Source organism: Rattus norvegicus, chromosome 13, assembly GCF_021556685.1.
Source record: "Rattus norvegicus strain SHRSP/BbbUtx chromosome 13, alternate assembly SHRSP_T2T, whole genome shotgun sequence".
NCBI lineage: Eukaryota > Metazoa > Chordata > Mammalia > Rodentia > Muridae > Rattus > Rattus norvegicus.
In genome coordinates, this window is record NC_141546.1 from 22,907,040 (window position 1) to 22,979,128 (window position 72,089).

Here is a 72,089-nt window from a genome sequence, read left to right on the forward strand (position 1 = left end):
AAAATTAACTCAAATAAATCAGTTGCCTTCCTCTATACAAAAGAGAAACAAGCCGAGAAAGAAATTAGGGAAACGACACCCTTCATAATAGACCCAAATAATATAAAGTACCTCGGTGTGACTTTAACCAAGCAAGTAAAAGATCTGTACAATAAGAACTTCAAGACACTGAGGAAAGAAATTGAAGAAGACCTCAGAAGATGGAAAGATCTCCCATGCTCATGGATTGGCAGGATTAATATAGTAAAAATGGCCATTTTACCAAAAGCAATCTACAGATTCAATGCAATCCCCATCAAAATACCAATCCAATTCTTCAAAGAGTTAGACAGAACAATTTGCAAATTCATCTGGAATAACAAACAACCCAGGATAGCTAAAGCTATCCTCAACAATAAAAGGACTTCAGGGGGAATCACTATCCCTGAACTCAAGCAGTATTACAGAGCAATAGTGATAAAAACTGCATGGTATTGGTACAGAGACAGACAGATAGACCAATGGAATAGAATTGAAGACCCAGAAATGAACCCACACACCTATGGTCACTTGATTTTTGACAAAGGAGCCAAAACCATCCAATGGAAAAAAGATAGTATTTTCAGCAAATGGTGCTGGTTCAACTGGAGGGCAACATGTAGAAGAATGCAGATCGATCCATGCTTATCACCCTGTACAAAGCTTAAGTCCAAGTGGATCAAGGACCTCCACATCAAACCAGACACACTCAAACTAATAGAAGAAAAACTAGGGAAGCATCTGGAACACATGGGCACTGGAAAAAATTTCCTGAACAAAACACCAATGGCTTATGCTCTAAGATCAAGAATCGACAAATGGGATCTCATAAAACTGCAAAGCTTCTGTAAGGCAAAGGACACTGTGGTTAGGACAAAACGGCAACCAACAGATTGGGAAAAGATCTTTACCAATCCTACAACAGATAGAGGCCTTATTTCCAAAATATACAAAGAACTCAAGAAGTTAGACCGCAGGGAAACAAATAACCCTATTAAAAAATGGGGTTCAGAGCTAAACAAAGAATTCACAGCTGAGGAATGCCGAATGGCTGAGAAACACCTAAAGAAATGTTCAACATCTTTAGTCATAAGGGAAATGCAAATCAAAACAACCCTGAGATTTCACCTCACACCAGTGCGATTGGCTAAGATCAAAAACTCAGGTGACAGCAGATGCTGGCGAGGATGTGGAGAAAGAGGAACACTCCTCCATTGTTGGTGGGATTGCAGACTGGTAAAACCATTCTGGAAATCAGTCTGGAGGTTCCTCAGAAAATTGGACATTGAACTGCCTGATGATCCAGCTATACCTCTCTTGGGCATATACCCAAAAGATGCCTCAACATATAAAAGAGACACGTGCTCCACTATGTTCATCGCAGCCTTATTTATAATAGCCAGAAGCTGGAAAGAACCCAGATGCCCTTCAACAGAGGAATGGATACAGAAAATGTGGTACATCTACACAATGGAATATTACTCAGCTATCAAAAACAACGAGTTTATGAAATTCGTAGGCAAATGGTTGGAACTGGAAAATATCATCCTGAGTGAGCTAACCCAATCACAGAAAGACATACATGGTATGCACTCATTGATAAGTGGCTATTAGCCCAAATGCTTGAATTACCCTAGATCCCTAGAACAAACGAAACTCAAGACGGATGATCAAAATGTGAATGTTTCACTCCTTCTTTAAATGAGGAAAAAGAATACCCTTGGCAGGGAAGGGAGAGGCAAAGATTAAAACAGAGACTGAAGGAACACCCATTCAGAGCCTGCCCCACATGTGGCCCATACATATACAGCCACCCAATTAGACAAGATGGATGAAGCAAAGAAGTGCAGACCGACAGGAGCCGGATGTAGATCGCTCCTGAGAGACACAGCCAGAATACAGCAAATATAGAGGCGAATGCCAGCAGCAAACCACTGAACTGAGAATAGGTCCCCTATTGAAGGAATCAGAGAAAGAACTGGAAGAGCTTGAAGGGGCTCGAGACCCCAAAAGTACAACAATGCCAAGCAACCAGAGCTTCCAGGGACTAAGCCACTACCTAAAGACTATACATGGACTGACCCTGGACTCTGACCCCATAGGTAGCAATGAATATCCTAGTAAGAGCACCAGTGGAAGGGGAAGCCCTGGGTCCTGCTAAGACTGAACCCACAGTGAACTAGTCTATGGGGGGAGGGCGGCAATGGGGGGAGGGTTGGGAGGGGAACACCCATAAGGAAGGGGAGGGGGGAGGGGGATGTTTGCCCGGAAACCGGGAAAGGGAATAACACTCGAAATGTATATAAGAAATACTCAAGTTAATAAAAAAAAAAAAAAAAAAAAAAAAAAAAAAACTCCTCAAGCGCAACTTCCAAATGACTCAGATGCCAGCATCCTCGAAGGTCATTGTTATAAGTGTTAACAAAATTCATTTAAAACTAAAAACCGTTGTTTTTAACTCTAGTTTCTGGACCTGGAGAAATGGCTCAGTGGTTAAAACCACGTTCCTTGCTGCTATAAGGAAAGGGAATTTGGTTTCCAGTACCGTGGTTAGGCAGCTCACAACTCCAACTCGGCATCTGATATTTCTGCTCTCTGTAGACACCTGCATGCATGTGCAGAGGCCCACACACAGATCTGTGCACATAAATAAAATACAAGAAATGTTTTAAAAGAATATGTATTAATATATGGTTTTGAAAATGGGCCTTTTATCTGAGGGAGTAGGGCACGAATGGACTGATTATTTAGCAGAAGTGTGGATGCCGATGACACAAAGCGATCAGGTAAGTAGGAAAGCTGGTGTAGCTGCCTTCTCCTCCCTCTGAGCTTATGACAGATGTGGAATGCAGGGACAGGTCTACGGAAGACCCATGTCTACTGCAGAAGACAGACATGGCTCAGAGGAATAGACACCAACCAAGTGGCTGACTTCGTCTTCCCATCCCAGACATTTTCACTTATCCAAACAGCTAATAGTGTGTGTTCGTGTGTGTGTACTTGCATGCATGCGTGTTTGCATGTGCACATGCATGTGTGTGCATGTGCATGTGTGTGTTAGAGGAGTCGACCCAAAGCTGACATTTGATAGACAAATGATCTACCATTGAACTATATCACAAAGCCCAATTTTATTTAATTTTTACTTAAGTTTAATTTTTATTTAAGTTTTACTTAAGTTTCCCATGCTGGCTTTGAAATTTAACCCAAATTGGCCTTAAATTGCAATTGTAGTCCCTCTGCCTCAGCCTCCTACGTACTTGGAATTATAGGCCTGTGCCACTAGGCCCAGGCTCTTTCTGGCTTTTTGCTATCTTTTAGTGATAGCAGGACCTTTTTTGCAGAGCATCTAGGGTATGTCTATGAACGTCATTGCACTCTTTGGAAGGGAGCTCAATCTGAGGCTGAGAAGCAAGGAGCCACTGACAAAAGCTGCACAATTAGTGAGGATTGACAATCTTTGGAGCTGAAACGCTGGAGGCTGGGCTGGGCGAGTCTGGAGGCGGGGCTTCTGTCTGGTACTGCCAGAGGTTAGGACCACAATCTTCTTGGATCTTGGACCTTGCTTGAGGCATTCCCTTTTCCGCTGATAGGAACTTAATGCTTCTTCCGTGCTAAGCTGTGTTTGGCAGTCAATAGCAAGGGTGATAATTCCCTATTGTAAAATAATAACCACTCTGTTTGAGTAAGGTCAATCATAATTTATTGTGGTTTTAACCTCGCTGTTGCTTAGGCAACCAATACCATGAATTGAGTAAAGCTTACAAATTTATTAACTGATAACATTCATCCCATCCGTTTGCGTTCCCGTCCTATGAGTCACACTGACCCTCTTAGAGCTGCCCCTACTTTAGATGAACTGTGACCTGTGACTCCGGCGGATGTGAAGGGCTGGGACAAAGGAGTCATGTCTCACATGCTTACAGCAGCCTGGTTTCTTGCTGAGTGTGCCAGACGAGCAGGAGAGGGAAGCCCCTGACCGTCTTTCAGCTGCCATGGCACAGGGTTAATGTAGCACACAGACACCAGTATCAAGGTTCCTTTGTCTATTCGTAAATATGAACACCCCTTATGGTCCTGTGGCCTGTAGACCACGACTAAGCAAAGCACAAGCAGATACTATTAGTAGTATCTGCTAACAGGAAGCTGTTTCTCTCGGGCTGGAGGCTGGTAAGACCAGGATAAAGGCAGCCGAGTTTCTGGTGAAAGCCCCCTGTCTGGGTCATAGATGGCACCTTCTTGCTGTGTCCTCACATGGTAGAAAAGGTGAAGTAACCTTGGGAGTCTTTTGTATAAGTGCCTTAATCGCACTAATGAGTATGTCCTCACGACCTGTCCCCTCACAGGAAGCCCCACCTCCTATGACTTTAGCACTAGGGATTAGCTTTACCATATTCATGAAGGTTCTGGAAGGAGATAAATCCACCGGGTGAAGCTCGGCCTGGGCTGTCTGGGGACTGGGGCTCTCCTTGACTGCTGGCAGGAAGAGCAAGTCTTTCTGTTCTTTTGTCTTCTTCCTTAGTGTCTTAGTGTTCAGTTGCTGGGAAGAGACAGCACAGCCAAGGCAACTGTTATAGAAGCAAGCATGTAATTGGGGCTGGCTTACAGTTTCAGAAGGCTAGTCCATGACCATCATGGCGGGGAGTATACTAGCCAGCAGGCAGGCACAGCACTGGAGCAGTAACTGAGAACTTACATCCTGACCCTCTGGCAACAGGCAGAGCGAGAGGCACCGAGCCTGGTGTGGGTGTTTGCAGCCTCAGAGCTCACCCCGACTGGCACATCTCCTCCAGCAAGGCCACACCTCATCATTCCCAAACAGGGTTACTAAGGACCAACTTTTATTCAAACCACCCCACGCTGAGCATGCCTTCTCTCCCACAACTCCAGCCCTTTATTCCCAGCTCCCAGCATCTCTTGACTGGAGACATATGCTAACTTCTGGGGCTCCTGCTGTGCCTCACCCTGGAGAGCCATTATTAGTACAACTAGTATTCACAAGCTATCCAAGTGTGTGCTCTGGGATAATAAGTCTTGTCTGTCCTATAGGAGAGAGATAAAGAGATGAGCTCGTGCACAGCTATAATACATTGAATGTACAACAAGCTCCAAGAGCAGGTCATGGTTGGTCTTGTTCTGTGACATTGGTAATTGCCGATAAGCATAAATATTGCATTAATATGACTCACAGTAGACAGAAGCAATTTTGATTATACAATACATTTCAAAAATAGAGTGGCATCATTAAAAGCAATTTTAGCCATTTTTAAATACCAGAGAATGTATTATTCGCCAGCTTTTAGAGGACTGTGTCACAGGTGTCTTGGAAGCCTATAAATACAGCATCTGACTTCACCCTCTGAAAACCTCTGGTAAGAATTTACCAGAATTTACCTCTCTGTAGCCTTCGTTCTGGGCTTTTGTAGGTGTTTACATCTTTAACAATCTATCCCCCAAACAATTTGTTTAGCGTTGACACCGGCTTGTCATTGCTACAAAACATCATTTATGATCCAAAATCTGATTTAAAGGGACCTGAACAATTAGTCATAGCAATTAAGATAGGATTAGAACCTTAAGCTTTAATAGTTGTCATGAGTGTTTATTTTAGAAAGTAGACTGTAACTTCCTTGTTTTTGTCATTCCAGTCAATTGAAGTGCAAGTCTATTATTGTATAACACGACAATCATATTCTGTGTCATAGCTGTGACTGACAAGAGCATCTGAACTGTGGTGCTGGAAGGCCTGGAGTCTGGACTCCGGAGACAGAGCATTACAAAGAAGGTGCACCATTAACAGAAGAATAAAATCCAAACAAATATTACTCTCTTACAAGGCCTAACACCATTGCAAGTGAACCATTATGGTCTTTTGTGCTTATCTAGAAGAAATTAAGTATGTGTTTTATTTAAAGTTGAATTGAGAATAAAGCTACAAATATCCGTTTTATTATTTGTTTATTTTGAGACAGGCCTCTTGCATAGCCTTGGATGGCCTGGCATTTACTATATACACGTACACACACACACACACACACACACACACACACACACACACACACACACACACACACACATATACCAGGCTATCCTCAAACTCAAATTGATCTCCCTGCCTCTGCCTTTCCAATAGCAGGCTTAGACACAAACATTCTTTTCTTTTCAAATCTTACGTTTAGGAAAACTGAATATAAGTTTCTTCTGGACACAGAGAACATGCTATTGTTTCTCCCACGATAGCATCTCAATATCCCATAATATGTTGACCCACAACTGTGTGTGTCTTTCTCATGCTAAAGTAAGAAGAAGGGACATTTAAAAAACTGATTCTTTTTCTTAAGTGTTGGGTATGGGGTGAAACAATCTTGTGTTGTTTTGATTGTTTGTCAACCTGATACAAGGTAGAGCCATCTGGGAAGAGAGAAACTCAGGTGAGAAAATGCCTCCGTCAGACTGGACTGTGGCAAGGCTGTGGGGTGGGGGTTGGGGCTCTTGATTAATGAAGTGAGGGGACCCAGCCCATGTGGGTCCTCTTGCACTGCTAGCCCCGACTTGTATTAAAAAGCAGGCTGGGCAAACCATGGGAAGCAAAGTGGCAAGCTTACACTCCTCTCCAGTGTCTACTTCAGCTCCTGCACCCAGGTTCCTGCTTGACTTCCCATCCCGACTTCCCTCAAGGGTGGACTGTGATCAGAAAGTGTAAGCCCAATAAACTTTCTCCTTCACAAGATGGTTTTGATTATGGTGTCTATAACAGCAGTGCAGAATAAATTATTACAAGTTCATACCACCATTAACAACACTATCCTGATTACTGTCACCTTTATAAACCTGAAGTTGCCTGGGAAGAGAGAAGCTTAGCTAGAGATGGGGCTGCAGCGGTGTTTTGTGATTATAAGCGTTGTAGGAGGCCCCCACTCATACGCGTGGATGGTACCATCCCAGGGAGACGGTGCTGGGTTATTTAGGAAAGCACGATGAGCACCAACCTGCTCGTGAGCCATAGGACAAGGCAGCTCCTCAAAGGCTGGGCTGTGAGCTCCTCTTCCCTGCTCTGACTTCCCTCCAGGTGGACTGTGATCCAGAGGTGTGAGCCTAATACAGCCTTTCCTCTCATAAGGCTTTGCTTAGCGTGAAAGGAGACATCAAACACTTCACATTTTATTTCAGGTACCCTTTGACTGCCATCCTCAGCAGCCCCCCAACCCCAGATCCCTGAGCGGGAAAAATAGCACACGAGTTTCTTTTTACATTCTAAAAGACCTTTTCAGAAATTATGAGCAGTTTTACATTTTTCATTTTAACTTTTGGGGGAAGGACTAGGAGGATACAGGTGATACAAAGTGAGAAACAAACGACAAAGAGAAGGCTCCACGTGAAGATGAGGGGGGACAGCACAGAGGGAGGAGGGTGAGGGAGGGAGGACAACACAGAGGGAGGAGGGTGAGGGAGGGGGGACAACACAGAGGGAGGAGGGTGAGGGAGGGAGGACAACACAGAGGGAGGAGGATGAGGGAGGGAGGACAACACAGGAGGAGGAGGGTGAGGGAGAGAGGACAACACAGAAGGAGGAGGATGAGGGAGGGAGGACAACACAGAAGGAGGAGGATGAGGGAGGGAGGACAACACAGGAGGAGGATGAGGGAGAGAGGACAACACAGAAGGAGGAGGATGATGGAGGGAGGACAACACAGGAGGAGGAGGGTGAGGGAGGGAGGACAACACAGGAGGAGGAGGGTGAGGGAGGGAGGACAACACAGGAGGAGGAGGGTGAGGGAGGGAGGACAACACAGAGGGAGGAGGGTGAGGGAGGGAGGACAACACAGAAGGAGGATGAGGGAGAGAGGACAACACAGGAGGAGGAGGGTGAGGGAGGGAGGACAACACAGAGGGAGGAGGGTGAGGGAGGGAGGACAACACAGAGGGAGGAGGGTGAGGGAGAGAGGACAACACAGAAGGAGGAGGAGGAGGAGGGAGGGAGGACAACACAGGAGGAGGAGGGTGATGGAGGGAGGACAACACAGGGAGGAGGGTGAGGGAGGGAGGACAACACAGGAGGAGGATGAGGGAGAGAGGACAACACAGAAGGAGGAGGGTGAGGAAGGGAGGACAACACAGGAGGAGGATGAGGGAGAGAGGACAACACAGAGGGAGGAGGGTGAGGAAGGGAGGACAACACAGAGGGAGGAGGGTGAGGGAGGGAGGACAACACAGGAGGAGGATGAGGGAGAGAGGACAACACAGGAGGAGGAGGAGGGAGAGAGGACATCACAGAAGGAGGAGGGTGATGGAGGGAGGACAACACAGAGGGAGGAGGGTGAGGGAGGGAGGACAACACAGAGGGAGGAGGGTGAGGGAGGGAGGACAACACAGGAGGAGGATGAGGGAGAGAGGACAACACAGGAGGAGGAGGAGGAGGGAGAGAGGACATCACAGAAAGAGGAGGGTGAGGGAGGGAGGACAACACAGAGGGAGGAGGGTGATGGAGGGAGGACAACACAGAGGGAGGAGGGTGAGGGAGGGAGGACAACACAGAGGGAGGAGGATGAGGGAGAGAGGACAACACAGAGGGAGGAGGGTGAGGGAGGGAGGACAACACAGAGGGAGGAGGATGAGGGAGAGAGGACAACACAGGAGGAGGAGGAGGAGGGAGAGAGGACATCACAGAAGGAGGAGGGTGAGGGAGGGAGGACAACACAGAGGGAGGAGGGTGATGGAGGGAGGACAACACAGAAGGAGGAGGATGAGGGAGGGAGGACAACACAGAAGGAGGAGGATGAGGGAGAGAGGACAACACAGAGGGAGGAGGGGGAGGGAGGGAGGACAACACAGGAGGAGGAGGATGATGGAGGGAGGACAACACAGGAGGAGGAGGGTGAGGGAGTGAGGACAACACAGGAGGAGGAGGGTGAGGGAGGGAGGACAACACAGGAGGAGGAGGGTGAGGGAGGGAGGACAACACAGGAGGAGGAGGATGAGGGAGAGAGGACAACACAGAGGGAGGAGGGTGCAGGAGGGAGGACAACACAGGAGGAGGAGGGTGAGGGAGGGAGGACAACACAGAGGGAGGAGAGTGAGGGAGGGAGGACAACACAGGAGGAGGATGAGCGAGAGAGGACAACACAGAAGGAGGAGGGTGAGGGAGGGAGGACAACACAGAGGGAGGAGGGTGAGGGAGGGAGGACAACACAGAGGGAGGAGGGTGAGGGAGGGAGGACAACACAGGAGGAGGATGAGGGAGAGAGGACAACACAGGAGGAGGAGGGTGATGGAGGGAGGACAACACAGGAGGAGGGTGAGGGAGGGAGGACAACACAGAGGGAGGAGGGTGAGGGAGGGAGGACAACACAGAGGGAGGAGGATGAGGGAGAGAGGACAACACAGAGGGAGGAGGGTGAGGGAGGGAGGACAACACAGAGGGAGGAGGATGAGGGAGAGAGGACAACACAGGAGGAGGAGGAGGAGGAGGGAGAGAGGACATCACAGAAGGAGGAGGGTGAGGGAGGGAGGACAACACAGAGGGAGGAGGGTGATGGAGGGAGGACAACACAGAAGGAGGAGGATGAGGGAGGGAGGACAACACAGAAGGAGGAGGATGAGGGAGAGAGGACAACACAGAGGGAGGAGGGGGAGGGAGGGAGGACAACACAGGAGGAGGAGGATGATGGAGGGAGGACAACACAGGAGGAGGAGGGTGAGGGAGTGAGGACAACACAGGAGGAGGAGGGTGAGGGAGGGAGGACAACACAGGAGGAGGAGGATGAGGGAGAGAGGACAACACAGAGGGAGGAGGGTGCAGGAGGGAGGACAACACAGGAGGAGGAGGGTGAGGGAGGGAGGACAACACAGAGGGAGGAGAGTGAGGGAGGGAGGACAACACAGGAGGAGGATGAGCGAGAGAGGACAACACAGAAGGAGGAGGGTGAGGGAGGGAGGACAACACAGAGGGAGGAGGGTGAGGGAGGGAGGACAACACAGAGGGAGGAGGGTGAGGGAGGGAGGACAACACAGGAGGAGGATGAGGGAGAGAGGACAACACAGGAGGAGGAGGGTGAGGGAGTGAGGACAACACAGGAGGAGGAGGGTGAGGGAGGGAGGACAACACAGGAGGAGGAGGATGAGGGAGAGAGGACAACACAGAGGGAGGAGGGTGCAGGAGGGAGGACAACACAGGAGGAGGAGGGTGAGGGAGGGAGGACAACACAGAGGGAGGAGAGTGAGGGAGGGAGGACAACACAGGAGGAGGATGAGCGAGAGAGGACAACACAGAAGGAGGAGGGTGAGGGAGGGAGGACAACACAGAGGGAGGAGGGTGAGGGAGGGAGGACAACACAGAGGGAGGAGGGTGAGGGAGGGAGGACAACACAGGAGGAGGATGAGGGAGAGAGGACAACACAGGAGGAGGAGGGTGAGGGAGGGAGGACAACACAGAGGGAGGAGGGTGATGGAGGGAGGACAACACAGAAGGAGGAGGGTGATGGAGGGAGGACAACACAGAGGGAGGAGGGTCAGGGAGGGAGGACAACACAGAGGGAGGAGGAGGAGGGAGGGAGGACAACACAGGAGGAGGAGGAGGGAGAGAGGACATCACAGAAGGAGGAGGGTGAGGGAGGGAGGACATCACAGAGGGAGGAGGGTGAGGGAGGGAGGACAACACAGAGGGAGGAGGGTGAGGGAGGGAGGACAACACAGAGGGAGGAGGGTGAGGGAGGGAGGACAACACAGAGGAGGAGGGTGAGGGAGGGAGGACAACACAGAGGGAGGAGGGTGAGGGAGGGAGGACAACACAGGAGGAGGAGGGTGAGGGAGGGAGGACAACACAGAAGGAGGAGGGTGATGGAGGGAGGACAACACAGAAGGAGGAGGGTGAGGGAGGGAGGACAACACAGAGGGAGGAGGATGAGGGAGGGAGGACAACACAGAGGGAGGAGGGTGGGGGGGGACAACACAGAGGGAGGAGGATGGAAGACAAATAACAGAAAGATTGTTTGATAACTTTCACGAAATCGTATCTCAAATTTACCTAAAGTTACAAATAATAAATGTATATACATGTAATTCACGAGTATCATAAAGGACGTTAAGCCACGTGGGTTGACAATGCTCCACTCAAGATCCATAGACTAACAAAACCCCCAGTGGGAGGTTTTGATGACTGACCAGGGCAGCCAAGTGCCTCCGCACAGGTTATGTCTGTAGCCCCTGGTTGCCTCTTAGGGGTTGAAGGTAGATCTGTATTACTGTGGATACCGCAGACGTAGGACGAAGGCCTCAGATGACTCCAGTGGAGTCTGACCTGCAGGCCTCTCCCTGCAGCCTAACTTCCATGTTTCCAGAAAATACTATCTGAGCCCCCAAGGGAAGGAAGCTGTTACACTGTCCTAGCAGCCGCAAGCCTGTGAACTGCGAAGACAATTACCAGCGCGGCAAGACATGCATGAAAGTGCGGCCGGGGCACTCCCATGTCAGCAGCTGTCTAATTGGAGCTAAGGTGCACTCAACAGGAGGGAAGTCATGTGTGGTACTGAAAACATCACCAGGTTCCTGGGCCTAGGGAAGTCACGGAGCTTAGAAAAGGATCTACTAATCCAACTTTGCATGATTCCTTACTGCATTCTAAACCTCATCCTCACACCCACAGATAAGTAGCTATGACTCCTGATCAAAGGAGCCTCTCTTTACCGTGCATGGAGACCATCACAGAAAACCACAGCTGGGCACAGCGCACAGATCAACGGGTTTGGGGAATGCCAGGGGCTTGGGGGAGGGTAGCTGGGAGTGGCTAGAGGGAGGAAGGGGAGAGCGATGCAATTCTATTTCAATGAAACATTAAAATGTGTAAACAGAATCATGCTCTTCATCTTGTGTATTTTTGCATCCAGAGTATGGCTAAAGTGTCAGGCATCTTAGTTAGCAATTATATGATGGTCCAGTGGGACAGTTCAGCAGGTAGAGGTGCTTGCTGTGAAAGCTAAGTGGCTTGTTTGAGTCTCAGAACCTATAGAAAGGTGGACGGAGAGAACCGAGTCCACAAAGCTGTCCTTTGACCTCTGTACATGTGCTGTCACATGCATAACTACATACATCCTGTATGCACAATACTACTATTTTTTAAAATTACATAGGTTATACATACTATGATTTTGTATTTATAAAATTTAAATCATATATATGTGCACACACATATCTGTAAAAATAAATGCTTGTTTTTCATCCCCCCCCCACCTTCCTATTAGTGTATTTCTGGTGTTTTTTTAACTTTTTTTTTATTTGGGTTCTTTCTTAATTAAATATAACTTCTCAATAACAGTCAATGTCTTTTGGTGGGGCTTGGTCAATACTTTTATTATTGTTATGAAAAAATCTTCATAAATGTCTTTTATCAATTCTTTTCTTATAGAGCTTACGGCTAAGGTCTTTAAGCCGGTTTTGTTTGTCTAAAACAGCTATGCTCGGTTCTGAGGTTGGAGGTCAGCTACTGTTGTTAGCTGCCTGCAACAGAAACTTCTCTGAAAGAGAAAGGACTTGAATTTGGGGGGGGGGTGAGACCGATGGGAAAAGAAGCATGAGATTCAATGAGGGAGACATTCCTGGAGCCAAAGGAGTCTTTCAGAGAGGTACCACTTACCCTACACCCGGAATCCTCTGTACACACTGTCCCAGGGGAACATCGGGGGCTAGAGAGACTGGGCAGCCAATCCTTGCCCATCTAAGTCTTCCGGGTAAAGGGAATGGATCTGGCAATGTGTTAGTTAAGAGTCTGGCTTGGGAAGGCAAGGAGTAGGAGCAAGCAGATGCAGATGTCCTTCCTTCCGCAGAGAGCTTGGCAGGTTCCCAGAAAACGGGGACTCCCTCCCTACCCCACCCCTCCTCCCCACCCCCGCAACTTAATGTTTATGATGCAAGTTTTTCAGGGTAGGTCTTCCAATTCATTTTGAGTCACCAGTGTAGGACTCTATTTGGGGTTTTTATATGAAAGGTCACTATGCCCGTACTCTCTTACTAATCAGCTGATCTTTGAAGCCACCTCTGCCACAGTGACTTCCCTGTACCACCTGCTTTCTCTTCTCCGCCTCTCCTCATGGTCCTCAGTCATCTTCAGTCAAAGTTTCATGTAGTTCAGGCTGGCCTCTGACTTGCTATGTATCCCAGTATGACCTTGAACAGCCCATCCTCCTGCTCCCACCTTCTGAATGACTGGATTGTGGATGTGTACCACCACACTGGGTTTCCACAGTGCTGGAGGCTGAACAGCCAGCCGGCCAGCCAGTCTATCCACCGAGCTTCGTCCTCCCTGGGCTCCTTTTCTGGGTCGCTGTACTTAACGTTTGATCATCACTAGGACATTTTCCCCTGGAAGCAGCTTTGCCTGCCTGCACTTTCTTGCCCTCCACACTACGTTAGCAACGACAATTTACTTCTCCATATACATGCTAGAGTTGACGTAGAAACCACCCAAATTCTTCAGGGCTTTTGTTTGAAACTGAGATTCCTTTATAGATAATGTGGGCAGAACCGACTTGTTTATGCCTTTGAGTCTCCTTGGCACTATTCGGCTCTTCCTTTTATCCTTAATAAGGTTTTATAATTTTTCCATGAAGCTTTTAGGCGTTCCATGTGTATATCCTGTGGGTCATTTGTGTTTTTTCTGCTATGACTAGACTGATGTTGTATTTTCTTGTTCGTTACTGTTGACAGGTAGAAAAGTATATACTGTTTTGTGTTTTTGTTGGTCCTGCAGCCAGAGACGTGCTCTTTCTTTATCAACTGCAATGGCTTGTCTGTGATGTCTATGCCTTTTTATTGAAAAAAAAATAGTTTTGTGAATTTCATACATAAATACCATCCTCACATAATTTGCACACAACCCTGTCCAACTCCTCTGGTTTGTCCCCAATTTTTCTCTAATTAATGCCCTCTTTTTAAGTTATTATTGTTACAGATACACACATACAAGTAGACTCATGTATAACCTGGCGGGTCTGCTTAGTGTTGCTTGCGTGTACGTGTGTTTAGGACCGACCACTTACATTTGAATACCTGATCAAGGGACTTGTCTGTGGAGAAAACTGACTCTCTTTCTCTCGGCAGTTACTGGCTGCCTGTAGCTCTTCATCTGGGCATGGGGTCCTTATGCAACGTTTTCGAGATCTCATAGGGGCAGCTTCCTTGTTAGAACTAGGTGGCCTTATCTCACAGCAAGCATCCTGGTGCTCTGGCTCTGACGACTTCCTGCCGCATCTTCTGTGATTCCCTGAGCCTCAGGTGTAGGGTAGTGTTGTAGATCTATCAGCTGGAGCTAGGCCTCCTATGAGTTCCTATGTTGTGAATTTTGACTAGTTGTGAATCTGTCATACTCTCCACCCTCCTTCTGTAAAAGGCAGTTTCTTTGATGAGGAGTGATAGCTATATGTATCTGTGGATATAAGGAGAAGTATTTAGAATACATATGGAAGTTGTATTGGTTTAGGCAGTGGTAAACCTTCTCAGGGTCCATTATCCACTCCAGCTGTGGGTACTCGGCTGCATTTACAGTACAAGGCACAGATTTTCCCATATTGAGTGGTCCAATTAAACATCCACAGGGCACCTCCTAGATAAAAGTGCCACTCTTGCACCTCTGAGGGTATTTTGCCTGGCCGGCCAGTCATCATTGTGTATCCTGGGCTTTACAGTTATTGATTCTTTACTCCTTTGGAATTGTAGGGTCTTACCTCTGAGTTCTGGGAGACAAGAGAAATGGCAGTAGCTTGTTGTGGTTTAGGAGTCTCCTGGGCCCTCCTGACCAACACTCCGCTGGGAGGTTTCCCATGCCTGGAGCTGGATTTTGTCAGACAGTATCAATCCTACAGGTAGCATCATTTCCCTTGTTGAGTAACTTGTCTGTAGAGTGTAGGTTTATTTAGGGTCCGGTGTCCACACCACCACAGGGCTCGACCACTGGGGATGCAGGACTCGGGAAGTTGACCACGCATACCCTACTGCTCTGGGGACGGGGAAGCACAGTCTGAGAGCGGGACTCAGCCAGAGCTGGCTTGGGTGGTCACCAGGCCTGCAAGAAGGCCTGGGCCATCAGGTTCTCAGGCTCTTGGGCATCCAGACACTGCTGGAAGCTGTGGAAGAGCTAAGAACAGAATGGAGGCCCAAGAGCTGGATCTAGCCCTGGAAGGGGGCAGAAGAGGAGGTGCTCTGGCTGGTCCAGCTGTGAGGGAGTCCTTGTCTTGATGGTGACAGTGGGTTGGAGGCTTGGCGACTGTGGCTGGAAGTGAAGGGAGGCCTTCTACAGGAGTTTAGACAGAGGTCTTGTAGGCAAAGGCCTTCTCTAAGGCTCCCCACAGCGGATCCCGACGAAAAGAGACGGTCTGTGGTTACAACTTATTTATTGTCTTGGCAGGAAGTGCATGAGGCCCACTTCTCAGGGTGGGCCCGAGATTAAATACATTTTGCAAGGAGGAGTATCTGGGAAGGAAAGTTCATTGTCTAAGCCTCCAGGCCTTTAGGTACCTCATTATAATGGACATCTGGCTTTGAGCCTACATGACCTGTGGTCACATCCTCTATCTGTGGAGGGGCTTGGGACATTGCTCTTATGTGACTGATGGCCACAAATCTATGGAGGGCTGTGGCTAGTGACAGGCCTGGTTTCCTGGGAGTTAGGCAAACCACCTATCATCCCTTGAGGTCAACGTCAAAGGGGTTTCAAGCCTTTGCTCAACTGGGAACCAGGGTGCCTTTCACGGTTCCACAGTGGAGAACTACACACAAACACATGCACACACACACGTACACTTACACACACATATACACACTCACACATGCATGCCACAGCCCCCGCCACATGAACACACAGGCACAGATATAGCAATGCACATATACACCACATACATACCTTAACACACATACCTTACAGCACACACATAAATTTACTTGTGCACACTATCTATCTATCTATCTATCTATCTATCTATCTATCTATCTATCTATCTATCTATCTATCCCTAAGGAAGCCTACGAAACAGTACCTCTTTCTTAAACACCTCTAGTGACATTCATCTCTCTCCCTAAGCATATTACTCCTTCCCTGGCCAATTCCCCTTCTCCAGTGGTTTTCCCACCTCCCATTTGATAGCATTTGATAGTCCTACCATCCTCTTGCTGGAGCCTCCTCTTTCCCCTCTCTCTCCACATGGCCTTTCTACTGCCCCGCCTTCTGCAGTTACGCCATATTATTAACTCACAGCTAAAGATTCAGAGCTAGAATGCACAAATGAGAGGAAGCATGTGGCATTTTCTTGTAGGGTCTGGTCAACTCACTCAGTGTAATGTCCCAGTTCTGCCCATGCATCTGCAAGTTCCAGTCTTCTTCGCTGCCTGCAGGAGATGTTTCCTTCTCTATAGAATGCATCTGCTGCTATTCTGAGAGTGCTACGCAGTGGTGTGAACACTTGCCCTCTCTCGACCTGTGCTCCTGCTCTCCATGAGAACATTTTAGGGCACTGTGCTATTCACTACACAGCTTAGGGTCTCGATAGGAGAGATCTCTTCCAGGCATTAAAGAGCCCCTTCCATTTCCAGGTCTTACAGGTTTCTCTTCAAACAAGGACACTGGGGTCGCAGCTGAGCTGATAGAATTTTAGTCTTGAAATCACAGGCCCTGGGTTTGATCCCAAACACTCCTACCCTTTGCTTAGAAGTTCTCAGTAGAGGTCCGCTCTCCTGTGGCTGCCATCTTTTGTTCTTGGTGCTTTGCCATGCTCTGCAAGCACACCGCCATTCTCTGTCCCGGGCCAGCAAAGGTTATCTGACCCAGCAGAATTCTCAGCTTGGTGTGGAGATGCTCCATGGTGGGTTTCAGAATTTTGCTTTGGGTTTTGAGAATTGTGTTTTCCAAGTCTTTGACATGAAACTGCGGCAGATCCCTGTTTCCCTTTCCACAGCATCTGTGGTCCTGCCTTCGCTGCTCCCCAGGTATTGCCTGTTCATTCTGCTCCTGTGTTTTATCAGTAGCATTGACCGTTGTTTACTTCAGAGGCACCTGTTGTTGCTCCTTTCTCCTTCAAACTGGACTTTCAATTCACTGCCCACTTCATTCTGTTTTTGTTTATTCCATTATTTTTATTATTCATTATGTTTTTATACTCATTACTTTTTATACTTAACTCTGCTCTTTCTTGTGTTCATGTATAAGTCTTTGTCATGTCTTAAGGGCATTGTAGAACTCTACAGTTTCCTATAATTACACCCAGGTGTGGCCTTATGTTGTACTTTTATCATTAGTTTCTTCTACATATTTCATTATTGGTTAATAGCTTTACTGAGATGTAGATTACTTACCATAAAATTCATTTATTTATTTTTCCTGATGTGTATGTGTGTTTTCGTGCATACCTGTGTGAGTGTGAGTGTGCATGTGTATACAGGTACATGAGTGTGTGTGGTGTGTGCACATTTGTGGGAGTGTGCATGTGCATGCTTGTGTATGTGACTGTATATGTGTAAGCATGTGCATGTGTGTTTGTGTGTGTGTACACTTGTGTGAGTGTGGCCTTGTACATGTCATGGTCCAGGAATGCCAGGCATGTGTGTAGAAATCAGAGGGCAGCAATGATACCACTTCTCATCCTCGACCTTGTTGAGCACTGATGTGGGTACCAGGCTGCCAGGCCTATGAGCTTATGAGGAGGAGCTCTGGAATTGCAGACATGTGCTGCCATGTTTTTATGTGAGTTCTGAGGATTCAAACTCAGGTCCTCACACTTTCATGCCACTCTCTGTATCCACTAAGCCCTCTCTCCAAGATCCCAATTTGCCTATTTCAGGAGTATGGTTTTACGAGTTTCAGTATGTTCAGAGTTGTACCACCATCACCACAGTCAACTGCAGGACATTCTATCTGTCCTCGCTGTCATTGCCTTATTGCTCCTTCCCCCTCACACATCTGCAGGTACACTGTCCATCCTCAGAGTCTTGCCTATTCTGAACACGTCTGAACAAAGAGATCCTGTAGAATGCACTCTTTGGATGGGTGCTTTTCGCTTGGTGCCATTCACTTAGTTACATTTGAGTAGATACCAGGACTTCATTCCTTTTAACTGCTGAATAACATTCTATTTTATGGATGTACATTGTATAGTTATTATTTTTATTATAATCATTATAATCACTTTATAGGTATTTTGGTTTGTATCAGTTTGGGGGCTAATATAAATAACACTATAAACATTTATATATGATAAGTTATTATATATTTCATTTTGAAAAATACATATTGGGAGATAGTTACTGTTCTTACTGCATTCACAATACTTAAGCCTCTGAGGAAATGACACAGTTTTCAGCTGCTCAGTGTAAGAAGCCAGACACAATGGCCACATATCTAAAACTCTGTTTCTATGATAGATAGACCTCTTCTGCTGCAATATTCCACAGTGCGCAATGTGTTTTTTACTTATATGTCTTGTTGTGGTGATAAAATACCCGACAAAGGCAGCTAAAGGAAGATACGTCTTATGCTGGTTTAAAAGTTTCGCTTACCGCCCACCATGGCAGGGAGCTGTGGGGCCAAGACTCGAGGCAGCTGATCTCATTGCACCACAATCAGGAATCCGGGAGCAATGAATACTTGTGTTCAGCTGGTTGCTCTTTTATGCACGCTGGGTCCCCAGGCCATGCAATGGCGCCATCTGCAACTAACCAGTTTTCCATCTCTGTTAACTTAGTCTACACACTTCCTCTGAGCCATGCCCAGAGGCTAACCTAGTCTCCGTAACACCTCACAGGCATGCCTGAATGCTTGTCTCCTGGGTGGTCTACATGCTCACACACGTAGACATGTAGACATGTAGGCATGTAGGCATGTTCAGTCAATATTACCATCATTTAGAGGCAAGTCCAGCATGTCTCAGCTTCTCAGTACTTTTATCCACTCCTCTTGTGGCTGGGGTCTAATGAAGTCTCAGAGTTTGGCCTGGCAGAGGTCTCTGAGTATTTATATCTTGAAGGAACTTTTAATGCTCCTGTTTCTGGTTCATTTTTCTGACAAGTCATCAAAACAAGGCAATTCGGACTGCTTTGATCTAGCAGTGCTTGCTCACGAGGAACTTAAGGGCATTACTTCCCGAAGACTGAGCTTCGCCAGGACTTTGGGGAGGAGCACATTGACGTTTGGATTCCACTGGAGGCACCAGATCATTGACACCCAATTGAGTCGTAAACTCGGCTCACAGGGTCCTCCTGCCCCCACCTAGCCTAATAAAGACCACTAATTAGTTGTCATGCCAGATGCATAGTAAGTGATATTTTAGTGGCTTTGCCATTTCCTTGGTTCCAGGCCAGAAATGAGAGACACAAGGCACATCCTAGGGAAAAGTGTTAGCGATAGATTGTTACTTGATTCATAAAGGGGTGTGCCATCGATCAATCATATACTGAGACATGTATTCTTTAAACTTCAAAGTGTAAGCAAATTTGTTTCCAGGGGTTTTTCTATTACATTTGTTTTATTTTTAAAGATCTGTGTATGTCTATGGTTTTTGTTGAGCACATTTCCCTCAGAACCTTGTGATCCCCTTTTCTGCCTGTCCCTAACCCGCTGATTCTCTTTGTTCCCTAAACAGTTTCTACTTACACACACACACACACACACACACACACCCCACAGGAATTATTTATTGCTGAAAAACACACTCTCTCCTGTACACACACATTTCCCTTGTCCACTCCTCTGTTGTTGGACATGTTGGATAGTTCTATAACTTAGCTGTTGTGAACAATGCTGCAAACAATGTACAAATATCTCTGCGACATGTCACCATGGAGGTTTTTTGGCAAACACTCAGAGGTGACCTAACTGAGTTGTGTGGAAAGTCTAGTGTCAGGAGTTTGAGAAGCCTCTACATTGGATTCCATAGTGGCTGACTTAATCACATCTCCACCAGCAATGAATAGGGCTCTCCTTTATCCACACCCTGCCAGAATTTGTTATTTCCTCCCTGCGTTTGGCTTTCAGTTCTTCCACAAACTTGATCCACTCAAGGTAAGAGACTCTGAGGAGGACCTGAATTTGTCTCTTACTTCCCTAATAGTGTAGAGGTCAGTGCTCTATGGAAAATAAATCTACCATAAAGTTATGATCAGAATTCCCACTTAATGCACTGGAACTGTTTTGTGGTGAAGTTAGAGCGTAAAGGATACTAGGTTGGAACTGAACAATCTTTGGTTTGTTGGTAGTCAGGAACAGAGTCTGCATAGTGTGATCAAAGAGGGATTCCAACTTAGGATGTGGCCTCGAAGACCTAGGCCTCAGGTCCAGGCTATGAGGGTAGTTCCTGGTGCTTCCTCACTGTAGGGGTTGATACTAATGGACAATTTGATATGATCTAGAATTATCTAAGAGACAAACCTCCAGGCACACCTATGAAGGACTGTCTGGATTGGGTTAATTGAGGTAGGAAGACCCACCCTTAGTGTCGGCAGTACCACCCAATGGGATGCTGTCCGACACTGAGAAAAAGGCAAAAGTAGAGTAAGGACATTGTTCATGCCTATGCATCATGGCTGTGAATACAACATGACTGGGGTTCTAGTTCCTGCTGACACAACCTCCCTACTACGACCCTGGAACCGTGAGTCAAAATAAACTCTTCCTTTTTAACTATTTTTGTCAGTGCTTTGTCACAGCAGTGAGACTGTAGGGCAAACACCATGTAGAGGGGAGCTCCAGGTCAGGTGTGACCCCAAAAATCACCCCAAGGGTTCCGGATGCACAGTAGTCAAGGACTTCAGCAACCCGAGGAGGAAAGGTCTGTATCTTTTGATGCCATTCCTCCTTCGGTCCTGTAACTTGGGAATTCAGCATCACTTTGAAAATTCCCCATGGTGCCATGCACACCTGAGGACACCACAGTACATGATTGCATCATAGCAAGAAGGAAAAGGAAAAGATTCCTATCAGACAGAAAGTGGTGGTGCACACATTTAATCTTATCCCTTGGGAGGCAGAGGAAGGAGTGTATCTGTGAGTTTGAGTTCTGGTCTACAGAACGAGTTCCAGAACAGTTAGGGGCACACAGTGAAACCCTGTCTTGAGAGGGGAAAAAAAGAAAAAGAAAAGAAAAAAGAAAAGGAAAGGAGACTTCTTTATACTGAAAGGAGGTTTGACTGTTAGGTTTGGGGCCACCAACAAGACTTTATATACATAGGTCAGAAGTCTTATACAACATACACGGGGAAATAATCTTTTAGTTATTGAAAATAAATCAATGCACTCTCCTGGAATTCTAGTTTTTTTTCTAGCTTGCTTATTCTTTCAACCCTTTACATACATAATTTATCTTAAATGTCTCTTTTAACATGTAGCATCGAGGGCTGAGTGGATACTCCAGGTGTGACCTAGCCTAAGCTTCTATTGCTATGACTGTGGATTACACTATCATTGTTATGATGGCTTGGATTACAAATATTAATCCATTACTAAATCTGTTCTTCCCTGTATATTCCTTCAAAATTAATTTTTAAAGATGTAAATGTGGGTTGGGAGCATAGCTCAGTTGGCAGATCTCTTCCCTAGCATAGATGAGGCCCTGGGTTTGATCACAGGAACTGGGCATGGTAATGCAAATCTATCATCCCAGGACTCAGGGGGTGGAGGCAGAGAATCAGAAACTCAAGGTCGTTTTTAGCTTTATAGCAAGTCCAAGGCCAGCCTTGAATGCATGAGACTCTGTCTTAAAATAATGACAACACGAAGCCTGAAATGTTACAAAGCACCATGAATGAATGCATGGTAGTTCGTGACTCAAATATAAAAGGAAGAATGATGTCATTGCCTTTCTATTATTTATTGATCCATATAGATTCTAGGCCTTATTCCAAGTCACTGATGTCAAAAAATGTAAACTGACCAGGGCCAAAGACAAACGTCCCCAAAAGTTGACACGGAGCCATTGGCTTTGAGTATAGTTATTAGACCACCTATGAATTGCCACAATACAGGTCTTCAAAATGTGTTAGGTGGAAGGACTACTACTCTAGTGATGAGATTTACTTTAAAGGAAAGAGAAACGGTTCTTAGTCTAATAGAGATACAAGTAATAAATAACATCAATTAAACTTTTTAATAATAGTACTATTAATTAAATTTATTATCAGCAAACATTACTTTAGGGTGAATACCAACTTGTACCCAGTGAGTCACTGGGAGTGTAGAACACTGCTGATGTGCTGGTGTGTGGTGATCATTTTGTAATGTCTTATAACTCCCTCAGGGAAACCCCAATCTGATTTATTTCATGCTGTATGTTTCCAGCCTGATCCAGTGATCCTGATAAACAAAGGGACATTTCAAAACATTCTGCTTTGACCAGAGCCATTGTGACTCTCTCTGCCTGTGTGCTTTTTAACTCCTTAGAGCTATGAAGCCAAGAAGTGGGAGACTGCAAGCCAAGGATTCAGGAGACCCCAGCTCTTGAAGTGCCCAGAACATGATGAAGACTAAAAGGCAAGGACAGAGTCACATTGGCTCGGAGGCTGAGCTTATCCACCAGGGAGGATCCAGTATGAAACCAGTGTGCATGTCAGGATGAGTGGCTGAGAGATTCCAGCACAGAAACAAAAGTCCACATCCAAGTCTAGTGACATCCAACAGCTGGTAATGGCTATGTGCTGCCGGGTGGGTAGCCTGTCCCAGTACATGGTTAAGGTGCTTCTTTCTCTCTAAGAATTTTTTTTGCATGATTTAACACAGGGCTTTGAGCTTCCTTCTCCTTTTCTGTCACACATTGGTTCTCTGTCCTGATACATTTCTGTGGTCGTACCTCTTGCATGTTCTGTAAATTCCTTATTAGCCATACCCGATAGCATGATTCCATTGGGAAGTGATTGTATTACCTTGAAAAGCACTTCAATGCTGGAGTGATGGTTCAGTGGTTAGTAGCAATGGCTGCTCTTCCAGAGGTCCTGAGTTCAATTCTCAGCACCTATATGGTGGGCCAAGACTGTCTGAGGCCCTCTTCTGATGTGCAGATGTACAAGCACATAAAGTACTCATATACATACTTAAATATTTGGGGCTGGAGAGATGGCTCCGTGATTAAGAGCATCAATGTTCTTCCAAATGACCTAGGTTGACTCCCAGCACCCATGTGGGAGTTCATAACTGTGTTGTGCCCTCTTCTGACCTCTTTGGGCCTCAGGCACACATATGATACACAGACATACATGCAGGCAAAACATTCATAAAGATAAAATAAATGTTTTTACAAATTCTTTTCAAAAGCACTTCAGCAAGCTGAATTTTTGTTAACATGCAGGAGAGTTTGAAAATGATAGACACTTGTAGTGGCCCCTTTCCTGTACACTGAGCAAGGGCTTCTGTAGGTCAAACAGCCTCTGATCAGCAGGTTCGAAGTCCGTGGATTTAGTCTTCTTAAATCATGAAACGCAATCAGCGAACACCTCTTTCCAGTCTCCGGAAGCACAGGCTTTGACCAGTGGCTGGAATCATGGCTATGATTCCAGGACCGTGTCCCACATTACAGTATGACTTAAGGTTGGCGTTTAGTAAATGAAATGAGATCATTTTATAACTACTAATCGTTGAAGAAGGCTGACTCATGCGTGTCCCACGTGACACAAAAGCCGGTCTAAGGTAGCTCGGATGGTGCTTTCTGTTGCCCGTAACAGCACTTATTCATCCATCCACCTCTAACTGCTTAGAATGTTCTGGAAGCTGACAATACTAACGCCCCTGGCTTAATTCACTTCCCATAATTACTTAGTCTTAGATTAATTCACAGCCAAGTACCAAAACCTAAATTGGTGCGAATGTGTTAGTTACGAATTAGATGGGAATCAGAATCGCCCGAAGACTTGAGCAGGCTCAGAGACAGTCTAGAGTCAAGCTAGAAAGAAGTACAAATGCAAGCTGGTAGGCGGCACTGTGGCTAAGTTGCTCGGCATCCAAGCCTGATGGCCTGAGTTTGATCCAAAGTCCCACACAGGCAAAGGAGAGACCCATCCCTTCAAGTTGTCTTATGACTTCTACATGTACACCAGAACCCTTGAACATACATGGGAGTGCACATGCATACAAAATACATACTTTGAAAGGTTAAAATATTACTTATGACTGGGAAGTCCACAGCTATTGCAGTACATCTTCTCTTATAAATGAAAGGCAAAACAATTGTCTATGAGTATATTCCAGATTCGGCCATGTTTTGGCAGGCAAGGGCTAAAAGAATAGATAGTGTTTACTGTTTGTTTTGAATCTTTCAATCCTTATTATGCCTTTATGAATTTGGTGTGACTTATCCATGAGTACATGGTACGAGAACAGCAGGTTTAGAGCCAGATCCTAGAGCTAGTGTCTTGGTGGTTGCAGGCTAAGTGGTGACAGTTTGCGGACAGCCTCTTGTCTCCGTGATACCACACAAACCGAGATAGCTTTAAGCACTGTGGCAAATCAGGGGAGCTTGGGTTCTTCGAAGAGATCCCCAAGGGACTTGGGGGAGCCTTGGAGGGCCATAGGCTCACACAGATGCTCTTGATTTATCCCGTAATAACTTAATCACGTGATTTATAGACGCCATCTCCTGTTGGAACAAGCTTAGAGAAACATTCTTCTGATGCGCTGTGAAATAGAGGTTTTAAAAATCTAAATGACTTGCAAGAAAATATATTTTATCTTAGGAATAATGATAGACTGACCACCTCAGATCTAAGGGCCTGTACAGACTCTTCATTCGGGGTTTTCCTCTGCACTCCAGCCTTTTCCCACTGCACAGCTCATCATCTCCCTCAGAACTATAAATCTGAGTGCTCAGGGGCCTGGACAGCAAGTTGTGTATGAGTAGTGGTGGGTGGGTACACGTGGGAGAGGATCTACACAAAATGACTTGATCACACAGGAAGCCCCTCAGAGCTAAAATATATGGGGATCATCTTTCTGAAACACAAACTCAGGCCCTGGCCTGACTATGGATTCATTGAGGAATTGCCTGCCAAGGGTTAAATTCCTAATGTCTGTCTTCTCATGGCCCCTCAGAGTTGATTCACATTCCTGCCCCCCCCCCCCATTCCCTGGCAGGCTCTGCATGGTGTGTAATCTGTTCTTACTGATCCCCAATAACCCTTTTCCCCTCTCCCCCGCACCTCACCCTCTTCAAGCCCTAAGGCTCTTATTCCCTTGGGCCAGCCCATATTTACTTCAAGAAACCTCCTGCCAGGTACTGAGACAATAAAAGCCAGCTTGGACCAGAGTCAGAAAGTCCCTATGGTCTAGAAACCTTGACGAATGATGGAGGTTCGTACCTGACACTGGAAAGCCATCTCTGGTCTCTAGCAAGTGAACACCTGGATAAGGACATACTGAGGAGACCTGGGATGGGCTTCACGTGTGATGGACACACTGAAGGAAGAGGAAAACCCAGGTCTGGCATGGTGGAGAGCCCATGGGTTCCGCCATTAGATCTTCACGGGCAAGGAGAATGGAAGAGGCCAGGATCCAATAACCCAATACAGGATTACCGAGGGCCACGGAGACAGGACAGGGCGGACATGTGGCCGGCAGTTCTAAACCCGTCTTAGTGTCCTCCTGTACTGTGTTCCCACTGCGCAGTTCTCTTTCTAAAACATTTTTATTCTAATATAATATTATTTCTTTCCTTCCCTTTCCTACTCCTAACTCCAAATTCATGACTCCCTTTTCTTTAATTATCGGGTGTGTGTGTGTGTGTGTGTGTGTGTGTGTGTTTGTATTGTGTTCCTAAGTATAGAAATACAATCCTCTCAATCGGTATAATGTTAGTTGTGTACATGATTTTAGGGTTGACCATGTTGTACTGGATAATGAATTGCTGTGTTCTTCCCTGAGGAAGAGTACTTCTCCCACTCCCAGCATTCCTTAGTGCCCTGCAGCTTTTGTCTAGGACTGAGACCTCATGAGCTTCCTCCCTCCACTGTGCAGTTCTTTTTTTTCTTTTTTTTTTTTTTTCGGAGCTGGGGACCGAACCCAGGGCCTTGCGCTTGCTAGGCAAGCGCTCTACCACTGAGCTAAATCCCCAACCCCGCACTGTGCAGTTCTTAAGGCCACAGGGAATGATGGTACACTACAGGCCATGGAGGACATTCTCCGGCTTACAACCCAATATGTACTGTTCTCAGGCATGTGCCTTCCTTTCAGCACCCAAGGTCTAGCTCGTGTCCTAGGGATTGTGACCTGGCTTGGTAGCGAAGGAGCCTGTGGACCTTCAGGGGAGCTTGGGTTCTTCGAAGAGATCCCCAAGGGACTTGGGGGAGTTTGGAGGGCAGAGAATCTTCCAGAGACCAGGAGAGTTTCCCGGCATAGGTGCCCGGCCTCAACTCCACGGCTTTCTTTCAGATGGTTCTATATGGTCCAGTTCAGGGCATACCCACCAGGAAGACCTTTCTCCTTCAGTTCTCACCACCCTCCCTCCAGAATTTTCACGGTTAGAAGTTTCCTGTCTGGAATGGAAATATGGAAGCACGGACGTTCCATCTGCTACAGTGCTTCCTACGGGACATGTGGAGAACGCTTGGAGCTGATCCCAACAAATGAAAGAGCTGTTCTCTCTCTCTCTCGCTTCCTACGGGACATGTGGAGAACGCTTGGAGCTGATCCCAACAAATGAAAGAGCTGTTCTCTCTCTCTCTCTCTCTCTCTCTCTCTCTCTCTCTCGCACGCGCACACACACACACACACACACACACACACACACACACACACACACACTGGTTCTCTGCTCCTCCTCTCGCTTTCTTCTCCCCCTCCGCTCCAGTCCTTACTGGATACCAGGCACAGGGCTTAGCTGACAGGTTTTGTCTCATTTTACCACGTCCAGAAAGGCTCTCAGGAAGTGCCTACCAGGTGGAAGAATGCATTTTGCAGATGGAGGACAGAAACCATGTTGTAGGTTTCTGGAGGAGTTGAAATTATACTCTGCATCTCTCCGTGGAACGAGAACTCTGTAATTAAGGATTTCACCTAATTGGTGTTTAGGGTTCCCAGGGACTCTTGCTCTCCTGACAGTTCTAGCTGTGTTGGGGGAGATTCACTTTCCATGGCCTGAAACTTCTGTGTCTTAGTGAGCTATGACTCAGGACTAGCAGGGAGAGAGGTCAGTCCAGGAGCCCTATTCTTGCTGCACGCAGTGAAGTGGATTGGTAACGAAGTGAAGGAGTGTGCTGGTGGTGTCCGGAGGTCACAGCACAGATTTGTAGACCTGGCTTTTGTCTGCACCTGTCTCAAGGTCAGCTCTGAGAGGCTGGTAGCCAGAGAGCAGGTGCTACTGAAAATGGTTGCATTCTGGTGACCTCTCAGCAGCCGGAGGCTAGGAGCCCCTGCTTTCCATTTGAACTTCGGACACTTGGAATGTTACCTACTTCCTCTGACAATGGTTTTCAAGTGACCTAAGAGGTGGTAGGGATGCTGAGCAGGTTACCTGCGCGGGGCAGCTGCTGTAGCCCTGCTCCTTCAGGGCTTCTAGGAGGAGGCAAACACAGCCAAACCGAACTGCTCCATGGGCGTTTGCCGGCGCCATTCCTGTCACTGTTCTGTCTATTTGGTTCTTAGCTCGGAGAGGGACCAAAAATCCTGCCCATCTTGTATTTAGCAGAGCACATATGTTAGTAAGAAGAAAAGAAGTGCCCAGTTTATCTCACTGTTTTAGACCTGCAGCTTCCTGTGGTTTTAAGACTGAAAACGTTAAAGCCACGAGGATAAGTGGTTTCAGGTGTGGCAGGAGCGAGCCGGGAGCTGTTCCCCTTTCTCCCAGGGCTGCACTGGATTTCGATCCTCCATGCACTCCCAAAGTCCTCATAGTTGGTGTCTGGCAGAATGAGCAGCTTCTGCATGTACATCGCAAACCCACACCTCAGGCGAGTCAATCACACATACTAGACAAACGTCACCCACATGTTCCAGACAAACACACACTCCACATTTTACCGAGGAAATGCTACAGGGCAAGAGTGTATCAGATTCTGCTGTCATAGTAGACAATGTTACATGGAATGGAGCCTACCAGTGTGTGTGTGTGCGTGTGATGTGTGTGTGTGTGTGTGTGTGTGTGTATGTATGTGTGTGTGTATGATGATGTGCGGCATATATGCTGTGGTGTGGTAAGTAGGGTATGGAGTAGTGTGTGCACTGAGTGGTATGTGTGTTTGTAAAATGTAGAACACCTATGTAACATATGTGTGATTGATGGATCTGAGGTATGGGTATATAATGTGCTACATGTAGCACGTGCATGGTATAGAATGGTATGGTGTGATATGTGTATATGTGATGTCTGTGGTGTGGAATGCATAGTGTAGAATGTATATGAGATGTGATATGTATGATATGTATGGTGCATGGTATAGGGTGGTGTGCTGTCTGTATGCGGTGTGTTGATGTGTTTGGCCTTTGTATGTAGTGTGTGTGTGGTGTGTATGCGTGATATGTCTGGCATGTGTATGTAATGTGTGTGGTGTGCACATGTGATGCGTCTGGCATATGTAGTGTGTGTATGTGTGTGTGATGTGTCTGGCATATGTATAGTGTGTGTATGTGTGCACGCACATGTGTGTGTGTGCGCATGTGTGGCGGTGTGTGTGCGTATGTGTCTGTGATGTGTCTAGCACATGTGTGTGTGTGCATGTGTGGCGGTGTGTGTGTGTGTGTGTATGTGTCTGTGATGTGTCTAGCATATGTGTGTGTGGTGGGCATGTAGGGAAGCAGGGACTATGGTCAGGATGAGAGTCTGTGGAGGACAACTCCCTCATCCGAAGAGGATGATGGACAGTCTGCATCCTGCTCGCCTCTCCCTATGAGGGACGCTCTTCGGATCTCTGGGCAGCGCTACAAGCTGACCTTTATCAGTGAGGAGAATGAGAAGAGGCTAGAGTCTCAGATTGCTCGCGCCGATAAAGTCAAGTGCACAAGATAGATGGCCTCAACTGCAGACACCCCTCCACTTGTCATTCCAGAAGCTAGAAATCAAGCTGCAGCAAGCTGTGTCTTCCTCAGTCCTCTGGAGAGGAGCCTTCTTGCCTTATTCCTCACTTGTGGTTGCCGCTGTCTGTTCTCAGCGTGCTTCAGTTTGAGGCTGCACCTCCTAGATGCCCGTCTCTGTCAGGACATGCGCTGTACTTTCTTATCTACAGTTCCTGATTCCCGTGCAAAAAGATAACCAGGTGGGTTGGGGCTGAGGAGCCGAGGATGGCTCAGAGATGGTGTCTTCATTGGTGGTCCAGTCTGTGTGTGTGTCTGTGCGAGTGTATACACACGAAAATGGGCACCCATGCAAAGGGCATGTCCGTGTGTGATTACAGAGGTGCACAATAGATATAATAGATCAGCAGCATAATAGAATAATACTAGCACAATAGATCACTGGTCACAGTTATTATACTTATGCAGAATGGGAAATGCTACCGGAAAGCGACAGAGATGCAAAGATTACATCACAGTCAGTAGATGTGTTCAGTCCATGCTACGTCCTTCCATCCATACTAAATACAGACTCTTTCCAGCACGGTAGACTAAGGTACACTTATTCTTGTGCAAAGGGTCTACCTCTCATGGTGTAACCAACCACCTCCCAACTCTATCACATTAAGGGCTACTGGGTTTAACGTGCAAATCTGAATTTGGATTTGTGCTGGGAACTGAACTCAGGTCTTTTGGAAGAGTCAAAGTGCTCTTTACCGCTGAACAATCTTTCCAGCCCTCTGCTAAGGATTGTAAACAAACAAACAAACAAACAAACAAACACACAAACACACAAACAGACGAAAGATTTGATATGTATGATGGTTATAGAAGCATCCACAGGGCTAAAGAAGCAAGAGAACAGGAAATGGACAGAACAGTTGTTTGGAGAGAGAGAGAGAGAGAGAGAGAGAGAGAGAGAGAGAGAGAGAGAGAGAGATCGAGCAGGAAACTATGTGTGTGCAATATGGGCAGCAGAGACCTCCGTGGGTGTTTCTCTGCAGCCTATGGGGTTGAGGTAAAGAGGAAGAAAGGGAATTGTTATTGCTCCTAGGGGTGCAGGAAAGAGGAGACTCACGAGTGGCTATTCATCTCACAGACTTTTGCCATTCACAGTGGCCTTGACTTTTGGTCTTCAAGAGGCTGTGCTTCTGGAGCAGGAAATAAAATGTGTACCACGCAAGGTTAAGCCTCAGACCAGGGCTTCCTACACAAGGCCAGGACCCCTGAGGAGCACCTTTCTTGAACTAGAAAAACATCACAGACAGAGGAACAATAAAAGTACTTCTTTGTTTAGCTCTTAGCTATGTGTTTAAACAAACAAACAAACAACAAAGCACTCTAAAAGCCTTTTATGAAGGACCCTCAAATCCCTTCATGAAAGGTTTTATATCTGTCTCCTTTTGTCTTCACATTTTCTGTTGCCCTTGGTGGAAACAACCTGTCCAAAATGGAGTTCTTTTGTATGTTCTTTCTTAATAGAAAAGAATGTCAAGATGTTTTGGTTTGCCTAAGATAGGAGCACTTTAAAGGACACCTACGCTATCCGTATAACTCTGCTTCCAACAGTTGAAGAGTAGAACAGTTGTTAAGTAAGCCTCGAGTCCTGTGTAGCACCTATGACCAGTGGTTCCTCTTTGAACTGATGCTTGAACCCCCGTTTCGAGACGTCCTGGAGTTACACCCTTGGCTTATCTCTAATGTGGGCCAGTCTCACTGAGCCTAACTGTGAGCGAGCTGAGCCCTAAAATGAGTGCTTCACATGATTTCCTGCAGGGGGCGCTGATGGACTGAAAGCGAGGCATCTTGTGGTGGGCAGTGTGAAGTCATCAAGCTCCTCTTCCAATAGCTTCAACTTTGGTAGCTTCCAGCTTCTGCCAGTCTCATAAATTGACCTCCAGGAAGCGAACTGTGGATATAATTTTCACTTTACATATTGTGTCACCCAGATTCAGTGTACTTTCAGTCATGACGCTAACTTCAATAAAGGACGTACTGAAAGTAAGGTCTGAGTTGCTGGCAGACACCCTTCTCCTAGTAAGAAATTTAAGAGCACATAGATTTGCTCGGAAGCTAGACACGTTTCTATATCTAGACACAAGAGAGGATTCATGGCTGATCTACATGGCCCCAGGATTCTGGCAGGTCAACTAGAGGACATTTTATATCTAGGTCAGCTCCTGACTTTTAACAAATCACCAGCTATCTTTGTTAAATAAAGTGTATTTATTAGAGGCTAATCATGTAATCCAGTCACAGTGAATGGTGTTAGGGGTGCTGCATTCTGGGTTAACCTATTTTAGTTTTGGTTTTGCTTGTTTGGATTTTTAAATTACATTCTATTACATTTACTTATTGATATATTTATGCATTTACTTATCTTCTGTCTTGGGAATTGAACCCAGGCACATAAGCGTATTTAGCAAACATCTTGCCATTGAAGTTTGTCCCCAGGCCCTCGTTTTACTTTTAAAAATTTTGAGATTTTGTTGCACTAGTTGTTCAACCTGGCATTGAACTCTATTTTGCAGGCTGGCCTTGAACTTGTATCTTTCAGTTTTAGCCTCCTGAGCAGTTGGGATACAGATCTGTGGCTCCAGGCCTGGCCTTCCCTGTCTTACTGTTTTGTGGGGGGCTCCACCTGCCCCGTGTTGCTAAGCACAGTGGTATCCACCCAAGAAGGGACACACTGAAGGGTGATGTCTCTGAACACTCAGGTCTTCTTCCGTGTGTCCGAGCCAGCCACTGTGTGTGATGACCTGACTCTGACTCTGGTTCTGACAGCCTTCAGTGAGTGTTAGGCATTTACTTGGAATTTAGGACAAAAATAAATAAATAAACACATATTGATATACCTATAAGACTTTTTTTTTGTCTAAATTCTAAGAAAAATACTTACTAGTTCTTTCTCCCTTCTTTAAGGCAGAAGAACATAGGTTTACAATTCCGTGTAATCCCACCCCAGGAAGACTCTAAGAACAGCTCACAGTTCCGCAGTGTAGTCTACATTACTCCCAACAATGTTCAGGTCTCAGGGGACACTGAAGGTGACGATGGAGATATATGTACAGTGAAGCCATCTTATAATTAATTTGTTAGATTTAAGAATTTAACTGCTAAGAGTTTCAAAGTTTCTATGACATAAAAAATACCACAAACAGGTAGAGATGTGGTATATGATACTTCCTATACAAAGAGTTCTTAAAATGAATAAAACAAAGAATCCAGTGGAATGTGGTTAAACTGCTCTTACATTTACCCTTTATTTTCATTTATTTGTGATTTTCATGCAGTTTTATTTTATGTGGCCAATGCCCTGTGCTTTCTATTACATGGTCATAACCTGGTTTACCAAAAAAAAAAAAAAAAAAATCAATTCTTTGTGCTACCATAGGCCTTGGGAGGGGAGGTTCTGTGACTACAGGGCTTATGTAACTAACTCCTGACTGACAGTGGTCCACACTTCTGAGACTCACAGAAATGGCTGGGCTCATCCCTTTACATTCTAGGGCCACACCCATAAACAGATCCTCATTTCGAAGTATATAAATTTAACAACACTTTCTGATCCATCTGTGGTGTTTTGAGTGTAGAATTAATGTCTCTCTCTCTTTTTTTTAAAGTACATTCACATTTTCCTAAATGATTAGCTAGTTAATTCCAGTTCCACCGTGCGAGTGGTCTTTTCATTCCCCGCTGATGTGTGGTATAAACATTATCATGCATTAAATAGTCATGTATGCTAAAAATAAAAAGTCATCTCAGCTCAGTGCTTCACATTAATCTGAGGCACTCAGAGGTGGATGTCCTTCCTCTCCTGTCCTCCCCAGAGACAGAAAACAGAGGGGAGGAAGCCAGGCAAACATTAAACAACATTGGCTGCGCAGGAACATGTTCATGCCAGGAAAATAAAAACAGGATAAGACTGCATGGTTTAAAGACGTTTATACCGCTGAAAGAACCTTAAAAGTGAGCTTCTTTCTCTCAGGTGTTTACTCCACACCCGGCTCTGTGTGAACAGTTTCATCGATGCTTTCAGTCCCTCACCACCCATGATGAAGTATTTTGTATCATGGCCTTGATTTTAGACCTGAGGATGTGCGGCTTCTCCCAAGCCTGTCAGAAGGGGGCCTATCCAAGGTACAGCAAACCCAGTCAAACAGCAAGGCACTGTGATGGTTCTTTGTCTGAGCTATTCTTCTCAACAAAGGCATCAGACAATGACAAGAACACCAGAGACAGTCCTGGTAGAGGGACTGGGGCTGGGATCTCAAGGGATGAGAACAGCCATTTCTGTGGGTCTCAGAAGTGTGGACCACTGTCAGTCAGCAGTTAGTTACATAAGCCCAGTAGTCACAGCAGCCACAGCAGCTGTCCTCCCTCCAGAAAAGACAGGCAGAAGACTTTTCATCCAGTAGGCTTCAGGAGGGAGGCAGGACAGAACCACCCCGCACCCCTAAAACCTCATAGTAGCCCAGATATTTCAGCACTTGAATTTTGGTTAAACCTATTTCTCTTAGTTACATTTCTGTTGCTGGAATTAACACCACAAACAAAAACAGCTTTGAGAGAAAACCAGCTGATGGTCCACCATGATGGGAGCTCGGGGCAAGGCCTCAAGTCAGGAACCTAGAAGCAGAAACTAAAGCAGAGGCCATGGAGGGACACTGTTATGGGCTTGTTTCTCAGCTCTCTCCCTTATGTATTCCAGAGCTACCTGCACAGGGGTGACACTGCCCCTACTAGTCTGGGCTCTGCCACATTAATCATTAATTAGGAAAATGACTTTTAGACTTACCTCCAGGTCAGTGTGACAGATACATCCTCTCAACCACGGTTCATTCTTTCTAACTGTGTCTAGATTTATATCCGATGGTCAAAAAACAGCATAGACACTACTAGACTTTTGGCTGTTTACATTGTTTTGAATTAACTATTTATTTATCTGTTATTTGGTGGCTGTCTCCATAAGCCAGCCAGAAGCCATGTTGTGGAGACACATGGTAAGGCCCACATGGCCCTGGGACAAGTCAAGGCTATGGTGAGTGTCAGGAAGGCATCATGGATCCTGGCTGTCAAGGGTCAGATTCTCTCTGAGTTTAGAGTTCTGTTTATAGTACAGAAGAAGCTTGCCATGGGTTTGGGAATCTTATGACTCTGACACCTACTTTGTTACTTCCTTCCATCCAAGTACTAGTCAGGCCCAACCCTGCCCAGCTTCTAAGCCCAGTGTGTTCAGAGTGGCTCTTCTCTGAACTATTTTGTTACCTTCTAACGTCACACAGTCCTATTTACAATTCTTATCTAAGACTACAACTATGAACACAGCTCTTCAGGCTGCTATGAAAAACAAGTGTACACAAAATTATATTGAATGTTAGGTTCTATTTCCATACAAGGGTCTTCTACTGTAAGAAGAAACACGGTCACTTTGCTCCTGTCTCTTGGTAGTTGAGCGTGTGACCCATGTTGATGTTAGTACTATCGTAGTGTGTAGACTTCCAATACTGGCTGTCTGCACAGTAAGCACAGCCTCTCTCACCTCATACCTGTACAGCCCCCCCCCCCCCACCTCGGTATCCCTGCCAACCCCAGAGTTGAGTGATTTGTTCCAGTTTTGTCAGTTCAAACCACATCCTGCCCATTTCCACTTCCCACAGCCGGCTCATGACACCGGTGACTCTAAGATGTGGCAGGTTTCTGGGCCAAGAAACAGCAGAGATCTGTTTGGGAGAAGTGAAAATCATCCAGTGGTCACCCATCAGGTAAGCTCTCCCTCCCCAACTGAAGCCAAGTCCCCCATCTGCAGAGGAGGTTGACACTCAGCCTGCGGTCACCGACATAACCATAGCTTTCACCTAGAGGAAAATTAAGCCTGAGGCAGGAAGGTCAGTGGTGCACTCACAGAGGAGCTACAGTCATCTAGTTCAAGGCCTGATGCCCAGAACGTAGGTAGCCTCCCATAGTTGGTAAGGACGGAGAGCATCTTGCCACTTTATAGATGAGGAGGCCTAGCCCAGGGACCTGACTAATAGAGGCAGAAGCTAAACTCGAACCTCAGTCAAGTTCACTCCAAGACAACCAGATGGGCCCAGTCTATAAGTTATCATTGAACTGAGCAGTTAGGTAACCAAAGGAGTCATCTCATAGCTGGACACTGTCTCTAAAAATCCACCAGAAGGGCAGTACTGGGTTAGCAACGAGCACAGAAGTCATGCTTCAGGTGTTGGGTGATCAAGGACACCAATACAAATAAGTATTTAAGGCCAGGTATGGTGGCACATGCCTGGGTGTCCTGGCAATGGGGAGGTGGAGGCAGGAGGGTCACGAGTTCAAAGTTAAACTGAGTCATCTACAAAGAGTGTGTCTTTAAAAGCCAAGAATAAAAACAGGAATCAGAATAAACATTCTGAAGGAATTTGACATTTGAGATGGAAGAGAAAGGAGGAGGGGTAAGAGAAGGAAGAAGAGGAGGCAGAAGAGAGGGAGGAGGGAGAGGAGGGGACGACAAGGTGACAGGAGCAGCAACATTCAGGAGGTCATTCTGGGACTAAAGAGATGGCTCAGTGGCTAACACTTCTTGCTTTTCCAAAGGACTCAGGTTAGGTTCCTAGTACCCATGTCAGTGGCTGACAGTCAGTACAACACCACAGACAGGAGAGCAGACACCCTCTTCCAGCCTCTGTAGACTTCTGCATACATGTGCAAATACCTCTGCGCTCTCTCTCTCTCTCTCTCTCTCTCTCTCTCTCTCTCTCTCTCTCTCATATATATATATATACATATATGTGTATATATATACATATACAGTTCTTAAATGAATAAAAGTCAACTTAAAAGTTGTAAAAGAAGTGATTATGAAAAATAGCCTTTTGAAGAATTCTTAATCTTATGCTTTGGAGGAGGTGGGTGCTAGGAATGAAACCCAGGCCTTGTCCACACTAGGCTACCACTGGGCAGCTGCCCAGCCCCATTTCAGTGTTCAAGGAAGGAAACCAATAAAGAGTTTGGAAGAACTATAGCCTCATGGATGGCCTAGATGGGCAAAATGACCTCCAAATATACAGCCATGACCCTTTGATCAACAGGCAGTCCAGGCTGGTGAACATACAGGGCCTGTCTCTATGACACTGACCACAATAAATATTGATTTCACCAGTGTTGGGCTTCCTTATCTTTCAAGGGTGTAATATGGCCCCTAACTGCTTAACTTATTAACTTGGCTTTCCATTCCCACTGAAAAGCAGAGGACAAAGAAGAACTGCAAGGCGTGTGTGTGTGTGTGCGCACACGTGCGCACATGCGTGCATGTGTTGTGTGTTTGGGTGTGCATATGCACATGAGTGTTGTGTTTGTTCACTGCTGTCGCTATGATGTCCCCAGTTGCATGTGTGTTCAGTCCCAGGGCCTCTCAGTGGCAGCTTGAGAGTTTAACTTGGACACAGAAGGGTTCACTGCATAAAATCTAAGTACATAACCTCCAAACATCCTATACCAAGCTGGGCCTGGCCCTCAGCCTGGGCTAATTTCAGCTCCATTGTGGGGAGACCAGCTCTGCTGTCGGTTTAACTGCCAGCCCAGATAAGCAGCAGTGTGCTAAGAACCACAGGTTGCACAAGCAACCACTCTGCCAACCTAGGGAAAAGACAAGACTTTCCAGCCCCTTTGGTCACAAACGGATCTCATTTCTGCCTCCATCTACTCCTCTCCCTGTCCTATTTTTAGTGCCCAGGTTGGTTTTAATTAGGCTTTGGTTTGTATGGAGGGGAGGGTGGTGGATGCTGTTCCCCTTTAGACATGCAGGCATCAGCCTGGTATCTGCCCCTTGGCTTCCTTTCAGAGCCCAGGATGTGCAGAGTGGTTGCACACTCTTGCCAGGGCTGGGTGCCCACGAAAGCCAAGGCCATGCCCTTTTGTGATGAGCTGTGAGGCAGTGAAACCAGCGCAGGACCAGCGGGCTCCTGAAGAAAGGGAGAGTATGTCCGCCAACGACTTTGTCCCCACAGTCACAGTGCTCAGCTCCCTAGCCAGGTCCCCATTAAGATCAGTCTAGCCTCCTTCTAGAGAATTCCACTCCAGGCTCCACTGAGAGCTGACTGCTTACTACACAGTACAAACACCAGACATGGGTACAGTCTCAGCTATAGCTTCTGACTGCTTACAGGTTCACCCTGCCATTTGACCTTGAACAACTGAAATCTTGTCACTTCAGCCTTTCCTGAGGAGAAGGCTATTTGAGAGGTCCCTGGGCAGCAGCAGACACATCCAGTGCAGGCACCAATCATTTCTTCATTAAATCCCTACATCTGGGAAGTCAGAACTGTGGATGCATTGGATTTGCAAGAACACAAAGAACCGAGAGGCAAGCAAGCCCGCGAGTAGTCAAGAGAGGCTGAGAAAGCAGGGCAGAGAAGACAAAAGGAGGAGAGGATGTGAAGTGTCACACTTCATTTGCACGGGTGCCACTCAGCACCGTGGGCCATTTTACACAATGTTGCCCTTGCATCATCTCTGGGCTTGTGGACACTGGTGCGGGGGATGAGCATCTTGAAGGCCGCCTGACTCCTTGTTGTCTGATCCTTGATTCTCTGGTGTGAGGGCAGAAACAGCAATGGAAAGGCTCCGTGGCTAAGGTTCTGTAGGGCAGGAGGGTCTAGGGCCTTTAACAGGGGTCTTGTGAACCCTCTCAGACAAGAACCAAGACCCTAACGTAACAGGATTTGGCAGATCTCAGGCTCATTCAAGGATGTTAAAGCCCCAGGAGGAATACAAACTTGAGAACTGGAATGATTCCAAATAACCTTCTGTAGAGTGCACGATTGTATGAACTGCCATTGAACTCCTACTTCTCCAGACCCTGTAGAGTCTGGATCATCAGAAAGCCACGGTGAGAGCCACAGGTGACATTCACAACGCCTCTGCCTGACTTGGTTTTGCCGTGCCAACTCCAGTCTTCCTGCTCTGACTCTGTGCTCAGCCAGGAGACTAAGGGCTGAAGGGCCTCGCCCTCACCCATCCTGGTGGGAACAGCTTTTCAGATGTGCTATTGCTGAATTTGAACAGGTGTGACCTGGGGCAGAACTCTCGGGCTGACTGTTTTGGCTCTGCTATGCATGTCTAATCCCCAGACCCCCTCAATTGATCATCTGCCTGTCTTACCGTCTCTCCTTTTTTTCTCAGCTTCCACCAGTTGCTTACCAATAACTTGAAACTGACTTTTGTGACAGAGTGACCTGCCTTCTGGGTCAGCAGTTTATCTGCTGTGAATGATCTCTAAAACTAAAACTGAAAAACAAAGCAAGAAAGACTCTTGAGGATGGGAGTTCACTGGTGACATATGTGAGATTCCCAGAAACCCATTTCCACTGTGGAATTGCAAAGAAAACAAAGAGCATTCACTGTCCCATCTCTCATCTTCTGGTCTTCCTCCTTGGCTTTTCCACTCCACACCAAGGCTCCCAGTGTGCCAAGGTCACAGACTGGACCCATTTGGGTCATCACAGTACCTTGTCATGATGGAGTAGATGAACATTTGTTGGCTAAGAAGATCCTCCAATGATGTGGAGGGGGGAGGCAAAGAACCCTTCCATTTTGAATTAACTTAGGCACAATGAAGAGGTGCAGACAGACAGGAAAGAAATCCCGGCCTGAATCTCCCCGCATTACAGTGTAAACTGTGAAGTTGTCTGCACCCAGGAACAGGGCTGGAAGGAGGATGTGCCCAGATTGAAATGGGGGAAGTAATGAAAGCTGTTGAGAGACAGAGGAGAGGGAGGGAAGAAAGGGGAGGGAGAGAGAGAGAGACAGAGACAGAGACAGAGACAGAGACAGAGACAGAGAGACAGAGACTTGGAGGAGAGGGCCAGCTGAATTACTTTAAAGGATTAAAGAGGGTCTTTAAGAATGGATGTTCTAAGGTCCTGGAGGCAGAGATGGAGGACTGAGAACCAGAAAGAAAGCAGGAAACAAACACTTGTACTAACTAGGACTTGGCTCAGGAATGCTGTTAGGATCCACTCTATCCCTGTTCACAGAGACCAGTCTTTTTTGATAAAATGGAAATGAAATAAAGATCCTTGAGTTGGTCTGTTTGGGTTCCCATAACAACAAAAAAATTGTAAAAATAATAGCGATTTGTTTTTCATTGTCCTGGGAGCTGAGAAGGCAAGGCAGAGATGCCGGGAGAGCCTCACTGGTACAGGCAACATCCTCGCTCATTCCCAGAAGGCATCTGGTCGTTGTGCCTCACCTACAGGATGAGTAGGCAGCTCTCAGTAGAGGTTTTACTCTTCCTTTCCTTCCTGCCCTCCTTCATTTTCTCCTTCCTTACTTCCTTCCTTCCTTCCTTCCTTCCTTCCTTCCTTCCTTCCTCTCTCTCTCTCTCTCTCTCTCTCTCTCTCTCTCTTTCTTTCTCTTTTTCTCTCATGAAACTGGGGATTGGATCTATATAGCCTTGTTCATGCTAGGCAAGTGCTAAACCACTGAATAATGTCAGCTGTCTTTTGACTGTTTTAGTAAGCAGGATCTTACTAAGTTGACCAGGTTGGCATTGAACTTACTATAGCCAAGGAGGGACTTTGCGTTATTAACTTGTTGGTTTCTAGTTTCAGTCTCCCAACTAGGTGGACTTACAGGCCAAGACCTCTAGGCCCAGCTTCCTGGGGGTAGTTTATAAAGTGCACTAACCCAGGGCCAGTGGGATGGCTCTCCAGAAAAAGGCACTTGTCAAAGTCTGACAACCTGAGTTCGAGCCCTAGCACCCACGTAGTAGAAGGTGAGGGAGACAAACAACCCCTGCAAATTGCACACACACACACACCCCAAACCATGGCATTCGTACATGTGCACACATACACAATAAATTAATGTAAAAATAATCCTCAGACATTAATCTGAATTATAAGAGCACTATCTTTATATTCCAAGCACTACCCAAACTTTCAACTCCTTATCTGCCACCTTAAGATTTTAGAATATAAATCTGGGAATGGACATAGGCAAACATTCAAACAATAGGAATCCTATGGAATTAAAAGGGTCAGGAGATCAGGGACTTCTTTAGGTGGGAGTGACCCCAGGCCCATGTTTACAGAAATACTGTATCGGCTGTAAAAACTCTGGCCAGAGAAGGAGTAAATATGGCGACGATGGCGAGAGGTCTCTGGGGACTCCCTGAAATGGTTTAGACATCTCACCGAGTTGCCGATGCTATTGTTATCAAATGAGACACATTATCGAAGGGAATCATTCATAAAAAGACAGAAGGCACCTGAGATTATTGTTCTGCTCTGGAGACAAAACTCAGTCTTAGGAAATGTAAATGTGTTGCTCTCAGATATGGGCCAGTAGGTGGCAGCACTGGAGACGCCATGCTACCCCAAAGGACTCCATGACACCCCTACCCCATGCGTGTGTGCATGCATGTGTGTGTGCACGTGCGTGTGCGTGTGTACGTGCGTGAGTGTGTGTGTGTGTGTGTGTGTGTGTGTGTGTGTGTGTGTGTGTGTGTGTGTGTGTACAAATACTGAGTAGCACAGAAGAGCAGACACCTGCCTGATGTGAAACCCAGGAAACCTAGGCCTTCCACCTGCCATGTGATGGGTCAGCAGCCTACGTGGTATTGCCCTTGTCATCAGCCCACCAGCTATGTGGGAAAGTCTGTCTGCATGGAGGCCAAGCTCAGTGTGGAGAGATGAGGACTCCCTGCAGTTTCTGAAGCCTTTAGCTGGGGTTGAGCAGGTGTGTGTGTAGGGGTAACATCCAGCTCCCTGGTGCCCCTGAGATGCTATTTCTAGAGATGTTCGGGTTGTTCTGTCTCCATGTCTTCTCTTCTTTCCTATGTGACAGGAGATGTGGTGGGCACTAGATTGATACCAGAGGATCCTTATTCTGAAGTTTCCCATGACCTTTGATGTGCCCATGTGACTCTGAAAGTGGGAAATATGATCTGTGGTTCTTCTCACATCTATTTGATGGACGATTCTCTGTTGGATGCTTCCAGGTGCTGCTGGGTTTTTCCAGGTGCTGCTGGTGCCTCACAGGGCTCTCTAGGAAATCTTTCTATGACCAGTTCTGTGTACAAGTAATGCACGCAACATGCCAGCTCAGAAATGTGACACACTACTCATGTCTCTTACTTTAACGGCGTGATGAATTGTCTCGTTTGCTTTGTCTTCCTGATCTTGCCTTGCCACTTCACCCCACCCCCAGGGCAGATGTGCTGTTTCTCCAGTACCTGCCACTGAGGAACCTTCCAAAAGATGCAGCTGTGCTCACTGGCAGGGCCTGCAGGCAGGAAGGACTGGCCCTGTCAATGGCCCTGCTCTAACCATTATGAGACCAGTGTGGAGCTGACCTCTCAGGGCAGTGCTCTCCCCAACTCTCTACTACATGTGTATCTTGACAGATCCAGGAGAGCCGTTCTCAGTGTGAAGAACATGCTGCCCTGGGGAAGATACCGGCAGGGACTTTATAAGGGACCAAGGAACACGACTAGATCACACACAAATAATGTTGGGACTTATTGGTATAGAGGACACTGCAGAACAAGAAGGAGCTTGGACTCTGTCCAAGGGTTATTAGTTACAAAAAAAATCCTCCTTCCAAAATCTTGGCAGTGAGGCAGCCAGAGCCACAGGGACTCTACCTGGTACAACCGGGAGTATTAGGGAGCAAGAGTGTCTGTAGGCATAGTTACCAAGTACATGGTGCCTCTCAGATGTCACCAGGGAGGACCCGGGGACCCAGCCCCGGGGACAATTCAGTAGAGTGGACACCCAGAGACCAGAACTTCTAACCCCAGCCACTCACAGGCTGGCTGACCCCAGAGCAAATCACTTTGTGTGGTTTCTTCCTTTGGAAAGCAGGAAGGGGAGATAACATCTGATCTACCTCTCAGAGGCTCAGGTGGTTTCTGTTTTGCTTTTTGTGAAGAGCAATAATAAAAATGACACCAAGCCCTGCTGAAAATAAATACAGGCTCTATGCATTTCTAGCAATAACAGTGAGAATTCTCATCGGGATTGGGGCTTACTTTACCGTGATAAAATCACCAGTAAAATTCTAAAAAGTTTCTCCTTTGTGCATTTGCCTTCTCTGCAGAAAATGGTTTCCTATCAGGGAAGAAGTACTTTGAGACATACATTTGGGCCTCTGTGTATTCCGTTCCCCAGGCTGAATGCCGGTGTCTTTCTCCAGGTTTCCATTTTGGTCATATTTCAGAAATGGTTGAATGCTGGATTCTGATCTCTCACTGGGAAGCAAATTTAAAGAAAATGTAATGAGATTAGCAGATAAGTAAACAAACATTTTAATTGAGACCCAAGCTCTGCCAGTGCTGGAGCCGTACAGAATCCCACGTCTCTGTATTCTTTGTGGGCCTGAAGGAAACTCAAACCTAGAAGGCTACAGTAAGCATGGTCACCCTGATTTACGGGCCTCAGAAAAGGGTTTCAATGTGGCAGTTTGCAGGCGTGAGATTGTTCGGAACACAATGACACAAATGAGGGTTTTTCTTGCTTCTCACAGAAAGGAAATTTGCTCAGAGGGAGTCTATGAGTAACAAAGTTCCAACCTTTCCCATCCCTCTACCACAGAAGAGACCTCACCCAAAGAGCCTTAGGCAGATGTGTGTCAGTCCCCCTGGGGTGAGGTTTAAAACTGTGTCTATGTGAGAGGCTGGACTTCCTTCTCTGGCGTGTTTGTGAGCTGAAAACTCCAACGCATCCAGTCCTTCCTCTCTCTCTCTCTCTCTCTCTCTCTCTCTCTCTCTCTCTCTCTCTCTCTCTCGTCCTCCCTCCCTCTCTCTCTCTCTCTCTCGTCCTCCCTCCCTCCCTCTCTCTCTCTCTCATCCTCCCTCCCTCCCTCTCTCTCTCTCTCTCTCTCTCTCGCCCTCTCTCTCTCTCTCTCTCGCCCTCTCTCTCTCTCTCTCTCTCTCTCATCCTCCCTCCCTCCCTCTCTCTCTCTCGCCCTCTCTCTCTCTCTCTCTCGTCCTCCCTCTCTCTCTCTCTCCCTCTCTCTCTCTCGTCCTCCCTCTCTCTCTCGTCCTCCCTCTCTCTCTCGTCCTCCCTCTCTCTCTCTCGCCCTCTCTCTCTCTCTCTCGTCCTCCCTCTCTCTCTCGCCCTCTCTCTCTCTCTCGTCCTCCCTCTCTCTCTCTCCCTCTCTCTCTCTCTCCCTCTCTCTCTCTCTCTCTCGTCCTCCCTCTCTCTCTCGTCCTCCCTCTCTCTCTCTCGCCCTCTCTCTCTCTCTCTCTCTCTCTCTCTCGTCCTCCCTCTCTCTCTCTCGCCCTCTCTCTCTCTCTCTCTCTCGTCCTCCCTCTCTCTCTCCCTCTCTCTCTCTCTCCCTCTCTCTCTCTCTCTCATCCTCCCTCCCTCCCTCTCTCTCTCTCTCTCTCGCCCTCTCTCTCTCTCTCTCTCTCGCCCTCTCTCTCTCTCTCATCCTCCCTCCCTCCCTCTCTCTCTCTCTCTCGCCCTCTCTCTCTCTCTCTCGTCCTCCCTCTCTCTCTCTCGTCCTCTCTCTCTCTCGTCCTCTCTCTCTCTCTCTCTCTCTCCCTCTCTCTCGTCCTCCCTCTCTCTCTCTCGTCCTCCCTCTCTCTCTCTCGTCCTCTCTCTCTCTCTCTCTCTCTCCCTCTCGCCCTCTCTCTCTCTCTCTCGTCCTCCCTCTCTCTCTCTCTCCCTCTCTCTCTCTCCCTCTCTCTCTCTCTCGTCCTCCCTCTCTCTCTCTCTCTCTCTCTCTCTCTCTCTCGTATTTAAACATATTTCATAACTTCCATCTTAAAAGCTTTCTGATTGATTAGCGGCCGGCAGCCAGCTCTGTTATCTAACTGAACTAAGTTCCTGCTTTCTCCGCAGCTGTTGAATTGTTGGTGTCTGCAGCTGTCTGGAGGGAGACCAAGAACATCCCAAGTCCAGGCTGTGTGGAAGGGGCTGCTCCGTTCTCTCTTCAGCTGAACTCTGGCTGCTTGCTGTTCCTTGTACCTGACTGCATTCCACTCCTTTCTGCTTTTGATTCTAATAAGTCCTGCTGGGGACGGAGACAGCATAGGCAGCAAAGCGCTTGCAAGGACCTGAGTTCCATTTAGGAAAGAACAGCTGGTGTGGCTGCCTGGCTTGGGGAGGTAGGGATACACAGATGCCTGAGGTTCACTGGCTAGCCAGCCCAACCTACCTGGTAAGTTCCGGGGGCATCGAGTGACCCTGTCTCCAAACAAGCAAACAAGCAAGCAAACAAACAAACAAACAAGATAGTCAGTAACTGAGGGACGGTAGCTAGAGACTGTCCTCTGGCCTCTGCCTGCTCATGCATACAAGTGTATACCCACCTGCATACACAAATGTACCTGAAAATATACAAATACCTCTCTCTCTCTCTCTCTCTCTCTCTCTCTCACACACACACACACACACACACACACACACACACACACACACACACACATCCTCATATTTATAGAGTAAGTGTGACATTCCCGAGGCCCTTCAGAAAGTCTCTGTCTTCTCAGCTGAGGTGAATGCCTTTACTTCTCTTTTCTTTGGGAAAGGACTCTGTTCCATTTGTTCAGCCCCAAATCACGGACCATGTAAGCTCATGTTTTGAATGATGGTGGGTGGTGCAGTCTTCAGAGGTGTCTGGCTGGTGGTAGGAGGTCTCAGGGACAGGCCTTTGGATGTGACAGCCTGGTTCCTGATGGTCACCACAGTGTGACCTGTGCTATTTCACTTCCCTCTGCTGCATATGAGCTGTTCTGCTGCTGTCCCTTCCTGGCATTAGTGGACAGAAGCATCAAATGTCATTTTAGCTGCTTTTCCCGAGCCACGCCGGTGTTCTGCCATTGACAAGAAAGTGACTGCTAGGTTTTTAAACATGAACAAAATTAAGTAGCACTTAAGAAAATCCCGCCTCTCATTCACTAGCCATCTTCACATTCTCAGTAGCCGAGTGTCCAGGTGTCACTAGACCAGATGGTACAGATGCTGGGTCATGTCATGGTGGGAAATTTGGCTAGACCATGTGCTACCTTGACCATTGCCCGGCGGTGCCTTCATTTCAAGGGAATTTTAAAAGATGGAGACCTACAAGGATCAGATGACTTTTCCAAGGATATCTGAGGATTTAGAGGACTACATTTGTTTTAGCTCTTTTGGGGTACCTTTCTCTACTTTATTTCAATTTTGGTTTTGAAACAGAAAATTAACAACAAATATATACTTGAGTTTTACAAATAAAACAGTGACTCTAGCAATGGTCTGGAAGGATAAAAATACTGTCTTCTTTTTCTGAGGCTTACCAGGGTGTATTTAGTACTGTCTAAATTAATTTCCTATTTTTAGTAACCTGTGAAAATACACACACAAAAAAAGCATTGACTTATATTTGGAGAGCAAGAAATGGTGCTTTGTTTTTTCCTTACCTGTGAGGGTAAGAGGGCCAGCATCGTGCTGCCAATATGGTGAGCTCAGTGGTGTGCGGATAACAGGCTGAGTCAGGGTCCAGTGTGATCAGGGGCTCAGCGAGTCAGTATTCACGCCAAATGCAGGCTGTGGGCTGGCGATCACACACAGCCTCTGCTTACTCCATGGACATGGCTTTCATTAGAGCCAAGAGGAATGATCAGTATCTCCCTCCCCCGAGCATGTCTGCGATGTGTACAGAGCCTCACGCCAGGCATCAAAGGGGCCAGACTTCACAGTGAGTGAGTGACTGACTGACTGACTGAATGAATGACTGAATGAATGAATGAATGAATGAGTGTGCACACACAACTTCCTTGCTTGCTTGCAGAAGTCAAACACGGAGAGTCAGATGGGAATGAAGGATGCGGGAATGCTGTCCGAAGGTCCTAGAACTGAAGGGTTTAGGAACGGCTGAGAGTCACCTTTCCTACCAGATCTTGCTTCAGTCTGAGGCATCACAAAAACAAATCACCTTCTTAGGATTTCTGTGTGATAACCATTGTGGTAGGCTGAATAATAGAGGCTCACTCTAATCCCCAGAACCTGAGATGAAGCAGACTTTACAAATGTGTGAATTAAGGGTCCTGAGGGGGTAGATCGTTTTGGATCATCCAGGTAGGCAGAACCTAATCATAGGGATCTTTTGAAAGCTAAGGAGGAGGACCAGACCAGGTGGCAGTGACCACCAATACCAAGGTGGCATAAAGGAGATGGAGTTTGGAGTGACTCGGAGCAGAGACTCAGCCAAGCAATGTAGATAGCTACTAGACAGTAGGGAAGGCCTGTAGCTAGTCCTCCTCTAGTGCCTAAGAGGGGGCCAGGCTCTGCTGACAGTTTGATTTAGCCCAAGCTGTGTCCAGAGCTATGCCAACAAGTAGCATTGCTGTGAGATCATAAGAGACATGGATCTGAAGGGCTTAGCATAGAGTCTGTAACACCCTAGTCTCACATAAACAGTCGATGATTTTCCTCCTTTCTTCTAGAAACTACATTATTAGGTCCCGGTTGGATCTCAAGTCTGACATAAAGCTCGCCCACCACACTCCACTGAAGACAGTCCACGCTGGGCGTAGATACAGTTCTTCCGAGGGTTTACGGTTAAGCATTTCAGGATGGCTCCATCTAAAGGAGATGTTCCTTAGTCCTTAATCTCAGAAAACTCTTGGCACCAGGCTTCCCTTAAATAAGCTATTGAATCCTAATGCACAGATCCACCACTGATTTCTAGGTCTGTGCTCCTCACAGCCATCTCCTGGGTGCCTTTTGTAAACGGCTATGCATTGGAGGTCCTTTCTTAGAGAATGTAGCAGTAAACATAAAGACAATCTATGAAACTGCGTGGCTGTGAAGTGGGTGAGAAAGACTCAAAGGATGGCATTAATAAATTTCTGGGTGGCTGCCAGGATGTTGCAGAAGGCTGCTGGCCTGCTTGATAATTTCATACTCCTTCACGTTGATCCTTTTTTCTATGTTTCTGCAATCCTCACTGGCTCAGTTTCATACCTGTGAGAAAAACAACTGGACAGCAAGGAGACCATGAATGAAAGTCGACTCCTGGCCTATAGTCAGCAGCAACCCATCCAAGATGGCAGACCAGTGTGCTACCTAGCACATGGGAAGGGAGCCCTGCTTCCAGTCCAATCAACTTCCCACTTTCAGAGGGTAACCCTCTCCAATCACAGTATGCCCAAAGTCTTCCATTTGTCCCTTCACAAAGTCCGCTCACTCTGCCACCTGCCTCCACCTCACTCTTCCTCAGTGAAAGCAAGTAGTAGATTCCCTCACTGTATATGGTAAGTCCTGAGACAATCTCCTTAGCTGAGTCTCACTGGTGTGGCCTTTCCTTCCTTCCTTCCTTCCTTCCTTCCTTCCTTCCTTCCTTCCTTCCTTTCTATCATTCCACTTATTTACATCTCAAATGATATCCTACTTCCCGTTTACCCCTCCACAGCCCCCCTCCCACATCTGCCCTCTCTCCATCCCCTTTGTCTCTATGAAGTGCTCCTCCACCCACCCACACTCTCCTGCCCCACCACTCCAGCATCCCCCTATGCTGGGGCATCAAACCTCCACAGGACCAAGGGCCTCCCCTCCATTAATGTCAGACAGGGCCATCCTGTGCTATACATGTGTCTGGAGCCAGAGCCCCCCTCTGTACGCTCATTGGTTGCTGGTCTGACTCTGGGAACACTGGGTGGTCCAGCCAGCCTATGTTGTTCTTCCAATGGGGTTGCAGTCCCCTTCTGCACCTCCAGCCCTTCCACCAGCTCCCCCACCAGGGTCCCTGAGCTCAGCCTGATGGTTGGCTCCAGCATCCACAACTGCTGTAGCTAGAGAGTACATACCTGTATAATTGTTATTATATATGTAGCATCAGTCTGACATACAGTGAGTTCCCATGTACTGGTACGATGAATAAACACCCAACCAACCAAAGACCCAGGACTACTACAGAAATGGTAATGAGTTTTAGTTTAAGCTGGAGATACAAAGCTTCGATGAATTTTCCAGGACTCCCACTCTGGTCAGTTTCTGGCAAAACCCCCCAAGGAACCTTGTGCAAAGCTCTACATAAAACCACATACACTGAATCAAAAAGAAGAGAAAGTGGGGGGAAAGCCTTGAACACATGGGCACAGGGGGAAATTTCCTGAACAGAACACCAGTGGCTTATGCTCTGAGACCAACAATCGACAAATAGACCTCATAACGTTGAAAAGCTTCTGTAAGGCAAAGGACACTGTAAATAGGACAAGATGGCAACCCACAGACTGGAAAAAGGTATTTACCAACCCTCAGACTGAGGGCTAATATCCAAAATATACAAAGAACTCAATAAGTTAGACTCCAGAAAACCAAATAACCCTATTTTAAAAATGGAGTACAGAGCCAAAAAGAGAATTCTCAATTGAGGAATCTTGAATGGCTGAGAAGCACTTTAAGAAATGTTCAACATATTTAGTCATAAGGGAAATGCAAATCAAAATGCCCTTGAGATTCCACCTCACACCAGTCAGAATGGCTAAGATCAAAAACTCAGGTGACACCAGATGCTGGCGAGGATGTGGAGAAAGAGGAACACTCCTCCATTGTTGGTGGGATTGCAGACTGGTACAACCATTCTGGAAATCAGTCTGGAGGTTCCTCAGAAAACTGGACATTGAACTGCCTGAGGACCCAGCTATACCTCTCCTGGACATATACCCAAAAGATGCCTCAACATATAAAAGAGACACGTGCTTCACTGTGTTCATAGCAGCCTTATTTATAATAGTCAGAAGCTGGAAAAAACCCAGATGCCCTTCATCAGAGGAATGGAAACAGAAAATATGGTTCATTTACACAATGGAGCACTACTTGGCCTTGTGTTTCTACATACTCTGCAGCTAGCAAACGTGCATTTGGAGACAAGACTATGCTCTATACTGTTTGACTCTGGCAATCTTGGTCTCATGCAATGAAGTCAGAGTAACATTTGTGGCCTCACGAAACCCAGCGCCTTCTCCTTGATTCCTGTCTTGATGGATTATATGGCTTCTGATGGAGCAGTACAGAGCGTGAGGGGATGAGTAATAGCTGCGTTCTAGCTGAATTTGAAGTTGGTGCGGCATAACCGGAGCACCATAAAGGAAGCAATTAGTGAAGGCAGATGGGATTCTGTTTTCAAGAAACACTTGGGAGGAAATAATTTAAGAACGAAGAGAACATATGTCCAAATTCCCCTGCCCCCAAACCTCATTTTAAAGAAGGTAAGCTTTAAGTGGTGTCCTCGGGAATGTTAGGACCTAATGTCACTAATCTAAAAGCTATTAGTGTGAGGAAATGGTCCAGTGGTTATCAGCTGGTGATATTGCAGGAGCTCTCGGTGGACACCTCAAACTGTTGGTCTTGGAAAATAAGGTCCACATGTGAGCCTCTCTACAGAGCCACTGTCAAGATTGCAGCTGAGTTTATTGCTGGGTAATATCAAGCCACATTCCTGTGATGTGTACCTGGCTCCAAGGACCACAGTTGTTTATCATGGGGGGGTGTCATTCATCATTCTCGCCTCCTCTCCTTTCTTCGCTGTAAATAAAATGACAAGTCAAGGTTTGGTACGGGATAGGCAAAGTGTTTGACCCTGGAATGTTGTGAAAAGGTGTTCTCTGTTCCTTAATTTGAATCCTTGCTCCATGTCTGTGGCTTTTGTGGGTTGACTGTTTTCTAGAGTGGCACAGAATAGCAAATTATGTGTATTTCCACTCCAGGTGTCAACCTGACGCCTAACAGTTATGATTTTGATCTTCTTTACATCTTAAGTCCGTGACGCTGGCTGGGCATAGCATGGCAACCCACTGACTTTGTGGGGAGGAAGTTAGAAGGCAAATTCTTTGGCTTGACTCATACACTTCGCAGGTAAGAATTCAAACTCTGATCTGATATCAGGGGTCTGCCATCTGCAGTTTGGACTAATAATCCACCCACTGGCTCGAATTCAGACCTAGTTTCCCTTTAGAACCAACAACAAACTATTAGAGTACATTGGGAAAGGAGTGGAGGGAGGTAAGGCAGTGTGCTCCTGCCTTAGCAATTTAGCCAGCCAGAATATACCTGAGGAACATGAGTGAAAAGATGTGTTGTGGCCACATTGCTCTGCATGGTGGCCAGGACCACCAGCTGCGTGAGGCCAGTGAACTCATGAAGTGCTAACCCTCTTGGTCCACAGCAATATTAAAGCCATCATGCGAAAAGAACATAAACCATGTCAGCAATTTTTAGATTTACTGTAGATGGATGTGATACATTGGATTAAATAAAATGCATCATTAAGCATCACTTCTTGGGATTATGTTTAAAATGTTAATGCAACTGCTACAGAGGGACATCACACGTGAGGCTCATGTACTCCTTTTGTTCAGTGGTGCTGGCCTAGATCTGACTCTCTGGGTTTGGATAACACAATCCCGAGGTAAGGGATGGTGAAACCAAGAGTCCAGCTGTGTTCTCACTGGGTCGGGACCCTTGGGTGGGGGCAGGGTGCCAAAGGAAAGAAGCTTGGCTTGCTCTGCTCCTGGGACAGAAACTTCATTATGCAAGAACACTGCAGACATCCCAGGAGCGATTTCATTGGAAACATTTTCTCCTCTGAGACCTAGTTTCTTTCCTAAACACCCCCCAAGGCAACAATGGATTATTGCTTCCTGGAAATCAAACCAAGGGCTTTAAAGTGCTTCATATTAAAAACAGAAAAACCCAAGAAGGAGACAATAATTATATTTCTAAAAGCTTTTAGAACAAATGCCTGCTTGTGAGAAATGATTTTTCTATAAATATTTTATCCGTCCTTTATTTTTTTCTTGTTCTCCAGCTGAGAGGTTCCACATGGGTATGAGCAATGGCAATCCCCTTGGGATAGAGGATCAAAGCCCACACTAAGCTTCACTCCCTCCCAAGGTTTAGAGCTTCCACAACTCTGCCTGTGGCTCTGAGATGGAGGGGCTCAACTTTGTGGACAACCAACAGAGACTGTTGGAAAAGCTACAAGCACATGACTGTGAGGTCGTTGTTCAAGGCTTGGCCAGAGAGAGACATGAGTATGCTCTACCTGTGGGCAATGACCCTCAAACAACCCACTTTAAAATGTAAGTAGCAAGTCTTGAATCCATTAACTGGTTTGAGATAAACATTCATTAAAGATGCTAGGATACTAGCACAAGAGCTCCTGGGCAGGAGGGCATGGGTTTCTGAATACCTAGTGCCTGGAGTCTCATCTTCTCTTCCTTCCAGTAGGACAACATTTGACAAGTGTATTTTGAATGAGGGGCTTCATCCATCAACTCACAAGGTGAACAGAGTGTATGCATGTTGTCCACAGTATTTAATATGGGAAACTGGGAAAATGATGGGAGGGAGAAGCAGAGACAGGACCTAGTCTTGGATGTAGGTGAATGTTGGCATTGACCCCTATTTAACCTTAGCAGAGTTCTTAGCAAACATTAGGTGCCATAGACGGGTGAACGGAGGAATCAAGTTCACTGCTGGTGAGCAGCAGCCTGTAGACAGCTCTTCGGCTGGGGACTAGGAGCATAGCTGGTATAATCCTTTTTACAGAGATATTGGCCCAGACGGTTGTTTACTACAACTTACTAAAGTGGGTTGGATTCTGGGCATTGGGTTTTGACACAGCTCGTGCTGGCCTTGAATTTGCTGTGGAGCTGAGGATGAACTTGACCATTGGACTCTCTTGCCTATACATCTTGAGCGCTGGTGTTACAGACATGTACCATTATTTCTTGTTTGTGTAGTGCTGGATATCGAACCCAGAGTCTCATGCATGGAGCCAAGAACGCTGCCACCTGAGCACCAGCTCCCCAGCTCCCGGCACTGCAAACTCTGAATGGCCAGTAAACACAGTTAGCCTCAGAACCCTCAGTCTATGGATTCACTGTGTCAGAGATTGGAATATGCCATTTACAAACAGGAACCGGGATGGCTCAGGGCTGAGACTGTACTTGGAACATTTATCTTTGAGGGGCAAAGTCCACTGGGGTGTATTTTGCTATCTTAAACATTTGGTGGCCTGGTAGGCTTATTCTGTATCATTGTGGGAGGTGAGTTTTGTGTTCATCCCTCTGTTCCTGTTCATGCTGCAAACAAAGCACTGACTGCCGTTTGCCTCAAACGGGATTTCCCCAACGATCGTCTCGAGAATAGCCTCAGAAGACCGTCTACTGTCCGAGGGTGGACAGGCTTAATGTCTATGATAAAGTCACAGGTTCCTCTCCCATGTTATAATTGTGTCTGCAGATGTCTCCTACCTCTCTTCACATAGCTCTGTGGAGGTTGGGATGTATGGATCCTGCTTAGCAAGACAAATAATCCTGGGACCTTGCAAGTAATGAGAATAGTAAACTGCCCTTTGTGTCTTGGGCTTCACGTTTTCACGCAGCATGTGTAAAACTATGCAGATAGACTCCCAGTGTACAAGGAGGGGAAAGCAAGGCATTTGGGGTCTTGTGATTCTTGTTTATTTCAAGACAGGGTCTTACTATGTATATAGCCCTTGGTGCTCTGGAACTTTCTATGTAGATCAGACTGGCCTTGAATTCACGGAGCTCTATCTGCCTGGACTTTCTATGTAGATCAGACTGGCCTTGAATTCACAGAGCTCTATCTGCCTGGACTAAAGGTACGTGCCACAACATCTGGCTACACTGTCAGAGTTTCTGACAATTCCCCTTTAGATTATTTTTCTGGCTTTATGGAGAACTTGCAAAAATTCTGTAATTAAAATCATGTCAGAGAGCCATTGTCTGGTGGGTAAGAACAAACAAACAAAAACATTGCATCAAGTTGGGTCTTTCATTATCAGTGAAGACTGAGGTGTTAAGGAGTCTAGGTGAAGGATGATGTTATCAGGGATACAGAATATTCATGAATACGGCGGGGAAGGGAATGTACTGGAACAACTTTAAAAAATACAAAAAAGCAGAACGGTATTCTAAATATTTGCAACAGTACACACACAAGCACATGCACTAACACTCACAGGCACTCTAATAAACACACACACACGCACACACTCACTAACACACACACATGCACAAACACACACTCACACATGGGGGAGGGGTATTTACAAAAGACACTGCAAGGGAGAAGCCTCAACTCTTTAGCCTTTATTCTGCAAATAAAAAACATAACAAGGAGGAATCAGGGCCTGCCTCCACAGGGAAGCCTAAGATGCTCACGTGTATTTCTCCACTGAAGTTGATGCCTACAAGATACAACGAGGCTACATTCAGATCACTATGGGAGAGAGAGCCTCGTAAGGAACACTAGCATTCAAACTGCATGGCAGCCACTAAAGAGGCAGGGAGCTTCAGGAGCAAACTCATGTATCTTGGAAATGTCTTTTCCTGATTTGATCATGGCCCATCAAGTGTCGGGCATCTTCCTTTCTTGGGCTGCAACCTTGAGCTGAGCATGCTCAGGAATGTGTCCTCCCTAGGACTTTCTATACAAGCTTGTGGAGTCTCTATGGTTCCCTCATTGAGGTCTGAAAGGGCATTGCTTCCACAGTAACTGGAACATCTATGTTCCCCTTACCTGATGCAGGCGATCAGTCTTTCTGTAATCTTAGTTTTACATTTTATTTACCATAATGAGGACCTATACATCCAGTTATGCATACATCTTCTTGTTAAACTTAATTTCAGTCTGATGGTGGAAGAGCTGGGGAAGGACTGAAGGAGCTGAAGGGAATTGCAGCCCCACAGGAAGAACAATATCAACTACCCGGACCACCCAGAGTTCCCAGAGATTAAACCACCAACCAGAGTATACTTGAAGGGACCCATGGCTTCAGATATGTATGTAGCAGAGAATGACCTTGTCTGACATCAATGGGAGGGGAAGCACCTGGTCCTGTGAAAGTTTGATGCCCCAGCATAGGGGGATGCTAGAATGGTGAGGCAGGAGTGGGTGAGGGGTGGAGGAGCATCCTCAGAGAGGCAAAGGTGGGGGAAAGGGGAAATGGGATGGGGGGACTGTAGAGGGGTAACCAGGAATGGGGATATCATTTGAAATGTAAATGAATAAAATGATTGGTAAAAAAGAAACAACTTCAAGGTTCCTTGTTACTGAACCTAATTTCATCTGCTTTAGCTTTTCATTCTCTTTAGCTTCAATACGGTGAATATTGACTTACACCAAAAACACTGGTGATACTGACATTCACTTTTTGGGTTTTTGTCATATTTAAAGAAGATATCATTATAATCAACATAATGAAACACCACAAAACAAGCCTATGGCCATACTTCTTTTTCGCTCTTTTAAAATCTCCATTTGTCGTAAAACTACAGGTCCTCTATACTGTTGGCTCGGATCAAAATCCTGCTCGGACCATATTAAAATGGACACATTTAAAGACTAACTGAGTAGATGATGAATATTTACTTTGATGCACAAGTTTGGAGTTCAAGAGGACAATGCAGGATGGAGTTATCAACCTACAGATGGTTTGCGTCTTTGGACAAGATTTCACTGTGCACCCCAGGCTAGCCCTTAGCTCCTGTTCCTCCCGTCTTAACCTCCAGCATGCTAGGATTTACAAGTGTGTGCCACTACACTCAGCTGACATTTTGCTATTGACCGTCCCTCACCAGATCGTGTCCTCATCCAACTCAGTTTTCTGTCTTTCTCTAGGGCAATGGCCACCACCACCGTCTAGCCTGCTGTTTAGGCTGAAGGATTGGGGATCGGTGGTTCTCTCAGAGCTCATCAGAGCAGAGAGGCTGTAGTTTATAATGTCACTTGTGGCTGGTGTTTGGGGCAGATATGCCCCAGAACAGTTTTATCTAGGAAGGCACCTATTCTTGGTACCAAACCAGTAGAGATCTGAGATGCAACCTGCATGTGGATGCAGAGTTTGATGGCCAGCAAAATATAATCTCAGTGTGATTATGTGTACCTGTTTTCTTCTCACCTCTGCTTGTAAGTGTATAATAGGAAATACCAAATATCCTTACTGTAAAAATGTGAGTAATAGTCTGGTAAAAATAGTTCAGTAAGTAAAGGGGCTTGCTGCCAAACTTGACAGCCTGCATTTAATTCTTCAGACCCGTATGATGGAAAGAGAAAAAGAGAGGAAATTAACTCCTGTAAGCTGTCCTGCAATCTAACATACAAGTATGTGTAAGCATGTTTACAAGTGTGTGTAAGCATGCATGCGTGTGTGTGTGTGTGCGTGCGCACACACACGAGTAAAATGTAATTATTTTTTGTGTGCACATAAAAGGGCCTAGTCGTTGTACGACTTGAGACCAATCCCCTTTGAAATGAGACATATATAAAGTTTCTTTCTTCAGCTTTTTAAAAAAGCTAACATTTACATTGGATTAGTGTCTCATATTTTTGACAACGAAAGTTGACTCTTCAAATTTATGTGATTTCTAGTCATGTTACCTCTACATTTTTGAATAATTATTACAATTACTATTTTCCAGTAACGCACCTTCTGGGTGCTGGTAGAGTCGGTTACACACATGAGTCCTGATGGGTTGTCTCTGCTGCCAGGGGCTTGCAAGGGGCAGCTGCTGCATTGAGCTGGCCTGCGTGCCACCTAAGGACGTTTGAAAGGCAAACACCACTAGCATACGTTTAGGCTGACACTTACTTTTTGAAATTTAAATGTAAACAGTTGGTAATATCAATTCACTTCTTCAAAATTAAAACAAACAAGGAAACGTCCTTAGATGATGTAATTTCTAGCTCGTTCCTGAAGTGATGATTCCTAGTGAGCTTGGGTAATTCCATAAGCATCTGTGACTACAGTTCCAGAGGAGCCAATGCCTACCTCTGGCTTCTGTGGGGCCAATGCCCGCCTCTGGCTCCTGTGGGCCCCAGACATGCTGGTGCAAAGCTATACCTGTAAGCAAAACACCCAGATACATACAGTTAAAAATAAACAGCAAACAAACAAACAAATAAATAAAATGGATGGTGAAGCCACATCTAAAAACAAACAGATACAAAACAAAGAAGAAGCACAAATGCACAGACACCCCCAAACCCTGCCACCTATATCCCAGCCATCCATCTTTCCTTTTCTGTTTGTCTTTCCTGAAAGAGGTTTGATGAATTGGTCTGGTGAGATGGCTCAGCAGACAGACTCACAAGATGACCGACCATGTGAGGTTGGTTCCTGGAAATCATTTACTCACGAAAGGAGAGAACTTAATCCCTGAAATTACCCTCTGCTGTCCATACCCACCAGGGCACACATATTCCACCCCCACCATCCACACCCACCAGGGCACACATATTCCACCCCCACCATTCACACCCACCAGGGCACACATATTCCACCCCCACCATTCACACCCACCAGGGCACACATATTCCACCCCCACCATTCACACCCACCAGGGCACACATATTCCACCCCCACCATTCACACCCACCAGGGCACACATATTCCACCCCCACCATTCACACCCACCAGGGCACACATATTCCACCTTCACCATTCATACCCACCAGGGCACACATATACCACCCCCACCATTTGCACACAGACGGTAATAAAAAAAAATTAAAGAGAGAATCGCTGAGTTGGTTGACTCTCTGGGAGGTCATTTTAAAATTGAATTTTTGACATATACTAATAAAAACCATATCAGAATTTAAGGGCTGAAATTTTAAAATAAATTTGTTTTATCACTTTAAAGTTATATACAGTGGACTCTACATGCCACAGTAAAGTGATATTCAACATAATCTTCATGAAAACAACACAAAATAAATGAATTCTATGCCTAGGAAATTTGCATTTCCTTCTTTTTCTCTTCAAATTCAATGTATCCTGATTGAATGAAAAAAGAAACCAGAAGTAGAGGACATGACTGCTCTTAGCATGGTGGAGGGGAGGATTTACTGTGGATATGAGGGAGAGCATGGTCAGAGACAGGAATGTATGGGAGAGGCCAGAGTGGACATACCCTGAGGAGATGGGAAGGGGGAACAGGGGAAGGCAGACAGAGGAGGGGAGCTGCTAACCAAGAAGGGCAGCCTGGGCCAAGAACCTGGCATAGCCAATCTGTCTGAGTTATACTGAGCCAGAGGAGCTGCAGGAGGCAGGCCCAGGTCAGACCTGTTGGGGAGTTCAGGGTAGGCGGTGGGTTATGCCAGCCATTCTACGTGGTGGAGACTGAGGGGTTCTGGGGCCAGCATCGGATTGAATATGTTAGTGGACTTCTCTGCTAGCCATTTGTTGTGGGTTTGAGACCTAACGCTTGTATGGTATACCTCACAATTGATAGCTTAAATTGATTAGTTCCATAATTTCTACAGGAACAAAATCTGAAGGTTTATGGCCCGTAGTTGTGTGCATGAAAGGCAGGGAGGCAGGTGAAAGCCTGTCTGGCCTCAGGGCAATTGTTGAGGAGAAACTTTTATGAAGAAAAGTCATGGCGTGACAATTCCTGTAAACATCTCAAGGTCGGGCCTGCTCAGCAAGGTTGCTACACTACAGCTCTGTGTGGAGATCACTTAAATGGAAAGGAAGAAAGGATTGGCATCGAGGTCCCGAGTCAGCATGAACAGGGTCGGGACCCTACCTTGTGGTCATTGAGAACATGAGTATGCTATTCATCTTCTGCATCCCAGTCCTCTCCTATAGAATAAGAGGCCAATATCTGCCTTCTGAGGTGTCAGGACAGGTAGTCGTATCTACATGGTTTTATATCCAGAGGATGCTGAGGAGACAGATGTTTCTATGACAGGCCCTTGAATCAAGTTGAGGGGCAGACTTGTGTAGTTGAAGCTTAGAATATCAGAACCCAAACATAAGAAACATCGGGTCACCTGCAACTTAAGATTTTATACACTCCAAAGCAAGTGTTGGTTTGGGTTGTCTTATAATCTTAGCTTCAGAAGAAGTCTTCAACTTCTCACCTTTTCATATAGCATTTCATACTGGGAAATGCTGGTGGTTGGCTTTGATTATCAGCTTGGCACAATTCAGAATCGACTGGGAAGTCTCTATGAGGGACTGTCTACGTTGGGTGGGTCTATGGGCATGTCTATGAGGGATTCTCTTAAGTTATTTGATGTTGGAAGACCCAGCTCATTGTGGGAGGCACCATTCCCTAGGTAGATGGTCCTGAACTAGGTAAGTGTGAAAAATATGAGTGAAGCACAAGCATGCACACATTCAGGGTTCTGCTCTTGGCTGTGGGTGTGATGTAACTAGCTGTATTAAGTTCTGGTGGCCTTGACTCTCCTCTGCTATGTTGTATTATAACTTGGAATTTTGACTTTCAAGCCTTTCTCTCCTAAATTGTTTTCTGTCAGAATATTTCATTACAGTAACAGGAATGGAGGCTGGGAATCTCTATCCATATGAAAGAACTCATCAAAAAGCAACATAAATTCTCTCAGGCAATGGAATTCATAGCTGCTCCGTCCTGAACCTGTACAGATGAGTAGCAACCAAGAAACAATATGTTCGTTCAGAACATTTTCCCTGTAAGGCGATCCCTTTGCCTGGTCTCCCAGGCCTTCACTGGAATGTGTTCAGGATGGTCCTCATGGTTCACCAGGACGGCTTTCCAAAGGCTTTTTGATAATGCCAAATGGCTGGCACAGCCACATGAGCAAGCGTGTTATAGACAGTTCCAGAGGACAACTGATGCTGCACACTGTACTTTTATTTTTTCTTCAGACAGACACGGGGAGTTCATGGCAATGCAATGTTTTCTAACAACACAAACGAAGTGCCATTATATGTAACGGTAGCCAACTGGAGACCTACTTAACCTTAACTATGCCAAGTACACGTATATATTTCTTGTATGTACAGTGCGGTGGGGATCAGCCACACCTGAAAAAGTATCAACCTGAAAAACAGCCCATGGACAAAAGTATGAAAAATCTCATAACAAAACTTTCAATACAAAACACTCATTTGTACATTACTTTACTTAGAAATAACCCCAATACAACTAAAGCCAAAGCAAAGCTTAGCTGAAAACCTAAGAAGATATTTTAGTAAAGAACCTCCCTCTCCAAAGAAAAGTGTCTCCTAAAGGAAACTGGATCTGCCGTCAATCCTTCAGACGTTATCTTGGAGGGGAGGCTTTCAAGAAGGGAGCCAGCTGGAGGGCCCACTGCAGGTTCCCAAGCAGGAAGGTACAGGCACTACGGCATAGCCACGTGGCCAGCACATTTAACATTCCCAGGATTTCCGATTAGATAGTTTTTCCATCTTCTATGACTGTTTCTGTTTTCTGTGTTAGACTTGGTGCATGGAACCCTGGCTTTCAGTTATTCTTCTTGGATATGCAGGAGGAAGCGCTCAGGGACCATCTGCCCTCTACCTGGTTCTCTTGTGCCTGGCGAGATGCATGGTGCGCAGATGTCCATAGAGGATTGAATAATTGCCTGGCCCAGGCTAAGAGACCGCCACCATTGTTTACCTAATTCAGTCTCACAATGTTTTACTTAAGTCAATCTTATCTAATTTTTTTCTATGTTGTGTATAATAAACAGTGGGAAACAGATGTCCCTACCAACTGGAAGGTGGTTGTTTAAATATCCCATTGGTTAAGATGTCAAACGTCCTGTTTAAACACTCGTTAGCCATATCCAACTTGAAACATATGCTATAGCATGACCATATTAAGCCAAACTTTGATCTATGTCAATGTCCCCTGAATCTAAATGTACCATAGATCTTGCTTCTTGAAAAAGACCGTCGGACGAACATAACATTGTCCCCCGTAAAATTTCTCACAGTCTTGATTTTGCTGAAGACCTTCACACCCTGGTCCAATCTGGAGAATGTTCTATTCATTTAAGAATTCGTCCTCTCCCACCTCATAACAAATGTTCTTTGTCCCTATAATAATAGCATAGAAAAATCCCTGAAAGATCCAAATTGGGCAACAATACAGATCAGATTAGAGCCTTCATGGGCCCGACAAGGTAGAATTGTGTTTCTTAAAAAGTGTGTGACCATATTTGTCTGAGCTGCAATGGACACCATAGAATAAGATCAGAATAGAAATTCAGAGGCTCCCTAATTTCCTTAGCCTGGCTTGTATTTCGACTTTTCCTGTTATTTTTTTTCCTGATAGGGTAGGTGTACATTTCTAACCGTAAGCGATAAGAAGGTATAGAGACACCCACCACCTTAAAAGCACAGCTAGAGTTGAAGCTCACATTTATAAGTCGTTTTAGTCTAGGTTCAATTATAAACGGGGACTAGTCACAATTCTGCCTATTCTATTCAGTGTGGGACCTACACATGTGGGTACTGCCCCATTATCTACATTCAGTCCTGATTATTCTAATCCCTCTGGGTTTGTGAGCACTTCCTAAATTCCGCTTCCCCCTTCCCTAGACACAGCAAAGCAATAAATAAGTATGTGCCCGTGGAAAAAGTGTATGCATGAATGAAGGCCACACCCGGACGTGCAGAGACAGGCGAGCTGGGCGGGATGGAGGGTTTTACTTGAACTATATGAAAGTACTCCCTTAACTGTAGCTCTCATGGAAATCTCAAGCCCGCACACATGTTCAACCCCGGAGAAATCACTGGGGATGAACCTCTCCATTTTTCTTGGTGTCTTTCAGAGAGCCTGGGTGAGACCTGGGGTGCTTTCCTCAAAGGCTCTCTCTGAGTCTCTCAGCCCCCTTACATGTCTGCTTGGCTTTGATTGATGGGAGGAGATTCCAAACCTTAGAGAGGAGGTGAGACTAGGGTGTGAAACCCTTCTCAAATATGAACTACGTGCGGATGGCTCTCGGTTGCCTGATTGCAAAATACTTGAGATTTTTTTTTTTTAAGGAGGAAGAAAAGGCTAGTCAAGGCTTCTTTATACACTCTTTGCACCTAACATGTTTTTAACAAGAAAAAAAATGTACCACCAACTACTTTTAGGGCAAGTGCAGCCACAATACTGTCCAGTTCTGGAGTCCAGTGACTGGGCAAGTTTGCCATTCAAATCAGAAAACAAAATCCCACACCTGAAGGACTCCTAGGACCTTTTTTTTTTTTTTAATATATATACATTTTTTTTTAAAATACTCTACAAATCCAAGTTTGAACAATAACAACAAAAACAAGAGAGAAACAGGTTTTATATTTAAAATGTCTGTGTTCTTCATCGTTACTTCAAAAAGCAGCTTGAAGGAGCCGGCCACTTGGTGTGTACTGCAAACAGACTCCTCCATTACAAAGATCTTGACGGGATAGCAGCACGGCGTTTGTCATTCCATACTCATCACGTGGAGAATGTAAACCTTTCACAGGATAATATTTTGCTTAAAAATTAGAATAACTTGAAAAGTTCTGATCATCCTGGTCTCTGAGACCTACTGGGGAGGTCTGGCTTTCCTGCGCACGCTCGCGCATGCTCTCTCTGCGCAGGGAGGCAGGCCTGGGGGAGGGGGTAGGAGGACTCCTGCTACATCTATGCTCAACAGGCCACACAAGGCAACTCTCTGAGGTCCCAGCCGCCATAGCCAGATCCCAACCCTTCGCTCTGTTTCCCACCTGGATTTCTAACTGAATGAATGTCATGGATTTAACCAAACATGCATGAAATCCTAGGTAACTTGAGTTAAATGCTGGATCGTCCAGGGATGAGTAAACCTTGAAGAAACTAGGGCGAGTGGGCAACGGGGCTCTATCCATCATGATAAACAATTCCGGGGTCTGTACAGGCAGAGGGGTTAGCTCAAACAGCACAGCGGATGGCGTGAGCAAACCCACCTTCTTCAGCCTATCGAGTCTCAATCTCTCTCTCTCAAGCCGTTCCCACCTTTTCAGAAATGCTTTTGAAGAATCAAGAGACATACCTCAAATGGAAAAAGTTCTTTTTTTGTTTGTGTAACTAACAAACATTCTAGAGGTCATAACTAAATACAGTTTAAACAATGCTGAGATGCATGGATTCCTTGTGAAAGCAGCTTTTGAAATATCAACCACAGTAATAAACATTGAAGTACATTCCAACGTTAATACAGATGAATGGTATAGGGTGTGATAATGCCCCAAAGTTACCCCGCAAATACCCCCACGCTCATCCTAAACTTGGGAAAAAGTGGTTCCCCTTCCATAAGCTGGAGATTTCACTCTTCTGCTATTCCTCTATAATTTTCCTACCTTTAGTTTTTGCCTCAGGATGTACAGATAACCTCCACATTCCATACATTCCTGAAACTTTTTATCCCCTCTTCTGTCAGATTTTCAAATAAAACCAAACTACAGCAAGATGATGTTTTACATGTAAATCCATAGACGTTTGCCATCGACTCCATGAACCTCACTTCGTGCTTCCTTAGGATTTATGACCAAAGTAACTTAAAGCCTTGCCTTAAATGTGACAGAGCACTATCAGCTGGTACCTGTGGTTGTCTAAAGGGCCACGGGTGTCTTCTCTCGTGAGGTGGCGTCCCTGCCTTCACTACACCCTCTGGCAGGACAGGCAACTGAGCCTGCTTTCTCCTCTCCACATTGGCAAGCGTCTTAGGAAGAGCAGCTCCGCTGTTTGCTACAGGCAGGCCCAGCCTGAAGGGCCTGAGGGTAGCAGACCCCAGTAAGTGAGTCGATATTGCTCTTTCTTACTGGGCAAGTCTGAGCTCTGTCAGCTTCTAGACACTCAGAGACCAGCTGCTCAGTTCCAAACCCAGAGAGGAGGTTGGGGAGGGCCACACTCAGAGCAGGTTGCCCAGGCTAAGTTGCTGAACCACAGGGAGGTTCTGCAGATGACAGTCTCCATGAAGCAGGCACTTGTGACTGCCTGAAGCACTAGGTGACCCCATTCTTCCTGATGCTGAAGAAGTCGTCACACATCCACTTCCTGGAATCCAGAAGCCTCTGTTTCCTCCTCAGACAGAGTGAGTATTGGAGGAGGGGTGGGTGTATCCAAAATATATGATTATCTACAGTCAGGACTTAAGGTACTGGATGATATTGTATAAACTGCTAAAATGCTTGTCGGCACAATTGGTAGCTTAAAAAAATAATTTCCTATGGTTTAAGGGCATCTTCCCATCACTGTCTTTCAGTGGGGAAGTGTCAGCGGGTACCAAGTCCATCTGAAGTTTCCAGCCTTGTCTTCTGACTAGTTATGTACCATGTGAGTCATGTACAAAGTCCGTTCTCCAGCCCAAACAAGACCAGGCTTTCTTGTAGGCACCTGCCCCTTCCAGCGTCCTAGCCCCCAGGGCCGGTGTGTAGAGATCACATGGAAGCCTTCTGCACAGCTTCTAGCAGCCAGACGACAGGCTTCCCCAGCAGGCAGGCTCCTGTGCCATTTGCTCTTTAGATGGTGGGCCAGTCTGGCCAATATGGAAATCAGATCCACATCCGCAGACACAGGCCAGCAGGGGGAGCCACTCGTGCTTCTTGGCAATTCTTGGTAGGGGTTTCAGAGGCTGGAGTTTCAGTGGAACTGTATTAAATAAATAAATCTTTTTTTCTAAATAATGTAAAAAATAAATGATATTTCCCTTTGGCAGTAAATAGCTGATTTGACCATTTGCCTGAATGTGTGTGTGTGTGTGTGTGTGTGTGTGTGTGTGTGTGTGTGTTCTGCTTTAAAAAAAAATCACAACTTTGTTTCATGGTCCATCCTTGATAATGCATATAATTTCTACTGCTTTAGTGAACCTTTTGCATATTTGTTTGGGGCAGGTCTGCTGACCTCACTTGTGGCCCAGGTATGCACCCAGAGTGATGCAGGCCCCCACCAGGGCCAGGCTGAGCAGCGTCTTCAGAGACAGCCAGGAGAAATCAAACAGAGGTCGCATGCTGGGGCCATATAGTTCCACAAAGGCATCCTGCAGCGGGGAGAGAGAGAAGGACAAAGAAAGAACATTAGTACTAGGAGATCTTAGGAGGCCTCCCCACCAGCAGGGCAGAGGCAGGGGACCATGTGCCCCAGCATGCCAGGTAACTTCAGACATCACAGGGCAATGCAAACCTGGTCTTTAGAGGCAATGGCATAAAGCAGACTAGAAACTCTTAGTGTACAAAGCACTTGTGAAACAGGGCTACCCAAGTAATATCATGGAAGGCAATGGGTAGGAAAGTGTTTGGGATAAGTCAGTAAAGACACGGGACAATTGGCAGTGTTGCAATTTTTTGCTAGCATGGTCATTCATAAAAACAATAAAGCACAGTTCGGGCAATGTCTCTCACATTTTTTTTATTGTGTGCTTGCTGTATTCTAGGGACTGTACCAGACACCTAACATCATCTTATCTTATTTTATACCAATTTTACACAATCGTTTTAGTTATTTCTGCTCAGAAGGTAGCAATCTCACTTGCCTGTTGTAACAGGGGCTGTCAGCCATGGGGCAATTGTGAGGGCATGAGAAGGGCCAGGCATAACTGTCCAGATTGCAGGCTGCAGTTTTGATGGAGAGTCTAGGAATCCACTGAGTAGGGGGAGTTAGGGGTTAAGGAATGTGTTCAGGAAGTGGTAAAGTCCGGATTTGAACCCAGATCCTAGCCAATACCCTTCGCTCTGCCCTCTCTGACACTGGGGTTCGGGCTGGGTGCCACCAAGCCTAGCATTTCACACAATGCCGGGAACTAAAGCACACCTTTATGCTTGCGAGGTAAGTGCTTTACCAGCTGAGCCGTTTCCTCAGCCCTCACATTGTTTTGAGTTTGGCCTACTTTTTCCACATGCTTATTAATCTATTCCTTCTACATGTAATTGCCTCTGAGGATCCTGAGGTAGTCTTAAAGGGGAGGCTAAACACATGACTAAAGAAGTGCTCAGGCTGCTAAATCTCTATTTACCTGGCTATTTTTTCACGGGTGTGTAGTATCCTGTAATAGATTCTATAAACAACATTTTATGTTTCATGCTGAATTACGGCAATACTATGATATTCTTTTGCACATAAGGCGTTTAGCCATTCAATTATGAGAGAAAAAGTTCCCAGAACTCTATTGACAATGCGTCAACGTTGTTACCAATAATCATGAAGGGATTGTGCGGAACTGCCCTTGCCCCCTTGTTGCATGTAATATTAAAAAACAATCCACGCTATCGCAAGCTAGGCACAGGCTGGTGGTCTAGTCTGTTCCCAGCCGGGTACCAAGATGACATGTTTCCTCTTGTCAGTGCCTCTCCCACCAATGCTGGCTCTGTGTCTCCATGGCTCTGAAATCGCTCTCTCCTCCCCAAGGCTCTTTGCTGCCAAACCCGCTCAGCACTCCCAAATTTCCGCAGCTATTTGGGAGCACACTCTTGCCAACCCAATGCTCCTCTGTGGTTACCTTTCCCTGGAGCTCAGTTGAGTCGCCACAAAATGGAAAACACCAGACAATCTTAGTTTAGAATCAACGGATAACACAATCGCTGGTCAAGGAATCTAGCATCCTTAATTCACCAACTATTCTGTGTTAGAAACTTTCCTGTGGCGGATCCTGGTGGATTCTGAACTAACAGGCCCCAACCTACACCTTATCCACCTTGCTCCCACCTCCCAAAAGAAGCCCCCCTCCTCCTTTGGAGCTGGAAGGCCCACCTCCTTCTTCCCCCAGTGATTGGCTTCTTGTTTTCTTTATTATTTAATCAATTAGGGGAAACTTCCACTACACCCCCTCGTGACAGCCTTCTGACCAAAAGCACTGTTTGCAAAGTGGCCATGGTTCAAGGCTGTGGTTCATATAAAAGACAATATTGCCCCCACCCCAGGGATGGATGAAAATATCTGGTCCTCACTATTTGAGGCAAATGAGCTACTGGCCACTGTGGGTAGCTATAAGGGGTGTTGCCATCCCATAAGACATGGACAGCTTCTACTAGGAATGATAATTCAGATCAGATACCAATGTCACTGAGGCTGAGAAGGTCTACTTTACAGGATACCCTCAGACCAAGGGCCACAGAAAAACAAGCGGCCCAGGTGAATGTCAATGATGTTGGCCACATTAGCAATGGACAGAGTTGCTGCCCCAACTCCGTCCATGTTGGGTAGCTCTGGTGGGGCTAGATTAACTTTTGCCAGGAGAGGGCGCAGATGATTTCTTTTTATGTATCTACTGTTGGGGATGTCTCAAATTGAGTTCCAGAAATGAGAGAGCAAAGGGTACAAATGAACTACACGCATAGTTCTCTCAGTTACAGATCAGGGTCCGCACTGATGATCCCTGAGGAAGTTGCCTTCCCTGGGCACGAGGAGGGACCACCTCACAGGTGGAGGTAGAAGAAAGACAGCTGCCACATCTAGTGGTCTTCTCCCACCTTTGTCATAGCCATGAGTGTGTGAGCCCCCTAAAGGCCCAGCCAAAGATATCCTAGTTCTTCAGGGCGTCTTTGACCCCAGGCTGTTTGTAAGTCAGCTTCCACTGAGAGGGTCAGGCTGTTGACTGAATCACTTCAGTTTTCTGTGGCAAAATCTAAAACCAATTAAGCCATTGGTCATGTGACCTTCCCAGTCATACAGCCATCCTGAGAAGGTGGCAGAAACAGAGACAATTCTGGGGGTGGGGGGAGTAGTTTCTTCCCAACTTGCCTAGTACATAGTGCTAGGGGACTGAACAAACGTCTCCCCCAGACTCCTCCCTTCCTGGGGCTGAGTAGTCCCTTCATTCCTTTACCATTTCTCACCAACAGTCTCAGGCAGCATCCCAAGGGCTATTTTCCAAGTGTATTGTAAAGAAAAACAGCTTTCTGAGTCAGGTGAGCTAAATTAGTACCTTCTGGCCAAAAGAGTAGGGGTGAGGCTTTGAAGCCCCAAGGGTCTAGAAAGGCCTCTGAACTTGCTGAAGGATCTGGGTGACACCTCAGCTCTGAAAATTTATTAGTTTTTGGTCTTAAGCAAATCATCCAACTCGGAACCTTATTTACATCCCCACGGTCATAGAATCGGTAGCTATGAAGAGTAGCACACGGTCCTTGAATTCATCCATCAGTGTGGTTCAGAAGGAAGCAAATGCAGTGATCAGAACGTGCCCTGTTGTCTGCCCTTCATCTTGCCCTTTTGTAGCTTTGCACAACTCCACCTGCCTGTGCCCTCCTCTGGTAATGCCTACTTGCTCCGCACGGAAGCTGCTGTCCACCTCCCTAGGGAGCCAGCCTTAGATCTGAAGACTGAAGTGGGAGTAGCCATGTCTGCTTGTCCTGTGTAGATGGCTAACCCATTGGTTTGTCAAACAGGGTGGCGGTGAATCACTTAATTCCTGTAGATTGCACAAGGTCCCTAAGCCCTCTCTAATTCCAAAATGCAAGGGGACCCTGTGGACTTTGACCTGAACCTCTGAAGAGCCATTTCTACAGAGAATCTTGCTTTCTCCCACATCCCAGTAAGGGAGATTTCTGAACAGCCTGTCATTGTTCCTTCAAGTGTGAGGGCCATTCGAAATGCATATTTGCTTATTTTATGTATTAATAACGACCAAGGGGCTGGAGAGAGGGCTCAGTGGTTAGGAGCATAAGCTGCTCTTGCAGGGGACCCAAGTTCAGGTCCCAGTACTCAAGTTGGGTGGCTCACAACTACCTACAAATCCAGCTCTTGGACATCACTGTCTATGGTCTCTGTGGGGATCTGTACTCAAGTGTGCACTCTTGCACCCACATACACATAATTCAAAATAAAATAGTTTCTTTATTTTTAAGCCACAAAGGTAGGAGAAAGAAGACCTAGGCCTTTGACACATGATTCTGGCTAAATCCCTGTCTATGTCCAGTGGGTGCAGGGCCCTTGCTTGTGTTAAGACTGACAAAACTTCTCACTGTGTCTGCAGGGATGCTCCCAGGCCTCAAGAGAGGTCTTTCTGCTCTGCTGGTCCCCACCTCAGACAGGGAGAAAAGGACTCAGGCTGGCTCTTTCCAGATTTCAAACTCAGAGGCCACAGATAGTTAGCCTGCATTCATCCACAGGGCAAAGAATCCAACTCAGGGTTGGAATGGACAGCAACAGACAGGGCAGCACTCAGCAAACAAGTGTCCCCACAGCACTGCACTGCACCAGAGGGTATCTGTCAGCCTGTTTCTGAATCTCCATTCCCAGTTTCTCTCATGCATCCCTCCCTGCAGGCCACACACCCTCCAAATGTTCTTTTCTTCACTTAGAATCTTGTAAGAAACATCACTTAGGTGAAGAGAAAATAAGATTGGAAAAACCCAAACTTAGCTGGTTGGCAAAAATGGACAGATTTTATCAATAGAGAAAAAGGGTGTGGCTTGGAGGTTGGGACTCCGCATTCTAAGGAGCCTGTAAAGGCTGTGTACTGTGGTTTGCCCTGGAGTTATCTGTATTTTGATGCTAATTCCACTGCCCCAAGGACCGCTGCCTAGTCACAGGCTCAGGACTCAGGACTCAGGTGACTTCACCAGAACCTTCTCCCCATCAAATTTGTAAAATACAGGTGAGGGGCAGGTACAGGATAGAAGGAGGGCTGCCATTGGAGGAGAAGGAAGGATGGGAGGGAGAGAAGTTTGAAGGAAGAGGAGGAGACTGGGACAGAAAGGAGGAAGAGACTGGAGAGAGAGGGAAAGAAGCCATGGCAGGTGACGTTACGATTTTGCTCTGTGTATTTACAGGTTGTATTAATGTTCTTAAGAGATGGATGTATGTTTAAGTGGGCAATTATATCTTACCAATTGGGTCAAAGATTATTGTGTTGTGTGTTCTTTTATGTGACGGTTTGAGTATAGGAAAGTGTGCAGTGGCAGGAGACACTGGGCCACCGTGGAGTTGGGATGTGTTTCCGCCAAGATATCTAGCCGATATCTTGGGGCACTGAGGTGACAGACCTAGCGGGATAAAAGACAACCTATACTTTTTTTTATACTATTTTTTATATTTTTACAACAACAGCTGTGAACCCAGGTAAGGGTGAACAGTGAGACAGACGCCTTAGAGTTATTTACCTTGAGAAATTAACAAAACCCACAGGTTGTGTTTAATAGAAGGACCCCAAAATAATTCAAATGCCTGCCAACTAGATTGGCACACCCATACAGTGGAAATGGGAATGCACTTTGAACATGCTAGTGTATTTTAACAATCACATACAAACTCGTGTGTGTGTGTGTGTGTGTGTGTGTGTGTGTGTGAGGTGCTTTCCTTACAGCAGCAGATGACACACTTTTCTGAGTCAACTGGGACCAATGAACACAAACTATGTAAGAGAGCCCAGCCCAAGTTCTACTCCATTCCACATTGTGTCTCAGCTGAGCTTCCAAGTAATTTGAAATAATACACCACTGAAGGAGCCCTCAACTCAAGCTTCCAAATGACAGCAATCTTCAACCTTTTGTCAGATCCTCGAGTGCCTCCCCGTCTCTCACGGCTGCCCCAAGGGGCCACACCCTCCCCGTGTGAGGTGCTTTCCTCACAGCAGCAGATGACACACTTTTCTGAGTCACCTGGGACCAATGAGCACAAACTACGTAAGAGCTTGCCTGAGACCACTCATCTCCACCCTCCCATCGGATTCTATTGTCTTCTGTGGCTTCTAGAACCTTCCTCCACCAGCTGTCCCCACTCTGCAGCTCCATTTCAGCCTCACCCTGTCTTCTGCTCCTTTCCCCTGGCATACAGATGTTCTCACACTGCCTGGGTGGCATCTACTTTCTTTTCCCTTCCAGACCAGCCACCAGTCCCTCTCTTCGGTTCTTGTTACCTTCCTTTTACTGTAGTCTTACTTATTTCCTCCTATGTTTCGGAGATCACCTCACGGCAGCCACGCCCGCTGTCAGCGTGTTTGTCAGGTAGCATTGTTCTTTGACCACTCAAATCATTCATGCTCCTCATTCTTTGGGGGCTCTTCTTGTTTCCTGGAGAATTTCCTTGCTGTACCCTTCAGGGGCACCTCTTCTTATGATGGTCTAGATATGTCCTTGATGCCCCTGGCTCCTGCCTCAATGACTGTCCCTCTCTTTGTCAATCTCCTTCCTGTTCCCATCTTAAATACCATCCCTGTGATGAAGTCTCTCAAGTCATTATCTACTTCTCTAGTCTCGTTCAAGCTGCCGGCTTCTGTTCCAGTTGCTTTCTTGTGTGTTCTCTACGTGTATGCTCATCTATAGGGTGTGCATGTGTGCATTCGAGTGTGCACGCACACACGTGTGAAAGCCAGACGTTAACATCGGGTGTCTCCTTCGGTTGCTTTCTGCCTTATTTTTTGAGACACAGGCTGGCTATGCGGTGAGCTCCAGGAACCCTTCTGCCTCTGCTTCCTCTGCTGGGATTACGGACACTTGATGTCTTCCTAGGTTTTCTGCAGATGCTGATGATCAGCCCCCTTGACCTGTGGCTAACATTGTGTTCAGTCATCTCTTTAACTCCCCAGTTGCGTTCTACTGTCGTTCCATCCCCAAATCTGCCCCTCTTCCTGGGGCACATGTTAGGTTGGGTTCCCTCACTAACAAACTCAAAGCCGAAGACTGGGTGTAAGCAGTCTGTCTGGGAGCTGAGCCCAGGACAGTATACCTGAGGAGAAGGTAAGAGTAGGGAAAATGGCCAAGCTGGAATCTCCTCTTCCAGTTAGAGAAGCTCCACCCTTTCAGGGATTAACCCTGCTGGAGAAACCTAGGAACAGTATGGACCAATGAGCTGGGGATTTGAACAGTAGCCATGCTGTGCACAGCGTGAAGACTGTGCCTATGTTACACAGGTGTCAGTACCAGAGCACTCCCAACTCATTGTGTGTGGGTGACGTGGGCTCTCAAGCAGAGAGACAGGCTTCACGTGGTGTGGAGCTGGAGGTGGGGTTAGTTAACACTGCAGGGGAAAGGCCTGGGAGGGAAGGGTGACGGCTACAACACCGATGGCCACCAACACAGACTTCTGTCTCCATCACTGCCTTTCACAGGACTGCTGTGGCTTCCAACCCTCTGCCTCTAGCCTTGTGCTCCACCGTTAGTTTCCCCCCGTAGCCAGAATGAGCCATCTAGTTACAAACCCCTCACTTCCATGCAGAGTTTATAAGAAATTCTTCAAGTCCAAAGTGTCCAGCCTCTAACCCAGTCTGCTTCTCAGTTTCTTCTCTTTTCAGTGCACTCTTGTCATTCAGAGACCCAGAAAAGCCGTTTTCAACACTAACTTACATGAGTTCCTTGTCACCGAAGGCATAAATATCATCTATTTCCATGTTAGTCTCATCCAGCCATTAGCACCTGGGGGCTGAGGTTTGTATTTTACCTCTCTCTGGATCCGTGGAGCAGGTGTCTGTCACCCACTATTTGACAAGCACACGTTGGTGGAAGAAGCTGATTTCTTTCATTACATAGAAGGACGTCCAAATCCAATCTAATGGACATCTCTAAGAAAAAGAACACTGGAAGGCCAAATAAAGGACCAAGTTAAAGGAAACGCATTGTTCTTTGCTACCACCTCCAGTTCCTTCCCATAGGAAGGATGCTCAGCCGGTTCACAAAGGCACAGCCAGCTCACAAGGGCACCAGGCATCATCTACTCGAGGGCCAGCTTCTGGGCTGCGTAATTGCTAAGCATGGCATCAGTTCCACCTCCATGACGAAGGTATCCCAGAGAGCATTTGACCGCTAGCCCTGCATCAGGGAGACCTGTAGTGTCTTACCCACATTGGAAAGACACACTTGTAAAACGCTCTCTATAAGTAAATGCACAGTAACCCAGGTCATTAAAGTCTTCATTGCATAAAACAAGGCTATTTCTGGACATTCAGGCAGACATGCTGAAGAAGCTCGGTTCTTCCGAGTGGTAGGAGACACATGCCTCACTGCCAACATTGTCTATTCACTGATATTAAATTGTTGGACTCAGGGATGCCAGTGAGAAAAGGGGTAAAGGCAGCAGCACAAGCCATCGGTAGAGCCCGGAAGTGCTCCCTGAGGACAAGGAAGCCGTGATTGTCTTGACACCAGGTTTGGCTCTGAGCAAAAGCAGAAGCATGCACTCACAAGGAAGTGAAGGCTTTTTTCTACCTGAGTGAAGCAGCTGGTGAGGAAGTGACTCCATTTCCTTCTTATCGTTTGGCTGAGCAGGATTTCCTCTGCAGCCTCGTGTGCTAAAAGGACCCTGAGGGTTCCCTCTGCAGAAAAGGCCAACTTTGTCAGTGGCTTGCGTGCATCTGTTCCCTGGGACTTTGCTTCTTCAGCCTTCCCTGTTCTCCCAAAATAC

General features: G+C 46.4%; 1 protein-coding gene and 1 long non-coding RNA gene across 3 annotated transcripts in view; one reads left to right on the plus strand and one right to left on the minus strand.

The window, feature by feature from the left end:
* Positions 1–28,959: 28,959 nt before the first annotated feature.
* On the plus strand, positions 28,960–54,055 carry LOC148001555 (uncharacterized). The gene is made up of 6 exons (XR_015635843.1): positions 28,960–29,217; positions 34,675–34,779; positions 49,765–49,860; positions 50,813–51,086; positions 51,232–51,289; positions 51,750–54,055. It is a non-coding gene; the product is annotated as an uncharacterized LOC148001555 (long non-coding RNA).
* Positions 54,056–61,813: 7,758 nt separating this feature from the next.
* Bcl2 (BCL2, apoptosis regulator) overlaps positions 61,814–72,089 on the minus strand; it is a 164,496-nt gene continuing 154,220 nt past the window's right edge. The window contains exon 2 of one of the 2 annotated variants that reach the window (XR_015635078.1): positions 61,814–63,798. Coding sequence is in view for 1 of the 2 variants with exons in the window: in NM_016993.2 (NP_058689.2) it covers positions 63,664–63,798 (135 nt within the window). In the remaining variant the exon portion in view is untranslated. 2 annotated transcript variants of the gene reach the window in all.